This window comes from Pieris napi, chromosome 18 (genome assembly GCF_905475465.1).
Source record: "Pieris napi chromosome 18, ilPieNapi1.2, whole genome shotgun sequence".
NCBI classification, from domain to species: domain Eukaryota; kingdom Metazoa; phylum Arthropoda; class Insecta; order Lepidoptera; family Pieridae; genus Pieris; species Pieris napi.
Window position 1 is genome coordinate 2402893 of NC_062251.1, and position 51799 is coordinate 2454691.

The 51799-nt window shown below is 37.3% G+C and overlaps 1 protein-coding gene, 1 non-coding gene and 1 pseudogene across 3 annotated transcripts; 2 read left to right on the forward strand and 1 right to left on the reverse strand.

Moving 5' to 3' along the window:
- Nucleotides 1–4139: 4139 nt before the first annotated feature.
- On the reverse strand, nt 4140–6725 carry LOC125058919 (putative nuclease HARBI1). 2 transcript variants are annotated; one of them, XM_047663059.1, is made up of 3 exons: nt 5830–6725; nt 4857–5111; nt 4140–4826 (listed from the first exon to the last, which is right to left on the reverse strand). In XM_047663059.1, the coding sequence occupies exons 1-3, from the start codon at nt 6070–6072 to the stop codon at nt 4275–4277; spliced, it is 1050 nt and encodes a 349-aa protein (XP_047519015.1). In that variant the 5' UTR covers nt 6073–6725; the 3' UTR covers nt 4140–4274. The 2 variants fall into 2 exon arrangements, with proteins under 2 accessions (XP_047519015.1, XP_047519014.1); XM_047663058.1 differs by having other exon boundaries at nt 4140–5111.
- Nucleotides 6726–17993: 11268 nt separating this feature from the next.
- On the forward strand, nt 17994–18112 carry LOC125058983. The gene has a single exon (XR_007118590.1). It is a non-coding gene; the product is annotated as a 5S ribosomal RNA (ribosomal RNA).
- Nucleotides 18113–25668: 7556 nt separating this feature from the next.
- LOC125058849 lies at nt 25669–31863 on the forward strand (annotated as a pseudogene).
- The last annotated feature ends 19936 nt before the right edge of the window (nt 31864–51799 follow it).

Genomic DNA, 51799 nt, shown 5'->3' on the forward strand with positions numbered 1-51799 from the left:
TGGAATGTCGCTGGTGCGGTCTTTAACCCAAACGGCATTCGAAGGAACTCATAGTGTCCAAATTGAGTTGAAAAGGCAGTTTTAGGTTAGTCTTCTTTTTCTATTTCCAGTTGGTGATAACCACTAGCCAAATCAAGTACTGAGAAGTAACAGCTTTTACCTAGTTTGTCAAAGAGGTCAGTTATATTAGGTAATGGATATTTATCGTCTATTGTAATGTCATTCAGTCTTCTATAGTCAACAACCATCCTAAACTTCTTTTCACCACTAGCGTCGATTTTTTTTGGTACGAGGTGTACAGGTGCACACCATGGAGAATTAGATTCTTGTATTACATTATCTTTTAAAAGTTTATCTATTTGATTCCTAATTTCAACAGCTTCGGCTGGAGATTGACGATAAGGCTTTACGTAAATTGGGTCTTCATTAGTTGTACGAATTTTATGCTTAACTTGATTAGAAAAACTTAATGGTATATGCTCGCTGTAAAAAATATCTCTATATTCAAAACACAAATTAAAAATTTTAGTTCTTTCTTCCTCATTCATATGTTCAAAACGTAATTTAGACAAATTTTGTTTCAGAATTTTATCAATTTTATAATCATTAATTGTTTGAGTATTATTTATATTAATTATTTCTTCATTGTAACTTGTAACTATCAGAGGTTTAGTGATTTTAATTTCATAGTTTTTATCAGATGAATTTTGTATTATAGTGGTAGCATAACCGTTTTCGCATTTTACAAGAGCAGATGGTGTTCTTATACCTTTACCAAAATTAATTGAATTTAATATTGCTTGTCCATTGGGAAGATTAACAGGAACCTTAACACGAGTTTGAGATCGTGCATCAACATGAATGGCAAATGGTGGACTATAAATAATTGGTATTTCTGTGTCACGAGTTCTTAAAATTTGATTTTTCATGTCTATATTAGCGTCAAGTTGTTTTAATAAGTCTGATCCTATTAAACCGCCATAATCGCTATCCACATTATAGATATAAAATTTATGATAATCTGTACTACAAAAAGTTTTAAAGAGAGGTATATAAATTACTTCGTTATGGTGACTCTGTGCGTGTGTACTCACGACTTCGAATGGCTCATAATATTTAAATTCTGTCAAATACTTATTTACTATTTCAGGACTTATAAAGGATCTTGAACTACCTGTGTCTATCATAAACTTACTATTTATTTCGGGAATTTCAATATGTGGCAACTTTAAAGCACCGTGATGATTTAAATGTATTACTTCGGTTTGTCGGTTATTGAGGCTTGTGTATGAAAATTTTCAGGTTCTGAGGTGTCAACCGCTTCTTCTGAATTTTGTTCTAATTGACAATAATTATCTGGTGTAAAATCATTCGGATCTATATTATAATATTCATAGGGATAATTATCTTCGTGTGTATAAAATGTTTCATGATCGTAATCTGTGTAATTATTCATATCGTCGTTCATGTAATTTGTATAAAATAAATTATTTGATGTTCTTGGTGTCATAAAATTTGGCTTAGCTTGAGGCGCCGTTCGCATCGATACATCGTTATCATATCTATGTACCGGTTTTGGTTGATGATTTTGTGGGATACCAAATTTAAATTGTTGTTGATTCGTTGTTTGGGGGAATTGCCTGTATCCAAATTGAGGTGGTCCACCACCAAACTTAAATTGAGAATTATTAGTATTATTAGGATTATATATCCCTTGCTTTTGGTTGGTACCGAATTTAAAATTAGAGAAATTAGGTTTAAATCCTTGAGGTTGTTGTTGTGATTGTATTCCGAATTTGAAATTCATTGGAGGCTTATTTTGGTATTGGGGTAATTGATTAAACTTATTAAAATTATTTTGTGAAAAATTATTTCGTGATAAATTATTTTGTGGTAAATTATTTTGTGGAAAATTATTTTGTGTTAAATTATTTTTTTCATTAATATTTTGAGTATATTTTTGTCTATTAACACTCCGTGATTTATATTGGTTAAGGAAATTTACTTCTTCCATTACTACACTGAGCGCGTCTTCTAGAGTTGTACATCTATGTAATCGGACAACGCGTATCATATCTTCGGGCAAATTGAAAAGGAAAACATTTAAACATGTATGGTTATATATATTCATCTTCGCGTTCTTAATATTCTCGTCCTCTATTAAATTAATTTTTGAAAATAATGTGCTACGGACGCTTTGGATTCGATTACAAAAGCTTAAATATGACTCGCCTTGATTAATTTTAATATTTTCTAATTCAATCGAAATACATTCTTCAGTTCTAGGATCTCCGAAATGTTGGATAAGAGTTGTTCTTAGCTCCTCCCAATTATTGATGTCTTGTCTCTCGCTTATTAAGTGGCTCGCCTTACCTCTAAGGCGGCTTGTTATAACATGAAATATGTATATATCTTGTGCTATATTCGGATGTTCTGGCCTAAAGGCTCTAATGACATACTCACTTTTATTTAAAAATAAATTTAATAGTTTTTGTTCCCCATCGAACTTAGGTATGATATTTAGAATATCAGTTGGAATAGTGCGTATTTCTTGCATTTTTAAGAAAAAATATTTATTACAATAAAAATTAAAAATAATATAAATTTATTTTCTTTACTTACTTAATAATTCAATATAATTCTCTTTTTTTATTTCAATTAAAATCTTTATCAACTTAAAATATCTTAAATCTATTTTACACAATACACAGTCAAACGGAAATAAAATGGGACAGGTTGGAATGCGAAGAGGTTTACTCACATAAGTCTGCAACCCATTTCTTCTATTTATAACTGCTTCTGCTTCTTTCACTTTTTACCTTTTACCGTCGAATTACGCGATCAATAATGACTTATTTGTTTGGTCGTAAAATATCCGTTTAATGCGTAAAAACACACGCGCAACCCTACACTCAGACTGATTTTAAGTCTTCACAGGCACAGGATCACGACGGATATCCTACCGGCTGCGCCAGTCAAATCGCGACGGTTATCAAAGGTTTTTTTAAAAAGGAAAACTTTATTAAGTAAATTACACTTAATATTCTTAACTTATAGTCGATACGAGACTCTTATTCTAAGTTGGTCGATGTTAGACCCTATCACTATGGTGGTCGATATTAGACTACCTTTAATATAATTATAATCTTATAGCTAAAACCCCTTACATGATAACTTTGATTCGTGGAACACAATGGAATAATAAGACTAAGCATTGATTGCATTAACGCTTATAGTGCTATTTGGGTATCTGTGTGACATTGTAACTATCTTTACAGGCTAACCTAATACAATAGTGTGGTCCTTAAATATAACATATCATAATAGAAATAAATTAAATCACACCATTTACCATTTACAATTTATCATTATATACAAAATGTTACAGCATTTTGTATATAATGATAAAGAAATGCTTAAAATTGGTGAAATAATAATTACTTAGACGACTGGCGCTTCTAAACGGGCCATGTTTTGCTGCAATTGATGGCTGCAACACTGTGGCCGGCAACATTGCAAACAATAGCAGCCACACTTTGCAATATTGCAGTAATGTCCCGGCCATATAGCCAAACATGTTTTGTATAGCCACATATGGCCGATGTTGCCCCGATGGGTGGCCGGACGATCGCTAGGCTATCGAATTCAACTGCAATACTGCACAGCCAGTTCTCTTGTTGTTTCAGTCACTCTCTTTGCTATGGCATAGTGTATCCTTTTCTACGCGACATGACGTTTGCTTTGAGTGAAGTGTGCCTGTTGCTTTATTCTGTGTTTTGCGATCAGCTGTATTTGGCGTTAAATTAAATATTTATTAAAATTTAGGCTACTACGTAAAAATGACTGCTACGTGGTCTAACGAGAAAATTACTGATTTCATTAATGAAGTACATTTATACCCTGAGTTGTGGGATATAAAAACCGGCATATACAAAGATAGGAATGCTAAAAAAGATGCATGGAATGAAATCGCCTTACAAAAAATTCAGAAGCCTAAGAACTTACGCAAATAATGAGGAGAAAAAGAAGAAAAGTGGTAGTGCTGGCGGTAAAACAGTAAAGTGGTTTGCTTACGATGCGCTATCGTTTCTCTTAAAACAAAATTCCGCTAATATAGGATTAGTTAGTGAAAATGCAACTTCTAACGTAAGTATCTTTAATAAAGTATTTTAGAAATTAAAAATGTACATATCTGTGTATTAAGTATGCATCATATCGATTGATAACTTAAACTTCTTCCCTCTGAATGCTATGTTATGTTACTGAATGTTATGTTATCTTGAACTTGTTCCTTCTAAATATTTATCTTGCCATGCTACTCGCCCCTGCTCTGTCATAAAATAATGCATAAATTCGTCTCTTATTGCTTTTGCTCTTGTGGTTGCATTCCTTCCCAATATTCTTAAATCTGTTAAACTTTGTTCGTCATCTCTCCATGAGCCTGGCATTATTCTACCAACGTCAATATCTTCACTATCAAAGGTCCCAGGAGGTGAATACAGAGATCTTGCTCTTGTATTTCGTCGCAAAAAATTATGTAAATGTGCACAAGCCACAACTATATCTTGCACATGTTTTAACTCAACATCAATAGTTGTGTGTAATATACGGAAAACTGAACACAAGATACCAAAAGAGTTTTCTACAATACGGCGTGCTCGAGATATTCTATAGTTACATACACGTTTTGGAGATCCTATGTTCAAATCTAACGTATAGGGCTTGAAAATATTCTCTGTTAAGGGAAATGCATCGTCTGCCAGGAAAATATACGGTGTTAACATTTCTCGGCCGGGAAGGGTTTCAGGATGTGGTATGTTGAGAGTTTGACGCAGAAGTGCTTTCCCAAAAGCTGTATGTCTAAAAACTCCCCCATCAGATATACTTCCTTGAACTCCAGCATGTACATATAGAAAATTGTAACGTGCATCTGTTACAGCAAATAGCACTATGCTATAAAACTGCTTATAATTGTAATATTGACTGCCACTGTTCGGTGGACAGGTAATTGCGACGTGTTTGCCATCTAGTGCACCCAAACAGTGAGGGAAATTCCAACGATCCTTGAAATCTTTTGCAACTTGTTTCCACTCTGTGACTCCTGACGGCTTCTGAAAAAGTTTAAAGATATACTAACAATTTCATGTATTCACAGGCGACTGAAACTACACACACTGACATCAATGCTGACCCACGTGAATTCGTAGAATTAGAAACGACTGGCTCTTTGGAAGCCGTCGATACTACTCCAAAACCACGAACTAAAAGGTCCAAGACTACAGATCCACTATTAGAAAAGGCTCAAAATATTATACGCGATGCTGGCGAAAAAAAAACGAATATGCTGCTTTCGGAGAGCATGTTGCCAACAAAATGAGTAAATATGACGACTAACGCGTTCGCAGGCTGAATTAAAAATCATGAAAATACTATTTGAATGTGACATGACAATGTACAGAACTCGAGCTTCTAGTACTGTACTAGTAGTAGCTAGTACTTCAGAAAGTCTATATTCAGACTTATCCACACCACCTCCTCAAAATCCTCAATCTGAAGATAACGCCGTTTCAGATAAAACACAGTCAAAATTAAATTATGAAGGACTTGTTATGAAGGACTTGTGTCGTTTACTATCCAAAATGATGCATGAAACTGAAAATTAGAATTTTTAAGGACTACCAAATTTCTTACTACGATTAGCCACTAATTGTTATTACTAGAAACCTTTTATTATAAAATTTTAAAAGTACATAATAATTACTTTATTACTAATTACTCCTTATTAATAATATTTATAATAGCAAACTTAATAAACCTATGTCAACTTACCTTGATGTATTCTTTTAATCCTTCTATAATAGCTGCACACACCTCTGGAATAATAGTAGAAATCGAAGCATCTGACACTCGGAACAGGTACATCAAACTTTTAAATGAATCTCCAGTTGCCAAAAACCATAGAGTTATCGCCAATCTCGTGGTAACAGATATTGCTGTTCTCATGTTTGTATCATTTCTTTTTATTTTTGGTCCAATTTTGTTTAAAAGAAAGACAAAGTCGCCTTTTGACATTCTTGTAAATTTCTTGAATTATTTATTATCAAGGCTTATTTCAAGACTCAAATTGTCTAAGGTTTCACGCCTATTTAGGTAAGGTCGAATCCACAATCTCTTCTTTTTCTGTTTATTTTTTAAAACAATAAAAGCTGCTGCGATCAGTGTGATTTCGTCACCCATTGTTGCCGGTTTGTGTGGCCCGTTTAGGAGTCTGCATCATGGGCCATACTATTGCAGACATATTGCAACACATTGCCCAGCCATAGATTGTTCGGCCATCAGCTGCATTAAAATATTTTTCTAATGGCCGGACAATTAGTGGCCAACAGTGCAGCCATCAATTGCAGCAAAACATGGCCCGTTTAGACGCGCCATACAGGAATGAACGTAAATATTTTTTAAATATTGCATAAGTCTTGTATTTTATTATTACAATAAAATTGTATTTTGTTTTGAACAATGTAAATATTAATTATAACATATAACATAAAGTGCGATTTTTGTGAACTCACTCGGGGAACATGTAAAAAGATCTGTGCCGTCCGCTACTTCATTGAGTATATGAAAGGTGCGCGTTATCGCAGCTTTGCCTAGCAAATTTGTTCTAGCACTGGGCACTGCTAGTAGACGTGGAAGTAGAATAGATGCCTTACATTATGCCCTAAAACAGAAGTGGAAGTGGCATATAGCAAGATACCGATAATAGGTGGACCTTAAAGACAACTGTATGGAACCAAGGAAGAATAAGAAGAGGTCGCCCAAAAAAAAAGTGGATAGAAGAAATAGAAGCGATAGCAGGAAACGAATGGAGAAGGAGCCATAGACAGAGTCAGTTGGAAAAAGATGGAAGAGGCCTTTACCCGTGAAGGGGTTCCGATCGTCGGTACTGAAGGAAGCTAGAATATAGAATGACAAGCAAAAGAAAAAAAAATGTGTGCGGGTACTAGGTGTACACACGTAAGAAGTGAAACTTCTTTATGACCTTATTTTTCGAAAAATGATCTACTATATGCAACTTTACAGAAATTGGTTAAATAAAGTTAAATTAGATAAAGTTTAACAAAAGGCTTTTCTTATCATAGACATGAATACAAATACAATTATTTCATTTTAACTTATTACTGTACTACTATGTAGTACTAAGATTATTATAGAATTTCATTAATTGTAATAGAATTATTAGTATTACTATCATTGTTATCGTTATTATATATTTTTGTTACTATTGTTACTAATGGCTTCGAATCTTTTCGGATCAACCGTGGTAGGGACAAGAAAAAGATGGCGCGTAACCGAAAAATGTGACAAATGTGTGTAAATTGTTTTCCAACGCCGATAAAGAAGTTTGACTTCAAAAAGCAACATGGCGCGTAACCTACTACAAAATTTCTCCCATACGTCGGTAAAGAAGTTTCACTTCAAAAGATGGCGCGTAACGGAAAAAGATGGCGCGTAACGGAAAAATGTGACGCGTAACGAAAAAATGTTACACTAAATTTTTTTCCAACCCCGATAAAGAAGTTTCACTTCAAAAAAAAATGTATAAAAATGTAAAATAATCTAAGCTGTGTATTATAATTTGTTTTTGTCAGGATTGGAAATAAAACGGGCTTTATAATTTTACCAGGACGCAAATTCATTCCTAAACAGCTCTGCTTTACAATCAGTCGAGTATAAATTTTTTATCCCAACATTTACTGTTACCAGTCTGGGTGTTGTAAGAGGCATACCTGCTGAGTGGTCAGATGAAGAAGTTACGGAAAATATTAATGTACCAGACACCAGTTGGATTAGGAGTGAGACGTATTTACCATACCAGGTTTGTAAACCAGGGCTTTGCTTCGAAGGACGGCGCCCTGGTACGGGAAGGAAATACTTGCAAGTATGAAAGTATTTGCTGTGCTATCGGGCGAGAAAATACTTGCATAGGAAATCGATCCATCTTATTATACAAATAAGAAGCAGAATCGTATTTGCAACAAAAAATACGTGAAACTTGCAAGTATTTTTTTCACTGAGACCATTATGGTCTTTATTCTTAAAGTGACACGAGTCAATTTCCTATGCAAGTATTTTAGTATTTTGGCGGCGCCGATAAAGCCGCGAGAAATACTTGCAAAAACTAAAGTATTTGCTGTGCTATCGGGCACAGGGCTAAAAAATACTTGCATAGGAAATCGATCCATCTTATTATATAAATAAGAAGCAGAATCGTATTTGCAACAAAAAATACGTGAAACTTGCAAGTATTTTTTTCACTGAGACGATTATGGTCTTTATTCTTAAAGTAACACGAGTCAATTTCCTATGCAAGTATTTTAGTATTTTGCCGTGAGCCCTTCGTTTACAAATAACCGTCATATACTGATCAAAATAAGGAACATAATTGTATTAACATTCAATAATCGTAACTTTACTCTTTCTTTTGACTAGTTCACGCTATTCATTCTTATGTCTATACACAAAAGACACATAATTGCGTGTACAAAAGTATTGTTTTAAAAAATATACTTATGTGCCACTTAAAGTTTGTTTATTTCAAGTAATAGTTTAGTTTCCGTTTTTTTATTTTTTGTCAGTTGTGATTTGAGTGCGAGCTTGTTACGTCAACGACTAACCGTGACCTAAATTACAAGCAATTTTTCGGGAGTTTATTGATTTTAAAGTCAATTTTCGATTTATTATATAATATAAATTAGTGAGTGTATAAATGTATAAAACTGTTATTTTTTTAATACTGTGTTTAGTTTAATTTCGCGAGTTTAAAGGACCGACAATTTTTGAACTCGAAATAGGTAATAGAGTGTAAATAAAACTGTGATTTCGTCATTAGATAATAGTTAAGTTACAAATATTTTTTCCGAAGTTTATTGAATTTAAAGACAATTTTCGAACTATTAATAGTGAGTGTATAGATGTATAAAACTGTTATTTTTTTAATTCTGTGTTTAGTTTAGTTTCGCGAGTTTAATGGACAGACGATTTTTGAACTCTAAATAGGTAATAGAGTGTAAATAAAACTGTGTTTTCGTTATTAGATAATAGTTAAAATACATAGTTAGATAGGTAGAAACTTGTGCTAAATAATAATATAGTCACAAACCATGGCTCCAAAGAAAAGTTTGGCTTGGGATCATTTTGTGGACAAAGGTGAAAATAAAGCTGAATGCAAAATGTGCAAAGTCATTATCTCATACAAATCAGGAGTGTCAAACCTTACCAAGCATGTACAAAGAAAACATATTTCCGTTAACTTAGTGAGAAGGGAACAACAAGTGGATCGTCAAGAAGAACAAGAGGTACAGGCGCATACTTCACAAACTGCACAAATTACGGCAGTCAATACTGCTATACAAACTATCGCATCTAATACGATAAGGTCCAATCCGAACCCATCCAGTATTACAGCATTCCTTCGGCGCGATTGTCAAAAAATAAAAAAACAAATTGATGATCATTTAATGAATTTGTTCATATGGGACTTACAGCCTTTTTCAATAGTAGAAGACAAAGGATTTCGCGAATTAATAAATTTTGCTTTCCCAAATTATACAATACCATCACGAAAGTATTTCGCCAATAATTTATTGCCGGGGCTATATGAAGAAATAAAGATAAATACAAAAACAGCTTTAAATGAAGATGCAAAAAGTGTATGTTTAACGACCGATATGTGGACGTCACGAAATAATGATTCTTACCTAGCCGTTACGGGTCATTACGTAGATAAAAATTTTATCCTTCAGTCGGTTTTACTGGAATGTAAAGTATTTGAGAGCAGTCACACGGCACTTCATATAGCACAAGAATTAAGAAATGTGGCTCAAGATTGGAACATTTTAGATAAGGTCCTCCTTGTAGTGTCGGACAACGGGGCTAATATAAAAAATGCCATACTTCAATTAGAATGGAGACATTTTGGCTGTTATGCACACACACTTAACCTAGCAGTACAAAAAGTGTTATCCCACTCAAACGTAAATAGCATAATAGGCAAAGTAAAAGCCATAGTATCCTACTTCAAAAGAAGTAATTTAGCCTGGAATAAATAAAAAAAGTACCAGGAGCAGGCCAATAAAGTAGGGGGTTAAATATAATGATCACCATAAAATGCTTTGATACCCTTAGTTCTTTTACCAAAAATATATACTTAACACCAGATAAATAACGTCTAAAATTACAATAGTACTAGCTATTTTAGTCACGACTGCACTTCAAATTGTATTCGAACACCAAATGTAGTAAATGATCACCAAATCTTAGCGAGCAAATTAATGCGCTATTTCTGCCTAAATAAACCACTATGATTGACATAAAATGTAGGCTTATTACCAAATGAAGCATTATGATGCCATATTAAGTTATGTCTGCGGCTTACGATCCTCTCCCACCACACCGCAAGCGCCGCGCACGCCCGGACACGATCGCCAATTTAGTCGCGTGCGAGCACTTGCTTTTATTGGGTGTGTTTTGGTATCTATCTTCTTTGCAATGGCGAATGAAAACTTAGCGGGACCGAGTTCGTGTGCTCCGCTGTTGAGTACTTCATCGGAATCAGATGAAGACGAATATAAAATCACAGAGCATACGAAAAAACGTCGAAGGCAAAATAAAGTTTGGGTTTTTGAAAGAAAATTTATAACTGTGCGGAGCGCTGAGGAATTTATCAAAAATGAGAAGACCTGGTCAATACAAAAAATTCATACGACTGAAGAAGGAGTAAAACGTTACTATCGTTGTAACAAAGTGAAGCTTCGGGCTGAAATTCAGTGTTCTGCCGCGATTTATCTTTTATTTGACGCATCGTGTGATGATATATTATTATTTCGTACTGAAACATGTCACGACCATGAAAATTCTGACTGTCAGTCGACTAGGGGAATAAATGAGGCAACGAAAAAGGAAATAGAAAAACTATTCGAACTGCGTTTGAAACCTAAATCTATTATGAAGAACTTAAGTAAAATTAATGGACTAGTTCTGCCGACTAAGTTACAGTTAAACAATTATCTTAAAATCATACGTAAGAAAAAATACGGGCCATCGGTAATAAGCTTGGGACAGCTTGAATTATGGTTAAAAGAAAACTCTGAAATACCTGATGACGGTCACGAAGTTTTTGTTTTGGCGTATGAAATTTCTGAAGATGATTTAGATCAGAACTTCCGGTTCATGTTAACGACGAAATATTTAATTGGTCTATCACGCCAATGTTCTGTTCTTCACGCGGATGCCACATATAAGCTCATTTGGCAAGGGTTTCCAGTACTTGTGATTGGAACTACAGACAGAGATAAACATTTTCACCCATTTGGATTAGCTGTGACAACAGCTGAACGAACGGAAGACTTCATATTTTTATTTTCCGCATTAAAAAAAGCAGTTTTCTCAATATTTTCATACACTTTAAGTTGTAAAGTTTTGGTCTGTGATGCAGCGAAGGCTATACAAACTGCCTTTGCGTGCACATTTGGAACAGATACAGTCATAAGAATGTGCTGGGCGCATGCGAAAAAGAAGATGCAAACAAGAGTAGAGCAAAGTGTGCAAAAGAAATCCCAAAAAGAGATCTTACAAGATATTGATGCTTTACAGTGTGCCTCAACTCAGGAAATATTTGATCGAGCCAGCGAAAAATTTTTGGACAAGTGGAAAGCCGAAAAAGATTTTGTTACATACTTTGAAAATGAATGGCTAATACTAAATCGTTTCTGGTATTTGGGCGCATCTCTGGGGACTCCTGCTACAAACAATGCTCTGGAATCTTTCAATAAAACAATAAAAGATGGTGGCACGCTTCGTGAGCGTCATCCTTTGGCGCGGTTCTTAGTAATTGCTTCTGATATAGTCAAGGACTGGTCTAATGAATACGTGATTAATAATACTGAGAGACGGTTCGCTCAACTGCCGACAGTATCTTTAAAGATGTGGACAGAAAGTTACCAATGGGCAAAACTGTCGAAGCAGGTGCCATTAAAGAATAGTACTGAGCTAGTTTGCTCATACAGAATTCCAGCTGGGTCGGATTTAGATTGCAAAAATTATGAAAAGCCATGGGAGACCTTTGACGAATACAAAGAGCAACATTTTAGAGAGTGGGAAGTTATAATGCCCCGAGAAAAGGAAAATTGGTTACACGGCACATGCAATTGCCCAAAGTTTCTCAAAGATTACATTTGCAAGCATCTCGTTGGATTGGCGATTCGGCTTAAGCACGTCCAGCCACCTTCAGAGGCCAGAGCTATTCCGATTGGCATGAAGCGCAAAAGAGGACGACCAGCCAAAGCTAAGAAAGCATTAATTGTGCAGTGAATTAATACAGAAGACTGATTCTTCTTAAGATTTTTTAAATGCTTATTATTAGTTTAGTTTTAAGATCTTTGAACTGTTTATTATTAGTTTTAAGAGGACTATCTTTTTAATGATTGTTTCAATAATTAAAAAAGGGATTATTGAAATTGTAAGAGTTTTATTTTTTATTTTAGGTATAGCATTTGGTTGTAAACGAAACGCTCAAGATAATTTTTTTTTGTAGTGGTTAATCAATTTGGAGACAAAAAGGTTAGGAGTAAATTTACTTTACTGTGTTTGGCAAAATATTTTTTTTGCCGAGGGTAATTTACTTTAATCGGATAACGAGATTTTATTTTTTTGCATTTCATTTTAAATTAAAATATGGTTAATAATTTGGTTTTCATTAACTATTTTTGGGCTAACAATGAGTTTTTTGGAGCCAGTTTGCTTAAATAGGATAGCAAGATGTAAAAACTTTGGTTATAATTTTACATTAAAATGCTGTTTTAATTTTGGCGATCATTTACTACTTTTGGGTTAACAATGATTTATTTGGAGTCATTTTGCTTAAATAGGATAGCGAGATGTTAAAACTTAGGTTGTAATTTTACATTAAAATGCGGGTTTAATTTTGGTAATCATTTACTATTTTTGTCTGTTATATGTTACTATACCTGGTGGTAAGTTAAACATAAGCCATAAAGTAGTGAAGAGGCCAATTCAAGATGTCGCTACAAGGTGGAACTCCACATTTTACATGATAGAGAGGTTTGTCGAACTGAAAGACGAAATCAAATGTGCTTTGAGTAATTTAGACACTGGCAATTTGATTAATCTTACTACATATGAATGGGACATTTGCCAGTCTTTGGTAGTAGTGTTACAACCATGTGAAGAAGTGACAAGAGAGATGAGCGGACAGAAGTATGTTAGTGGAAGCTCGGTTATCCCCTTAACGATTGGTCTTACCAACGCTCTCAAAGAAATCGCAAGTCAGACATATCGGCAAGAAAATAATATTGACATTTTTCCTGATGAAGTGGAAATGTGTCGACAGGATCTGCTTTCAGAAATAGGCACGCGGTTTTCTAATTTGGAACAAAGCCGAACTTATACCGTCGCTATGTTTTTAGACCCGAGATACAAGTTATACTTTGAGAACGAAAATGTTGCAGACAGCACTAAAAAGTATATTGTGGGCTTAGTAACCGCGATGATAAATGAAAATGAAAAAAATCAGTCTTCAGCATCCACTTCTAATATATCAGATAGCCAGGGGAAAAAATCTAACAGCCTATTATGGAAACACTATAATAAACAAATGCACAATGTGCGGCCAGCTGGCACAGCCAATAGCAGAGCCATAATTGAGACGCAAAAATATTTAGATGACACAGTTTTGTCTCCAGACACAAATCCTTTGGAATGGTGGCGAATAAATCAGCAAATATATCCAAATTTAGCCAAACTAGCCAAAATTAAATTAAATGCAATGGCTTCTAGCGTGCCTTGCGAACGTCTATTTTCAGTAGCAGGGAACATATTGACGGAAAGGAGATCCCGACTCGGGAGTCGAAAATTAGAGCAATTGTTGTTTCTCCAACAAAATAAAAAATGATGATTGAGAATTCTATATATATATATATATATAATAAAAAAAAGTTGTACATATATAAAATGAAATGAAATCTTTTAACTACGCCTGCTAATACTATATTTCACAACTAGCTGATAAATGACCGTAACACTATTAGTAGCAGACAGTCCTAAGCCTGTGATTAACAAAACAAAGTAGGAAGGAAAGATTTCATTTATAAAAAGCCGTGCAAGATTGTGGTACACACACTGTACGATACGATTGCCACCAAATACTTGCAAGTATTTTTATACCTGGTTTTCGTACCTGGTATTTTTACATACTCGTACTTGGAAGCCCTGGTATTGAATTTTGCAAGTATGTCTCATCCCTAAGTTGGATGTGGTCCAATTTTAGTTAGAGGAATGAGACGGCGTATCATTACTACTAGTAATGGCAATGGCATTGGCAAATGGCATTTGATGGACAAATACAACTGAATAACAATCCACGATTTCAGGTCGAAGACAATTTATTCAAAAAACCTTGCTAAACCTTATATTACAAACCACATACAACGATAGCGCGATTCAGCACAATGCAGAAAACGCACAGCGCCATCTGTTGGTGAATTTCACAACTAAATACCATATTGTACATATTACGTTTGGACAACTACCTAAGCGAATTTTTATTTGCTACAATGTTGCAGTTGATCTTTACATTTTCCCCACAATACAGTGTTATAATTGTTGCAGATTTGGTCATGTAAAGCATATTGCATTGCATGCACTGTTTGGTCCCCAATCTACAAGAAATATAAAGAACATTCAAATAAAGTTTCTTAAGTTTTAAGGATTTCCGAAAGTATAGTAGCTGTATGGATTGCAAGTACTTTGGTATTCAATCATTAGAATGTAGACGTAAACAATACGACCTTATGTTTTTACACGCTATTTGCAACGGTTTAATTGACTGTCCGCAAGCCCGGACATTACAAAATAATAGGCGCAATGCCTTTGATGTCATGAGAGGCAGATCTAACTCCCTCTCCTCCTGTAACGTGGATAATAGACAATAACAATTAGATATCGGCAACTGGAAAACACAACAACAACATAAAAATATAAGAAACCAAATAACTAAAAACCAACAACCTCCCCCAAACCGACTGGTCCTCGTGGGGGAAAATGACCACGACCCTCTAAAGATAAGAAATAACAGGAAGAAAAGTCTGCCAAAACGCAATGGAAAGGAGTATTTTAGGTATAAAAAGAAGAGATTGAGTAAAATTACAAGAAATTAAAAAGAAAACAAAATTCAAAAATGTACACACAATCTACAGACAGCTTAAATGGCGTTGGACCGGACATATGTTGAGAGAAAGTACAGAAAAATGGACAAGGTTAGTAACTGAGTGGTATCCAAGAGATACCAGAAGAAAAAGAGGTAGGCAAACGAAAAGATGGGAAGACGACTTCAACAAAATAGCTGGTCTGGTATGGACTCGTTTAGCAAAAGACAGGAATACGTGGAAATCTTTAGAGGAGGCCTTTGTCGACAGACAAGCTGTTCCAGACAAACATCCAGTTGCCGAACATACAATGATTAAACCAATTTAATTTAGTAAGTACTTCGAAAGTAATTTAAATTTAATTTAGTAGAAAAGTATTTAGAAAGTAATTATGTTAGGCATGTATTAATTAATGAGTATTATTGTATGATAGAAACAGCAATAAAGGCTATTTTATTTATTTATATTTATTTATTAATTGACTGTCCTGACTTATTGTCGCTTTTACTATTTCACACCCCTTCTTTATACAATAAAAGGCAAACCCAAGTATTTAAAATTCCTCGGTCTAATACAAACTATTTACGTAACTCAGTCATGTATCGTATACCTTCAGATTATAACACAAATTACCAGCAAATAGACATTTAATGTTACTAAAAAATGCTAATTTAAAAAAAAATGTGTGCGTGTACTAGTGTACACACGTTAGAAGTGAAACTTCTTTATGACCTTATTTTTCGAAAAATTATCTATATGCAACTAACTTTACAGAAATTGGTTAAATAAAGTTAAATTAGATAAAGTTTAACAAAAGGCTTTTAATATCACAGACTTGAATACAAATAATACAATTATTTCATTTTACCTTATTACCACTAAGATTATTACAGAATTTCATAAATTGTAATATAATTTTTAGTATCATTGTTATAGTTATTATAAATTTTTGTTATTAATGGTTTAGAATCTCTTCGAATCAACCGTGGTAGGGACGAGAAAAAGACGCGCGTAACGGTCAAATGTGACGCGTAACTGAAACATGTGACGCGTAACCGAAAAATGTGACGCGTAACGAAAAAATGTTACACTAAATTTTTTTCCAACCCCGATAAAGAAGTTTCACTTCAAAAATTTGTGTAACATTTTTTCGTTACGCGTCACATTTTTTTTCCAACCCCGATAAAGAAGTTTCACTTCAGAAACTTAAATAATTTAAAAATTCTTCCTTTTGTATTAAATATATATTGTGATGAGCAATGAATCTTAGGTCTTAGAACTTAGAATTTATTATAAATAAATATATTCTTTGTATATTTTGTATTTGTATAGGTGAAATTGTGCTTTGTGTATGTTTAAATGTGTATTCCGTTTTGGCTATTGTGTACAGTGTAAATGTTTGAATATAGTTTAATAAGTAGCTGTAGGAATACCGTTGACCAAATAAATAAATTATGTAGATCAAAACCAAAGTGTTTCAAGTGTGGCCAAGACCATTCCGCTGATCAGTGCTCTATCCTGCAGGAAGATGCAGACTGTTGTTTATGCCAAGTTTCCCATTTTGCCATAAGTAAAAGATGTCTAGAATTTGATCGCCAAAAAGCCATCAAAGAAACTATGGCCAAGAGCTGTATTTCGCACGCTGAAGCGTCTAAAACTCATGCACCTATTTCAAAAATGTCTTATGCTGATGCTTTACTTTCTTCTTCCAATGTAGGGGCTTCTGCTATTTCTACTCCTCAAAATGAACAGCCGCGTAAACAGTCTTTGAGTAACTCTTATAAAAAGACTGTTTTGACGTGATATTTCTTAAAAATCTATTCCTAAACTATCCAAAGGTTATGACAGAAATACGCAACGAGAATTAATTAAATACTATGATATGCCCTCATACAGATTTTTTTTTTTTTTAATGACAATTCACACCAATTGACCGAGTCCCATGCTAAGCTGGTGAAGCTTGTGTTGTGGGTATTAGGCAACGGATATACATACATATTATAGATAGATAGACATATAAATACATATTTAAACACCCAAGACCTAAGCACAACACCAAATGCTCATCACATCGATATTAGTCTCAGCTGGGGATCGAACCCGGGACCCATGGATTCGCAGTCAGGGGTACTAACCACTAGACCAATGAGTCGTCAATAAAAGAAAATGATTGTGGATTAAACTCAAACAACAATAATGAATTGACATTGCAATCAATTGCAGACCCAGTTAAATTTCTCATTAACACTTTATCACAGTCTAATGTTCTTTCACCGTCCAACGCGGTTCCTTTAATTGACACTATCGTTAACTTACCAAATTATATTAATAATAGACAAGCAAGTCAAAGCTCTACAGTGGAACTGTAGAAGTGCTTTGTCTAAGAAAAGTGATATTATTGGAACGAAGTTCCTTATCGCGCGTTGTGAAAGGGGGCTAGACGGAAAAAATTCTTACGAAAAGTTGTCACGACACTTTTTTGCTATTTGCTATTGTAATACACCGGTTCTCGTACGATCACCTAAGTTAAGCAACGTCGGGCGAGGTCAGTACTTGGATGGGTGACCGCCTGAGAACACCTCGTGATGTTGGCTTTTTTTTGTAGGGATAAGAAATGAAAATTATTTTTGGATTCATTTAACTAAATTAGTCTTGTTGGAACGAAGTTATCGAGCGTTGCGAAAGGGGGCTAGACGGAATAAATTAAGACCAAATGTTGTAACGACACTTTTTGCTATAGTTGTTATATTTTACATTTTCGATTTAGCTATCGCCAACGTCCATACCACGTTGAATACACCGGTTCTCGTCCGATCATCGAAGTTAAGCAACGTCGGGTGAGGCCCGTACTTGGATGGGTGACCGCCTGGGAACACCTCCTGATGTTGGCTTTTTTTTTTCGTCGTAAGATTGGTGTCGAGAAAATCTATCATACTGTTATGATACCAATTAACATATAAATTAATCGAAAGGAATTTCGTTCCATCCGGGTGTCCCTTGACACCTCTAAAGATTTTATCTTATAAATAAATATATGTGCCTTTAAGATACTAAACAATCAGCTAGATAGCCCCAACTTGTTAACAAAATTTCAATTCCGTGTACCCAATAGATATCCCAGACATCACATCCTTCCATTTATCCCTCCTTTCCGGAGAACGCGTTTTGGCCGAAATTCACCGATGTCCAGATTGAGCATTCTATTAAACGAGCTGGATCTGGACATCCATAGTTGCTCACCTCAGACTTTGAGAGCGATTTTCGTTAAGTGTTTGTTTGAATTTTGTTGTTGTTTTGATTAATTAATTTTATTACTTCTTGTATGCTATGTTTGCCAGTAAGTGTTTGGCACATTGAAAACTGTATTTTATTTTTCTTTTGTCAATGTATTAATGTGCCAAGCGTTGGCAAGCTTTTATAAATAAAATAAAATGTTAAATATGTATCAAAATAATGATTCTGTTCTACTAGCGACATCTAGTTGCATGTAAAGAAAGGACTGCATTGTGGGTCTATGTATGATCGAATTAAACTAGTCTGCTAACGTCAACCATTGTTTCATTATAGGTTATGGGCCCAGACCCGTTTTTAAGTGCATTTTGGAAGTTTAAAGTATTCTCTATTACTGCTATAATAATGTCGGTGAATTATATAGCCAACGTCCCAAAGTTGAAGGGTCATGAAAACTATAACGACTGGTGCATGTAAAATGTTTTTGTGCTAGAAAGCATGGCGGATAAAATCAAGACACAGTAATCAGCATCGGCGTCTGCGAGTGATATTGAAAGTGATGCTAAAGCCAAGGAAAAATTGATATTAACAATCGATACATCTTTATATGTTCATATCCAGGGCCTGATTAACCCATAGGCTAATTAGGCTGCAGCCTAGGGCGCGCGCTGTAATCGTGTCTTCGCTACAATCATATCCTGCATATTTCAACTAGACAACTAAACTTTAGTACCCAAGTTCTGTTGAAATACCTGACGTTGTTACTCTTTATGAGACATAACATGCTTATCTTGATACGTTGCGTGACGAAACCAAGAGATGTAAGAAGAGAGCTTCTCAAATCAAGAGATGTAAGAAGAAGAAAGAAACCAAAACCAGCATTTTGTTGAAGTTAAAACGGGGCACATTGAGTTCGAAGGGAGGTGATCTTTCTTCGTTGTTAATTATTATGCAACTATTGATTATGTTAAAGTGCACTTAAAAAATCGGCAAATTATTTATAATACTGTAAACCCAACATTTGGTTTTTCACACTAGTAAATAAAGTCATAACTAATATACTACTTTTTACACTTTATACTAGTTAAGTACTACTTTTTCGACCGACCGTAACACATAGGTCATCTAGCGGGGGTGCATCCATGATAAATAGCCTAGAGCGGTCAGAACTCTTGATCAGTCTCTGTTCATATCAAGCAGCCAGCTACGACATATGATTTATGGTCTACGCTTAAACATATGTATGATGATTCCGGCTACATGAGGAAGATTAGTCTACTGAGAAATCTCATTAACATTCGGCTAGAAAACTGTGAGTCAATGGCACAGTATGTTACTCAAATTGTAGAAACGAGCCAGCAACTTCGAGGAACAGGATTCAGTATAACTGATGAGTGGATTGGAGCATTAATGTTAGCGGGATTGACCGAAAAATATGCGCCTATGACAATGGCCACTGAGCATTCTGGAATTGAGGTTAGTGCAGATAGTAAAAACAAAATTGGTAGACATGTGTGCTAATGATTATGTTGGTACTACATCCGGTTCAGAAAGTGCATTTATTGCGAAAGGAAGACATTGAAAAGTGGCAATACTAATAGACTATCAGATACGACGAAACCTATCAAAATTATAAAGTGCTACAAATGTAAACAAACCGGTCATAAAAATCAGTGTCCGCAATCGGATACTACTAAACGAAAACAGACGCTTCAGTGCTGTTTTTCTGAGTGGAAATTTTAATCAGAACAGCTGGTATATCGATAGTGGCGCACATGGCTGCAAACAAAGATAACCTCACGAATGTATCGCAGCAGCAGGAAACCAAAGAAATTATTATCACAAATCAGACTAGAGTTTCAGTGTTGTGTTCTGGCGACGTTAACATCGTTACAGTAGTCAATGGATAAGAATACGACGTTACAGTCGCAGATGTATTGTATGTAGGAAGAGGGTAGTTTGCGTCTCAAGTGTAAACGGCTGTTTTGATAGTTCTGTAGGAAAAAATAAGTTTTTTTATAGTTCTTTTGTTGTTTGACAGTGCTATTTCATACATCAATGCTATTTAACCATAATAGCATTGATACCGAGAGCAGGTTTGAATATAACTGTATAAATTAACTTTTCAAAATGAACTGTTCTGCGTGTAATAAGTCAGTGAAAAATGAAGACCTAATGGTCTGCACACCCTGCAGGGCCGCGTATCATTACAAGTGCATTAAATGTTTAAAGAACTTTATTTCTCATTACAAAAATTTTTTTTTTTATTTACATGAGAAATTTAATATTAAGTATATACGAACGAGATACACGTCGTCATCAGCTAACCCAATTTTATTCTAATGGACCCATTCTGATGTGTGTCTTTAATGCCCTTTTGAACTGATCAAACACGCCAATGTTACGAACCTTAGACGGCAACCGATTAAACAATTGCACACCCTCATACCTAATAGATCTCTTTAAATAATTTGTGCGCGGCTTTGGCAAGATAAGCAAACTCGCTCGACGAGTATTGCGTGTAGTGGTGTATTTGATTTTATTAAATGATAAGTTACTATGTAGAGAGTTATTTAAAATTTTTTTAATAAGGATACAGGTGCTATAAACATATAGTTGTTTAATCGTCATAATTTTAGTTTCTTGGTAGATTTTATTAGTAGGTGTTAAAAAATTGTATCTGAATAGTGCTTTTATTAATTTATTTTGTAGTGTTTGTATTGTAGAAATTTTGTTTTTGCATGCTGTACCCCATATTTCAATTAGGTATATGAAATGTGGCTTGACTAAACAATTATAGATCAAATGACGTACAGATTGCGAAATGCATTTAGATATTGACCAAAATCTGCCTATAAGTGATTTTAGTTTGGTAATTATGTGTGATATATGAAAGTTCCATTTTAAATTTGTATCCATTCTAAGACCCAGATATTTCTCCCACTTTTTGTTATTGATTTCAACATCTTGAACTTTAAGCGGTTGAAAGATAGGAATGAGTTTATTTGTTGCCTTGAATATTACATAAGATGTTTTTGAAATATTAATTGTTAGAAGATTTTGTTGAAACCAAGAAGATAGAACATTTAGGTCTGATTGAGCTTGAGCAACCAAAGTCTGGATATTTGAACCAAAGTAAAATAAGCAGGTGTCATCAGCGTAGAGAGTGATTCGGCCGTGTAAACCGAGTTCGTGAATGTTGTTAATATATATTAAAAATAACAATGGACCTAATATAGATCCTTGTGGGACGCCGCATGTTATTGGTATTTCTGAACTTTGAGCATTACCTATTTTTACTATCTGGGTTCTGTTTGATAGATAAGATTTGAATAATTTTAGTGCACAATCTTTTATTCCTATGCATTCTAATTTTTTAAGCAATAAGTTGTGGCTTACGGTGTCAAACGCTTTTTTCAGATCAATAAAGACACCCAGCGCCATTTTCTTAGAGTCAATATTTTGTTTTATGTCGCTAACGAGATCGGCTGTGGCTGATAAAGTGCTGCTTTTTGATCTAAAACCATATTGGCGTTTAAAAATGAAATTGTTAGTTTGCAAGTAAGTGTCAAGTCGTGAGTAAATAATCTTTTCTAATATTTTTGATATTGTAGGTAGAATAGATATTGGTCTGTAATTGCCGGGTTCGGTTTTGGGGCCAGATTTATGGATAGGAGCAACTCTGGCCTTTTTAAGAGAATCCGGAAATTCACCTTTATGCAGCAGCTTATTAAAGCAGATCGAGAGATATTCAGAAATATGATCAATTACACATTTTATTGTTTTAGTATTGATCCCATCTATTCCAGTACTACAATTCGTGTTTAGTGTTTTTATTATATTAGTGATTTCAAGTGTTGTGCATGGATTAAAGTTAGATAGTTCAGAGTTAAGACTTTGAGGAAGTGCTAGTGTAAAATTAATGTGAAATTGTGTTGGTATTTCATTGGCTAGTTTTAGCCCTATGGTAGAAAAGTATGTATTAAAAGCAGCACAAATATCGGTTGTTTGAGTTAACTCTTTAGTGTCTATAATAAGTTTGGAAGGTGTGCAATCTTTATCTAGCTTGTTACTAGCCAATTTATTTATTAGACTCCACATTTTTTTCGGGTTTTTAGCGTGTTTAATAAATTCATTGGAGAAGTAATTATCTTTAGTTTCCCTTATTTTTCTTTTGACCGTATCTCTTGTAGTAGTATATTGTGCTTGAACAACTATATTTGTAGGATCTTTTTTCAGTTCAGCCCATAATTGGTTTCTAAAGTGAATTGCACTAATGACTTCTCCACTTATCCAATCTTTCTGAGGTGGATTAAGTATCTTTTTCTTTACTTGTTTGCATTTCCTTACACAGTCCTTAATCGTATCTTCTAGTAAAGAATAATCAAGTGTTGCTACATCTAAATTGTAGGTCGTGAATAGTTTGTTAAATTTAGCATAGTCAATGGCTTCATATTCAGAGTATATTAACTGCGGGGCTTTGGATTTTTTTAACTCGATATAAAGTTGCCTATGGTCGGACATTCCTGTCTCAATAAATGCCATATGAAAACGGTCACTTCTTAAATTTGAGCACACGTGGTCGATTATTGATTTACGTGTTTTCGAGTCACGTGTACAATATTTTTTCCTAATTTTATTTATAATGTTATATCCAGCCTCGTCCATTACATCCATATACTGCTTAGTTTGTTTTTCATTCTTTTTCACTAAATCTATATTAAAATCCCCAAAGACTACAGCCCTCTTTCTTTCTCTTAGTTGCAAGCGAAGTTCTTCCAAAAACTTTGAGAAGTTTGTATCTCCAGGATTATACACAAGTCCAATTTCGGTGGCATAACTGTCTAATTTGACCCATAGGTAGTTGTTGCCATCTTTATATGTTGACTCCGACAAACTATGTCTAATACTGTTATGGACATAAGTTGAGACTCCACCACCTCTAAAATCCGATCTATAATTGAAATAATGAGTATAGTTTGGTAGACTCATCTCTTGGGCCTGAGTTTCATTAGTGATCCATGTTTCTGTAATGAGTACGATATGAACAGTTTTAGAAATTGTTTTTAAAATGCATTTGAGTTCATTAAATTTGCCTTTTGCTCGGATACTCCTAGCATTAAGGTATAAAAACGATAAGCGTGACTTGTGTGGTTGTAGCTGATTATGGTTTTGCAAAACTTCATAGGTATTTGTATCGGTGTTGAGGCGTTTGGTTGTATTTGTTACTTCGAGTTTTTTGGAGACATTTTGGTAATAGTGGGTATTCCAGATCTGTATTTAATAGTGATGTCAGTATCTCCCGCAGCCTGACGTCGCACTAGTTCATCTTTTAAATTTTGCAAATATTTTTGCTGAGCTGGAGTTAAGTCTGAATAAATTTTAATGGCTTCTGGAAATTTAGACTTGTTACGTAATAAGTATTTAGCCGTAGTATTTGTTTCGTAACAAACTTTGATTCTACGGTTTTTGCCTGGATTAAATTTTCCTATACGAAAGACCTTAAGGGGTTTTGGTAGACTGGGGTTTATGGTGGAAATCAGTTGTATTATCTTATCTTCATCCTTTAACGGTCCTTCCTCTGCGTTGATCGCTATTTGTTCAGGTATACCTGCAATAATGAGGTGTTTCTCCCTTTGATTACGATCTCGAACCTCATTGATTAGATTTTCATTAGAAAGATGCTTGTCGATAAAATTGTTTGGCAAAGATTCATTGTTAGCCGTTTGATCTTCCACTTGCGACAGTCTGCCCTCCCAGGTACTCATACGAGCTTCAAGAGAGATTATGTCATCCCTAAATTTCCGCGTCACTTCGAAAATTGCAGCGTTGAGGTCGTCCCGCCATTGCTGCCTCAGATCTGCGAGTTTAGTATCCATATATTTTGTCAGCATTTCAGTATCGACGTTTAATGATGATGCTAAACTTGTTTTCGGCGACACGGATGAAGTAGGAGCAGTCTTTTTGCTCTTGCACGCCGAGCACTTCCACTTTTTCCTATTCATCGGAAGAATTTTTTTAAAATCAGCTTCAGATAGATCAGCGCAGAAGAAATGCAACACCGTGAGACAAGATGTGCATTTAATCAATTCAGTATCAGAGGCATTTTTTAGGCATCTACCACAATCCATCTTGGAATATTATAAAATTAGCATAGCATGAGCATTAACATGACTCCAATACATTTAAAAAAATATATAACAAAACTTAAACAGTCTTCCCCCTTGGCCACAGTCACCTGCGGCGCGCAAAGCGGCGCGCAAAGCGGCGAGCGGCAAAAACAAATTGAGCAAATTGTATGAAGTATGCCACAGCTATCGGCGACGCGCATTGCGGTGCGACCTGCGGCGCGGTGGCTACCCGCGCGTCGGCGTCGGCGACGGTCTGCGCGGCGTGCGAGTGAAACAAATGCACTCGGGAGTATCGAGGCGGCCACAGCTCAGAGCGGCGCGCGCAGCGGCAGAGGTGGACATCATAGCATCGCGCGACCAAAACAAATAATTTTGTTTTTATCGCGCATTGAGCTCATATAAAATAATGGATACAGAACAATTTATTAGTGAAATACTGAGTAGACCAGCAATATGGATGTCAAACATCCACATCGTAAATATAGGCATGTTATAAAAAAATTGTGGGACGAAATAAAACTAACTAATATACTCTAAATACGTCCACCGCTGATGCCGCCACGGTCGCAGCTGGTCGAGCTGTGGCATATCACCGCAAACCGCGCCTCTCACAGACCCTCTCGCCGCACCGCGCTCCACACCGCCAGAAACTGTGGCCAAGCTCTTCTATTTGCCCCTCCTGCCAGAATGTCACGGCAAGGCGTAAAGGTGACGAGACACCCGTTAAGACTCAATTATTGGAGTCCTCTCCGGAAAGCAGTGCATCATCAAATAGCATTTCGCACACCGGAACTAGCCCAGTAACGTATGAACAGCTTAAAGTACTTCTGGAATCGAACATAAGTGTTGCTCTCACCGAGATTAAAAATGAGTTTTCGCAAACGGTTGATTTTTTGTCCGGTCAATTAGCTGAGTATAAAAATGAATTAAATACTCACATGGGGAGAATCCTGGCACTTGAAAGTGATAATATGGAATTGCGGGCTGAACTCAACACTGTACGCAAGCAACTCTCGTCACAGAATACCTCAGGTCTTAGTACCACCGTTACAGAATTTCGATATGAGTTAAACGAACGCTGCCAAATGGATTTACTCAACGACATTGAAATATCTGGTATCCCGGAATTTCCTAATGAGTCCCCGGTGCACCTCGTTCTTACTACCGCACAGAAGCTCGGAGTCATTATTGAGGAGCGCGATATAGTTAGTGTACTCCGCGTCGGTGCTAAACCTCCAACTAACAATGATTCGGACGGCTCGCAAATCATTACCCGTCCCTCCCGTCCCCGGCTGATTGCGGTGAGACTCGTGCGCCGTTCCATTAGAAATGATCTTTTAAAACAGGCTAGAGTAAAACGTAACTTATCAACAGCTGATTTTGGCTTTCCATCACACGCCCCGAAGCCGATTTATATCAATGAGAGGTTAACAATGGCCAATCGCTTGCTTTATGGTAAGCTACGAGAGAAATGTAAGGAACACCGTTGGAGATTTGTGTGGACGAAGGAGGGTCGTGTGTTTGCTAGGCACACAGAAACAACTAAGATAAATATTTTTCGTACTGAAGCCGACATTCTGCGTGTGTTTGGGAGTATCCCTAGTGTATCTGATACATGTGGCTAAGATTAATGGTAGTGTGTCTTTCTTTGATTTAATATTGTATACTGTCTATACTTTGCCATCGGTAATTGTTTCTGTTAATGATGTGTATGTTGTGGTAGTATTCAATTTGATTTATTGGTTCTTTGGTATGCATAAACTTATATACTTAAGTCACGGCCTAATTTACTTACATTTATGTATTTATTTATTCTGTACCCAGGGTAATATTTGTTTGACTTATGAAGACCATCAAATGATACCACAGGACTTAAATATAATTATTTTATTTAAAGTATTGTGTATGTATATGTATATTAACTATTCTTACTTTGCATGCATTAACTTCATATATATTATTCATTAATAACAAAAAATTATACTACTTTTTATATTACTTATTGTCAATCTACTCATCACCTATAAAACACACACACAAAACACAAAATGTACTGTTTGCATATATATACAGTTCAACACATTGTATATATATATATGCAATATATAATACACGGGTTTACAAAACAAACAAATTCACTTCCACTCTGCCGCTCAAAACAGTTCTAAACCTTTCTCTTTACCCTACCATGACTATGTCACATTTCACACTAAGGGCAATAGCGCACTAGCGGCCAGGTCGCGGCGGCCATCGAGATAGAAACCATAGTATGAAATCGCCATATAGCACGCGCACCTGGCCGCACGCGGCCAGCGGCCACACCGAGCCGCAGCGGCCAGCGAGATCAAAGCGACGCATTTGCGGCCCGTGTTCGGTCGCTGGTCGCTGCGGCCACTGGGATCAATTGCATTGTAGTTAAATAAGCAGTGTGCGCGCACTAGCCGCGGCGGCCGCACGTATTGTGGAACTACAGCGTGTTTTGTAATCATTGCGATGTCTTTCGACACGGAAAGATTTATAACCGAGATTGAGACAAGGAGGGCGTTGTGGGACATATGCCAACCGTGACTTAAAGAGGATGATGTGGGAAGAGATTATAGAAATATTTAGTAATGAAAAATTAACAATAACTGAAAAAAACGAACTCGGTAAGTAATGTTTATTTTTTTGTGTTCTCAGAGCTGAGCTGAGACAAGCGGCGAGGTGTGCGGGGGTGGGCCCCAGGCGCTTGTACCTTCCAGGTACCACGTTTTTTTCTAATCAATTGTTAACGTAACTCACGTGGGCCCTGCGTTGTCTCTGTCTCTCTATTAGAAGTTTGTATAAGTCTGTCTATACTAGTTTTAAAGACGCGAGGCTCTGTATGTTTATTTTATTGTGTTCTCAGCAGAGCTACTCGATTTTGCCACTTGAAAAACTTGAAAATGAAACACTTTGAAAAATATATTATTTGAATTAAAAAGAAAATATATAAAAATTATATGAATTATAAATTAAAATAAATAAATACAATATAAATAAAATTATATTGCATTCTAAAGTAAATAAAAAAAAATATATAAAAAAAAAATACCTAATAAAGTTATATTCTTTTTAATTCCTATCTTCTATTCTTTCTATATTCTATTTCTATTTTCTATATTCTTTCCATATATATATATTATATATATATATATATATATGCATAAACGTATTATATATAACTTAGTATATATATATATATATATACGAAGTAGTCAGCAAATAGATCTCTGTTTTGTGTAGATGTTCTATTTCCTCTTGAAGGCTGGCAGGAATAGAATAGAAGAATAGATTTAGATTTAAGTAATTTTTAGTTGAAAAATATATTATTTGAATTAAAAAGAAAATATATAAAAATTATATGAATTATATGAATTATAAATTAAAATAAATAAATACGATATAAATAAAATTATATTGAATTATAAAGTAAATTAAAATAAAAATATTAAAAAAAAGAATACCTAATAAAGTTATATTCTTTTTAATTCCTATCTTCTATTCTTTCTATATATATAAAGGGTTTTTCAACAAGAACTTTGTTTTCTAAAACAAAATAAAACAAAGAATTTAGAGGAAAATGAATAAAATTTTTATTGTATTACAAAGAGAAAAGTTTGGCAATTATGAATGAAAAATGATATCTGGCAAATGTCCACCACGACCACGCTGACAGATGTTGATCCTTTCATCAAAATTTTTAATCACTTTTTGGCAAAATGGAGGGTCTATTTCGTTAATGACATCACGGATTTTGAGTTTTAAGGCTGCAATCGATTCGATTGGCTCCGTATAGACTCTGTCTTTAACATAGCCCTACAAAAAATAATCCAGTGGTGTTAAATCACACGATCTGGCTGGCCACTTAACAGCTGAATTTCGCGAAATTATGCGCTCGGGAAATTTGGTTTGCAATAAATTGATCGTTTCATTGGCTGTGTGACATGTGGCACCGTCCTGTTGAAACCACATTTCAGTGATATCCATGTCATCAATAATAGGCCAAAATTTAGTGGTTAACATCTCGCGATACCGTGATCCATTGACTGTTACCGCATTTCCAGCCTCATCTTCGAAAAAAAACGGCCCAATCACGCCTCCAGACCACATAGTGCACCACACAGTAACACGTTGAGTATGCAAAGCCTTCTCAATATTTGCTTTAGGATTTTCAGAAGCCCAAATGCGACAATTTTGCTTGTTGACGTACCCTGACAAATGAAAATGGGCTTCGTCTGAAAAAATGATTTTTTCAGAAAAACCAGCAGGTTGTTCCTGAATGAACTGAGCGAATCTGCGGCGATTTGAATGGTCGATCAGCTTTAATTCCTGCACCAGTTGAATCTTGTAAGGCTTCAAAGCCAAATCCTTTCGCAAAATTCGCCATGTTGTGCTTTTGGATAACCCCAATTGTTGAGAACGTCGTGAAATTGACAAATTTTGATCTTCTTCAACACTGTGGCTCACGGCGGCGATGTTTTCTGTTGAACGACCCGGTCGAACACGTGTTGGTGTTGGCACATTTTGTACCGAGCCTGTCGACTCAAATTTCGCGACCAAATTCTTAACAGCGGTCTCAGAAGGACGATTATGCTGGCCGAAAATATCACGAATTTTACGAAATGTAACTTTAACAGAACCACCATTTTTATAGTGGATGTGAATTATTTTAATGCGATTTTCGAGCGAAATTGAATTCATTGTAATAATTGCCAAAGCACCTGCTACGAATACCGCCAAAAACAAAATGTCAAAACTATCACGTTCTCGGTGTTGCCACAATTGAAAAACAAACTTCTTGTTGAAATACCCTTTATATATATATATAAAAAAATTAAACCCGTTTTCCGTTGTCAACACATGAAAGCGGCTTGACCGATTTGTCTGATTTTTTTTGTAGTTTTCTTATACTCTGTACCAGGTTCTTACGAAAAAAAATATTAAGAAAATCTCTCAGAAAGATTGAAAAATATACATTTAATTTTGCATATTTGAAAAAAACGCGCTTAACGAATGTCAACGTTATTGAATTAAAAATAAAACTGTGATAATCTGTGACACCACATCCATAACCGCGCTAACAAATGTCAATGTCATTCAATTTAAAACAAAAAATTCGGTGGTAATCTGTGACAACAATAATTAATGTAATCATATTACAATAATTTTGGGGTATCTTTGGCAATACCAAGGCCGATAGCCTTGCCAAAGCTGCGGTCAATGACGGAGATCTGGTTCCGTACAAAAACTTTTGTTGTGATTTGGCTGTCCTTCCTAAATCCCAGTTATTGAATTCTTGGACAAACATTTGGCGCTCTTCAAGTCAGAATAAAGGTCCAATAGGACAATCCTATGATTGGCTCTATAGCCTGGACAAAATCAAATTGGTTGCTGATTTTTTGCTTTAACATATTTTTGTTATTATTATTATTATTTTTTTAATTTATATAATGCTACAAATGTAATTATTATTTTTTTTGTATCTCACACACTGTTTTGTTGTGTTTTTTTTAATATTTTTATTACTCTTTAATGTTAATATTCTACGGTTTCGATATTTGTAAATATGTGAGGAACATGTATACCTACTAACTTTTTTAGTATAGTAGTTTATTCTAAGAGTACATTGTCTTCACATATAATTATTTAACAAATGTAACAAAATATTGTAAACCTATTTTAAAAGAGTAAGTGTGGAGTTTCTTGCCCATTCTTCTCCACACGAAACTACCTTTTGGAAGGGGCAACTAGAATCATCTTTATATATTTTTTTTTGACGTTCAAAAGTGCCATTTTAGATGGTCTAATTGAAATAAACGATTTGACTTTGACTTTGGTCGATATTACAGCACGATTCAGGAGGATATACCTTTTAAACCATGTTTTTCAAATCTGACGCTTGGTAAAGCTATCACGTCGACCATTATACGTATGAGGGTGGGCCATGCATGCATTCCTTTGCATTTGGCAAGGCTTAACATTTTTCCTAATGATATTTGTGAGTGTGGCAATGACGTTGGGGATTTTAATCATATATTCTTCGCCTGTACTCGACATGACCGTTCCGCTTTTATTTCCTCACTTTTATCCATTAAAATTCCTTTTCCTACTTCAATTTCTGTCCTTTTATCTAATATAAATATTGATGTATATAGAATTATAGCCAGTTTTATTTTTCATAACAATATAAAATTATAACCATTTATGTACTTATGTAATAAATTTATCTGATCCTTTTCCAAATTCCGCTCCAATTTCTAATCCAATAAAATAAATCTAATAACGCACTTCCTAACTTTTTTGCATGGCTGACGCACAAACCGTGCAGGCCAAGAAAGGGATTTTTTTTAAATAATAATAATAATTTTGGGACTTCCTTTTTTGGCGGGAACTGGAAAGGCTTGTTTTTTAAACAATTTTTTCAATAAATACAAATAAGTTGGTAAACTAACGAAATACCTAGCTGGGACTAGTCGTAATAGAGCCGGAGAGCGGCGGAGATGACGATGGGTGTATGGCGACACCGCGGACAACAAAGAAGCGAAATATGAAGGAGCAGCTTCTAGCGGCGTCTTCATCACCGGACGATCAAACCCTACTATAAACCTTAATATAAGTGGTCATACCCGGACAACAGCTCTAAGGAGGAATACCCGATCTAAGTAGAAGGAATTAATGAGAAAATTGGGAACAAAGACCCCTTATATCTCTCGAAATTTTTCAAAAATGTAAAGGGCATAGTTGAAAAGCGTAGATTAAATGCGAACAAAATAATGGTAGTCTTCAAACAGGCGGTAGCAGCAAATGACTTCCTAAGCCATAGTTGTCTTAAGAAAAACAATTTGAAGGTGTAGCAGCAGCGTCGGTGGAGAGACCCGGCACTAGATTCGTCGACAAGGAGTCGAGCAATGCAGAACTGTATGAAAAACTGATGGCGGATGCCGAAATTATAGCTGTGAGACGGTTCACCAAGAAAGTAGGTCAGGAAATAGTCCCTCTCACTACGGTGAGTGTAACATTTGTAGGCACTTCCTTCGTATGTTTTTCTGGACAAGTGGAGGTACAGGGTATACACTTATGTGCCACCACTGATGCAATGCATCAAGTGCATGAAGTTTAGGCACAATGCCAAAATATGTCGAAATGATGAGGTATGTTCAAGATGTTCAGGTGCACATTCCTACAAGGAGTGCACATCAGACATCTTGAAGTGTTGCAACTGTGGTGGGGACCGGCACAACATACCCGGCACCGGGTAAACATAGGAAAGCTGATGTTATGTGCTTTTCCCTACTCTGATACTCTGTCAGAGGTTGAAAATAATCATATTTTTAAATTGAATAATACTATTCACATGTTGACATGTCGTCATAGTGAGAAATTATTATATTTTGACACTAATAAGTTTGTTAGTGGTTCTAAGTTAACTCAGAGAACTTTATCTCTGTCTTTTGAATGTAGACGGTTGATTGCTATGTTAATAGCACACAATATTAACAAGGTTATAGCTAATATAACAAGCGGAAAATAGGATTAGTGACGAGACTGTGTTGCCTAGTTACACTAACAACATAGTGATTGATAATATATTTTTATGTTGTACGAAGGAGGGTCCACCTATAATACCAACATACTTGGAGGCCAATACCAGTCAGATAAGAGTATACTCTTCCTGCTGGAACACATACCTTAGGTTATTCTACAACTGTAGAGGTCACTCCGGATAGTACTTTAAACTAGGCTGTAATACAACAGAAGTTAACCGTTTAAATAATAAATTATTATTCGTGGATAATATAAAGGGTTCTTCTGGCAATTTAACATGTTTTATTACACAAATTAAAGATATATTGATAGAAAATCTTACCAAATAATGGCTGTTTTAAAAATAATGCAACATAATATTCAGAGTGTCAATAATAAAAAGGCTTTACTTAAATCATCATTAATTCAAAATAACATAGATGTGTGTCTTCTCAATGAAACCTGGTTAAATATTCAAACCCCTATTTATCAATCTCTAGCTATAACTATATAGGAAAAAATGCTAAAAATGAACATGGCGGTTGAGGTATTTTAATCCGTAACTCCATTAAGTATAAACATCTGAAGACTAGTTTTTATCAAGATATTCAATCCATAGCAGTTTCTTTGTCCACAGCAAACGGTCCTCTTTCCATCATTTGTGTATACTGCCCGCCTAAAACAAAAGACACCAATAGTCTCTGTTACGGACAACGAACAATGAAGTTTAGAAAGCTGACGAACGAAGCTGCCAGACAGATGTTCTTCTAGGAAACGGTCGGCGGGGCGCAGGTGGCGGAAGGGTCGGTCGGTCCCTTTTACCAGCGTGGTAGTTTAGGATTAGTTTAAGTTAATATTTGTATAGCGTCATACTCCCTGCCTGCGGAGCAGGATCTCAAGGTGGCGATTCGGGGTATACCAGTCACCACCGACCCCGAGGAGCTGGCCCAGGCGCTTCGAGACCGCGGGTACGAGCCCGAGTATATCCGCCCAATTAGGGCTAGGAAGGGCCGACCCGGCTGTATTTTTCTAGCCGTCATGGGGCGCACCCCGGACATCACCCCTGCCATATACAGCATTACCGAGCTGTTTTATATGACAGGGGTCACCATTGAAGCCTGGCGCGGGAAACAGGGTCCCGCGCAATGTCACCGCTGCCAATCATTTAGGCACTCCTCGGTGAATTGCCATAGGCGTATGGCGTGCGTTCGCTGCGCGGGGGAGCATCGCGCGGCTGACTGCACCAGGCCGAGGGAAGTGCCGGCGACCTGCGCCAACTGCGGGGGGCCTCACCCCGCATGCCACTCGACTTGCCCGGTGCGCAAGGAGGAGGAGCAGAACCGGCGCGCGGGCACGTTTGCCCGAACGGCACCGTCTCGCCCCTTGCGCCAACGCCAAAGCCACACTCAACATCCGCCCATGGGCGCGCCGCCTGCGGTCGCCCCTCTGACGTCCGGCGCCGCTCCTGCGGTCGACGAAGAGGGCTTCATCACTGTACGTCACCGCACGAGACGCGGCGGCCGCAAGCGTGGTAACGCCGCACCCTCGCTTGCCGCGCAGGAGGCGAGCCACGCTGCCGCACTCCATGCGGTTTCCGCGGACGTCGCCAACCACGCCGCCGCCACAGTCACAGTCACAGCACCTACACCAGCTCCCAGAACGGCACCGCCTCCGCGCTCGCGCACCAGGTCCCGCGCGCGCCGACATCAAATGGAGGAGGCGCTGGCGGCGATAGCTAACATTCTCCAGGCCGTGCAGGCCGGGGACAATCCTGCCCCGCTCTTCAGGAGAGCGGCATCGGCCCTCAAGGGCCCTACCCGAGGCCGCAGTCGCAGATAATGGGGGGCCTTCGGTTCCTACACTGAAACACGCGCGGCCTCGCCAATAAGGCCACCTACCTAAAGCACTGACTCAATTCGCAGGATATTGACGTCGCCCTGATTAGCGAGACGCACCTCACCGAAACAGCCAGGCTGCGCATCCCGGGGTACGAAACCTATCGCCAACACCACGTCGACGCCATCGGTCGCGCCTACCGTGGCCTAGCAGTCATGGTCAGGCGCCGCATACCACACCGGTTGCTGCCCGACGTGGCTGTCACCGAGTGCTCGGCCCTGGGTGTGGAGCTGCAGCTCGCAGGTCGCCCCACAGGCTTCTTCGCGGTCTACGCTCCGCCAAACGATCGTTACGCTACCGCCGATGTCCGCGCTCTCCTCGCCGCCGCCCATCCGTGCGTCATCGCCGACGATTGGCATGCGAAGCACCCGGCGTGGAATTCGCGGACAGCGAACCCGCGGGGCAGACGGCTGCTGCACGACGCCGAGACGCTGGATTTTTCAGTGTCCGGCCCGGACGTGCCGACTCGCTATCCCGACCAAGCCAACCACCGAGCCGATACTTTAGACATCGTTGTCCATCAGGGGTTGACATGCCAGATGACCCAGGACGTCATCGTCGACGAGCTGCTGTCCGATCACCTCACCGTGGTTGTCACCCTGTTGGACACCGACCCGAGTCTAGCACCTCTGACGCCGCTTCGCCTTAGGTGCATTGATTGGAGGATCTTCGAGCGAGCCCTTGACGAAGCACCACAACCGCGTCCTCCTGAAACACCAACATCAATTGACAATTTTACTACCGTAGTCACCTCGATGTTTCAGAGTGCACTTCAAGCGGCCACCACCGAGCGCCCTCTGCCGGCGACATACCCGCAGCTGCCGCCTCGTTTGCTGGCGCTCAATTCTAATCACGATGACGATCATAGCGACATATGCAAGATTCCTTTTACTGACCTATACATGAGTTTAAAGAACAATAAAAGACAACTATGTAATGAATATTACAAGGATATTTCGAAAAGTAAAGGAAGATGGTATGCAGAGATCCAAAAAGAACTTCCAATCAAACCATGGTATCATAACCATAAGGAGGCTGAATTTGAGGCTGGTGATGAAAGAGAAAATATCAAACACATTTTGGCCACACCAACTATGCATGACACCGACAGTAGTCACAGAGGTATCAAAGGCAATGAAGTGGTTGACAAAACAGTCAATTCTAATCACGATGACGATCATAGCGACATAAGCAAGATTCCTTTTACTGACCTATACATGAATTTAAAGAACAATAAAAGACAACTTTGGAATGAATATTACAAGGATATTTCGAAAAGTAAAGGAAGATGGTATGCAGAGATCCAAAAAGAACTTCCAATCAAACCATGGTATCATAACCATAAGGAGGCTGAATTTGAGGTTGGTGATGAAAGAGAAAATATCAAACACATTTTAGCCACACCAACTATGCATGACACCGACAGTAGTCACAGAGGTATCAAGGGCAATGAAGTCGTTGACAAAGCAGTCAATTCTAATCACGATGACGATCATAGCGACATAAGCAAGATTCCTTTTACTGACCTATACATGAGTTTAAAGAACAATAAAAGACAACTATGGAATGAATATTACAAGGATATTTCGAAAAGTAAAGGAAGATGGTATGCAGAGATCCAAAAAGAACTTCCAATCAAACCATGGTATCATAACCATAAGGAGGCTGAATTTGAGGCTGGTGATGAAAAATATCAAACACATTTTAGCCACACCAACTATGCATGACACCGACAGTACTTTATAATTTATACCGGAAGCTAATAGTTAAATAAATAATTAATTAAACATAACCATAAGGATGCCAATGAGCGAAAATACATAACCATAATAAATCGCCTGAGATTTGGACACTGCCAAAAACCTGCCCAATTACATCGTATGAAGATAATTGACAATAACAAATGCACTTACTGTTAAGCTGATGGGGCAGACTTGACCCATATCGTAATGAGATGTCCCAAATTTAACATGCAGAGAATAGCTCTTGTGGCTGATATAGGAGAAGCTTTGGATACAGAGGAGCCGAGGAGGAGATCACGAACACTTCGGATTCAGATGCCTTGGAAGAAACGGTTGATTCAAACTTGACGTCAATGCCTGCACAGATAATGACAGCTGACACCTTGGAATGCTGTACCCCGCCGCGTTCAAGATATTTTAGCAAACCAAAAACTATATATGTGTTTATTTAATTTTATAACCACTACTGTGGTACAAATTTAGGCCTACAACGCACTAGCGGCTGGCCGCAATGCGGTGTGCCGCTGCGGCGGGCCGCGGTATATACGGTCCGCCGTAGCGGCCTGCCGTATTCCGGCTAACCGTCCCTATTGCGGTCCTATTGCGGTCTGCCGCAATCGTCACTCGTCAGTGCTTCTTGAAATATTACAAATTCAAATTTAATGACGTGGAATAAGTGATACATGTATCTTATGTTCCAAATAAACATATTTTATTTTTTTATTTTTTACTCTTTTAAAATAGGTTTACAATATTTTGTTTACATTTGTTAAATAATTATATGTGATGACGTAGGTAGGACGGCTAACCGCGCCGAGTGCGTGGAGGGGACGCGGCGCGCCGCATCATTCAACCGGTGCGGCTCGCCGGAGCTCCAGATCAACCGGAGCGGTTGACGGTTGACCGCAAGTCAGTGCGTTGTTATCGTGCGGTTTCATATAATAATCGATGTGCGGCCCGCCGCAGCGGCACACCGCATTGCGGCCAGCCGCTAGTGCGTTGTTGTGTTTTTATTTGTAATTATTTTAGTTTAGTTTATTTCTGTTTTTATTGTATGTTTGTATGCCTATGGACTTGTTTCCGGCGAATAAATGATAAAAAAAAAACAATAATTTTATTAAATTTTTGATAAATTTCGTTTTGTTTTAAAGACGAAGAAGTTTTTTGTTTGCTAATAAGTGTTTGTTAATCACGGTAAGATCAATTCACTTCATATCGATTTTTGGTAACTTTTGGTGACTACACAATTTTACAATTTGGTATAGATATATATGAGATACAGAAAATATATGAGATCTTTTTATTATCAGTCGGATTTTCGTTTTTAACAATGCCACCAACCAGACGTACAAACTTAGGCCGCAGAACTCGAAATACGGCAAGTCAAAGAAATATAAGAGCAAATCAAACTGATGAACAACGCGAAGCGCGAAATGAACTTCAACGAAATCGAAATCAACATAGAAATGTTGTGTTTAATCCCCACAGAGCTGCATTCAGTTATAATATGGCAATTGATTACATAGACCAGTGCAGATAGCCTTAAAAACTAATAAAAAGTGAAAAAAATTACAGTAGGATGAAACCCATTAGAAAAGCAGGGGAATATGATCAAAATGAAAGGAAAAATAAATTACGGTCGATCTGAGGTCGGGAAGGGGTAGGGGGGGGAGTTTTAAGTTTAAAAAACGGTTTATCTCGATTTCCGGCAAAACTAAAAGTCCTATCGAAGAAAGTTAAATGGCAAAGTTGTAGGTAATAAAAAGATCTAATAACTTTTGTATTCACACATTTTTCACATAACCTCAAAATGTATGTGAAAAATTCAAAAAACCAAGTTTTTGGTTTTTAATTTTTATCTTTAACAAAAATATTTTTTTTTTAACGAAATTTGGTGAAAACTTACCTTTCTATGTCCCAAATACGCTGTAATTTATTTGATTAAAAATATTTATTTGTTCACCTTATTTTGAATAAATATCGAAAAAACACCCTAATTTTCAATCGAAAATTCTGACGTCAAAATTTCAGCTTTTTTCAAAAAGTTGGTGTGCTTTCAGTTCGTTGAAATCTCTACTTTCCTATGGTAAAAATATATATATTACCATAGTAAATCTTCTCAGAAAATGCAAAAAATCGTATGCATTAACGCCCAGACCCGTCATCCCCTTCCCTACTTCTCTATGAATCTTCTTTAAATTATAATTAGATGCCTATTTATTACTATTTTAAGATAACTTATATATACCTGAGTGATCTTAAAAAAAAATTTTAGCCTTTAGATGGGCTAAAATTTTCGTATTTCATAGAGATGTAAGGAAGGGGATGACGGGTCTGGGCGTTACTGCATACGATTTTTTGCATTTTCTGAGAAGATTTACTATGGTAATATATATATATATATATTCCCCCGACCTCAGATCGACCGTAATTTATTTTTCCTTTCATTTTGATCATATTCCCCTGTTTTTCTAATGGGTTTCATCCTACTGTAATTTTTTTTGGTTTCAAAAATTATCGGCACTGGTCTAACAGTTCAGAGCGAATTGTTGCTATTGGACTAATGAATATTGTGTGTCCACATAGCAATGCATTGAAATTCAAAAATGAAGCCCATGGATTGTGTTGCGCCAGCCGTCAAGTCAAATTAACGCCATTGGTACCACCACCAGAGCCACTACATTCATTGGTTTCCGGAAATAGGCCAGATTCTAATCATTTCATCAGACTCATATCCAGCAATACAATAATTGCTTTCAAATGACATCATTTGGCGCAACAAAAGTTATTCAAGACAATTTTATGCCTACTTTCAAGGTAAGTATAATGGCAAACAATTTCATTTAGATTTACCATGTGCAAAATATGTGGAGCCAGTAGTGTAGATGTGTTTAATTTGTAAACAATAAGTCAAATACATAATAATAATAACCCAATGACTTACCCCTTGGCCACAGTCACCTGCGGCGCGTTTTGCGGCGCGCAAAGCGGCGAGCGGCAAAAACAAATTGAGCAAATTGTATGAAGTATGCCACAGCTATCGGCGACGCGCATTGCGGTGCGACCTGCGGCGCGGTGGCTACCCGCGCGTCGGCGTCGGCGACGGTCTGCGCGGCGTGCGAGTGAAACAAATGCACTCGGGAGTATCGAGGCGGCCACAGCTCAAAGCGGCGCGCATAGCGGCAGTGGTGGACGCATTTAGCATCGCGCGACCAAAACAAATAATTTTGTTTTTATCGCGCATTGAGCTCATATAAAGTAATGGATACAGAACAATTTATTAGTGAAATAGTGAGTAGACCAGCAATATGGATGTGAAAACATTCACATCATAAATATAGGCATGTTATAAAAAATTGTGGGACGAAATAAAACTAACTAATATACTCTAAATAAGTACGTCCACCGCTGATGCCGCCGCGGTCGCAGCTGGTCGAGCTGTGGCATACCGCCGCAAACCCCGCCTCTCGCAGACCCTCTCGCCGCGCCGCGCTCCACACCGCCAGAAACTGTGGCCAAGCTCTAAATCAGCAACATTTTATAACATGTTGTATTTCATAATTGTATGAGCAAGGTCTTCCAATAATTGGAAAAGCCTACTTAAAGCTTTCTTGCAGATTTAGGGTCAAATATATCATCGAACAGGTTCCTTATTGCCAAAGACTATAAATTTTTGCAAATATATTTTATTGGCAATTCAGCAAGAGAAGTCGATCAGTGTTGCGCACACAACAACTTAGTGAAAAGGTCCATTGTGGAACAACTTCAAACATTTTTCCATCAACACAATGAATTAGTTGCATTATTCAAAAAATATTTGTATAAAATAAATTATTTATTTTCGTTCGTTTTTAAAGACTTGTATTAGCAATACTTTTTGCAACACTATGTTCAAGAGGGACTGGTGACTTGTAATAACAGGTTTTCCCAACCTTTTTCAAGCACCAGTCTCTCAGTATAATACATAGCTTTGAGCTTATTGTCAAGTTTATTATAATTATTATTAATTTAATTAAAATTAAATTAAATTAAAATTCACAACTGCATTAGACCGCATGCCATCAGATAATCATAAAATTGTTATCAGAGCCGATAAGGCGCCTGCAGGACAACATGCTGGACGTTTTAATGCGCCAACAATTGATGAAGTGGCTATTGTCGTCGTGGGAGAAAATTTTGAAAACCGAGACATTGTTTTACATCGGCGGAACGATTCAGCGTGTGTCTGAAACACATCGATCATATGATGCCTTACAATATCCTATCCTATTTAAGCATTTAGGCCCCTCAGTGAAGCTAGAAAATACCACCCTTCCTCACCGGAATTGTGTCAGATACCTTGGTCTTCATCTTGATAGGCGTATGACATGGAATGATCACATAAAAAAGAAGCGAGATGAACTGAATATTAGATATAAAAGCTACCTGTGGTTGCTAGGCCGAAACAGCAAACTGTCTGTAGACAATAAACTACTAGTGTACAAGTCGATCCTGAAACCTGTATGGATGTACGGCCTTCAACTATGGGGTAGTGCTTGTAACTCCTCCATCATGCGCATACAAAGAATGCAGAACATTATTCTCCGGACTATCAGTAATGTCCCCTGGTATGTGACTAATGCTGAGATCCACGAACACCTGGGAATGCTCTCAGTGAGAGAAGAAATAACTAATATCAAGACCAGATACAGGGTACGGCTAGCAGCCCACCCCAATGCCCTTGCACGACAGCTCACGATGCAGAGCTATGTTAAACGCCTTAAGCGAAAAGACATTCTATAATGTGAAGAACTATGAGTAGATGTTCTCACTGGAGGACACACTCCGAACGAGATAAGCATCCAACATATTTGCTAAAAGTGAAAGCACTGATTGCAGATGGAGAATATAAAAAAAAAATAATAAACATTTAGGCAAGGTGAAGACGGCTATCATTTTTCAATTAAGATGATAAATCCAGTTACAGGTAAATTAATTAACAATATATGTTTACTAACTTAAAATTTATATTATTAACACAAAAAATTCTTTACAGGTGCTGAAATGAACAAAAAAGTTAGTTCAATGAATTATTATTCATACAGACTGATGGGAAAATGAGGACAATCACATCTTAAAGTGTCGGCGTCTTTTTCACCAATATGCTGTGGATATGTATGTGAAAGTTAAAACTGAACAATTGACATTTATGATTACATTACATTCATCTTCGGGATGCCATTAATGCTGACGGAAATGCACAGAATGTTGGCAGAAAAACTATTGTCAATCTCCAATGTCTTACTGATCGGCTTGATTCTCTCTCGCTACGCAGAGACATTGCGTCTCTTTGCGTTTTATACAAAGTTTACTACGGAGAGTGTTCGGAAGAATTGTTTGGGTTGATCCCTCCTGCCTCTTTTCAACACCGTACGAGCCGAACGACCTCTAAATTTCACCAGCATCATCTCGATGGTTGGAGGTCTTCCACAGTCCGTTTCACAAGGCATTTTCTTTTTGTGGAATCGGCTCCTGGGGGGGGGGGGGGGGGGTCTTCCCTCAGAGATACGAGACCTCCAAATGTTTAATGTGTTTTAGCAGTTGACTTTTTTAATTGTCATAATTTGACAGCTAGCCGCGCTACTTACAAATACTGACTTAGGCGGTAAAATTTTAATTTCGTTTTAGTGGATACCAAATAGTATTATTACGTGCTTAAAGTGATATACGAGAGAATAAAGGTAAGAAGGACAGATTACATTGTATTTTTTAAGAATTCAATAACAGTTGTTGTAAATATCAGCGTTATAATTGTGATGTAGAAATACATCAGTATGCACAATCGGCAAGAAATAGTTATACTCAGTCTAACTGTAGGTATAATATTTTATTTTTTATTTTTGACTTTAATTTATGAATTACTTTGACATATACCATATATTTCAAACAGATAAATAATTTAAAATTATTTATTATTACTATAATAATCATTTCAACACGGCAATACGGCTCACCACCTATTACCTATTACGTGGGACAAAGTCTATGAGGTGAAATGTGGGCATATAATATGCCTCTGCCTACCCCTTCGGGGAATTATCCCCGAAGGGGTAGGCATATTAATAAAATATTAATATGCTATCATTATATATATATGTAATATTAAATTTTTACATTCTAGGTATATAGGGTAGGCGGAGACTATCCTTCAAGTTATATATTCCTAACACATATCTATCTATCACGCTTTTACTTTCATGGCTAGTTATACATTCGTATGAATAATTACATTTCATAGATACGTAATTTATTCATATGAATTTTATAATTATTTTTCCAGAATGTCCCGCAAATTGGCAGATAGAGACATAGAACAAATTTTGGCGGCTTTAGAAAACGGAAATATTTCTGAGGATGGCTTGGAAGATGAAAGTGAAGATGAAGAAACCTTTTACACTAATGCAAGAGAAAAAATTCGAGAGTTGGAAGACGAGGATGCAGAGGACCATGAAGATCCTAACTATAGCGATCCACCACTAGTTCAAGATTTTCCTGGCCCATCAAGTCAAAGTATTGCTTCATTATCCACGCAAGAAGGTCATGAACACTTTGTAGAGTTTGATAAAAAGAAACTCATTTGGAAAAAAGACAGTTTGTTGTATGACGAATCGAAAATAATTCACCGATCAAGCACAACAGACCCTGCTATAACTGAACTCGACACACCATATAAATGTTTCTTGCACTACTTCACACCCCAGTTTCTTCAAAAAATTGTTGATGAAACCAACCTATATGCAGTACAAAAAAACCCTACAATATCTTTTACTATTACTGTTGGGGAGTTAAAAAAATTCATAGGAATTCTTTTATTTATGTCAGTGGAGAATTTTCCAAGTGTACGATCATACTGGCATTCCAAGTTTGGGTACGAACCTGTAAAGAGCGTAATGCCGGTAAATCGGTTTGAGATGATTAGGAGCTACTTACATTTCAACGATAATAATAAACATCTTCCGCAAGACCAATCTGGTCACGATCGCCTTCATAAGATTCGGCCTGTAATAGAACAGCTAAATACGACATTTTCATCAGTTGCCATTGACCAACGACTTTCGATAGATGAGCAGATGTGTTCAACTAAAATTGCACATTTCCTAAAGCAATATTTACCTAAGAAGCCTCACAAGTGGGGTTATAAGCTATACGTTCTCTGTAGTCTTATGGGATATGCTTACAGATTTGAGGTCTATTCTGGACAAGAAGAAAAAAAAGACAAACCAGCCGATGAGCCTGATCTTGGAATAACAAATAACGTCGTTATACGTTTGGCGAGAGTTATACCAAGGAATAACAATCATATTGTGTTCTTCGATAATTTTTATACGTCCCTGCCCTTAGTAAATTATTTAAACAAACAGGGTATACAATGTGTCGGAACTATTCAGCAAAACAGGCTGCCGAACTGTCGGCTCCCTGACAAAAAGGAACTAATGAAAACTTCTATTCCGAGAGGTACATATGAAGAACGCGTTTCCCATTCAGAAGGAGTAGACTTTTCGGCCACTGCATGGAAAGATAATACAGTCGTCACTCTTTTATCGACTTACGTTGGTGCCGAGCCTGTTGGAAAAGTATCAAGATACGATAAGAAGGCAAACAAAAAATTTACATCCCTTGTCCCAAAATTGTACAAGAGTACAATATGCATATGGGCGGGGTCGATCTAATGGATAGCTTTTTAGGACGCTATCGAATTCGAGTAAAGAGCCGGAAATGGTATTTACGCTTGTTTTATCACCTTCTGGACCTCACAGTAATCAACTCATGGGTGCTTATGAAACAAAATCTAATTGCTAAAGGTGTCTCAAAAAAGCAACTGCCTAATCTTGGGGAGTTTCGTAATTGTTTGGCTGACACACTGTGTAATATAGGTAAATCTAGTGGTAGTAAAAGAGGACGTCCTAGTACTTCCTCTCTAGAACGCGAGCTTCATATAAAAAAACAGAAAGGTCCGCAACATCCACTCCCGTCAAAAGATGTGCGCGTAGATGGATTCGAACATTTGCCTGTATTTGCCAACCGATTACGGTGCAAGATGCCCAATTGTAAGGGCACCACACAATGGTCGTGTACCAAATGTAATGTACCGTTGTGTCTAAATCAGAGAAACAACTGTTTCAAAGATTTTCATACACTGTAATAAGACTAATTCGTAAATAATCGTATCATATAATAATACTTAGTTAACATTATTAAAAGTAACTGTAATGCATACTGATGCAGATCTACATCAGTAAGTTTTTTGTATAAAAATATACTTTTTATAAAAAAAAAAATTTTTTCTTTATTTTTCCCATAATCTATGTTTAATTTTCTACCTGTTTCAATTTATGGTAATTAAAAAGGAAAAAAAATGCATTTAAGGGTTAAAAAGCGAGTCTACTCCTCCCTCAAAGGCCGGCAACGCACCCAATAACAATGGATGTCTATGGGCTGCGTAGACTGCCCTTTTTCATCGTCCCGCAAGCTCGTTTGCCCCCCTATTATATTAAAAAAAAAAATCTCCCAGCAACAAACGTCGGAAGTCCGCGACATATGTATGAATATGCTCAAGATGCTATGTCCTATGTACGACATTATGGCACACCAGATTTGTTTATCACGTTTACATGCAATCCAAAGTGGACAGAAATTCAAAAAGAATTATTTAATAGCCAATCACCTTTGATCGCCACGATATCACTGCAAGGGTGTTCAAAATGAAATTAAAATCACTAATGGATTTTATTGTTAAGCACCGCGTGTTCGGCGAGACGCGCTGTTGGATGTATTCAGTTGAGTGGCAAAAACGCGGATTGCCACATGCACATATCCTCATTTGGTTGGTTGAGAGGATAAGACCGAATGAAATTGATAGTGTGATTGTGAAATTTTAGAACGTTTATCCATACAAGTTCCTCGGGTCGGGAGTCGTTTGTATAATCGAAGATGTTTTCACATCCCACATTGTTGACAAACGTTAATAGGTTATGTCGCTACCATAATGATATTGCACAGAGTTTTGACATTTTTCACGGTTCTCTGGCCTCAGCTAAGAGTAGAATTAGGACACAGTACCGATAATTTATTTTCTTGGTTCAAATAGTTTAATTCTTTTATTAACACTGTTTTTTGTATCTACTTGATTTCGCTGGTCGTGTCCACATGTCATAGGAACGGCACCGCTTTTGATATTTTTGTATGTATGTCAATGTATATCATGTGTTTGTTTTAATTTTGTGGTCCAAAATAAAAAATAAAAATCAGCAGAAATTCCCGATAATAATGAAGACCCACTATTACATGAGGTTATAACAAAAAATATGATACATGGTCCATGTGGAATATTAAATCCCATTTCTCCGTGTATGGTTGAAGGAAAATGTTCAAAATGCTACCCAAGACAATTAGCAGAAACTATTACTAGAAATGATGGATATCCTCTTTATCGCCGCCGATCCATTGATGACAATGGATAGTCAACAATAGTCCAAGTAAATCGACAGGACATTGAAGTTGATAATCGTTGGGTTGTTCCGTTTTCGCCATTACTCAAGGCATATAAAGCACACATAACGTAGAATTTTGCCATTCCGTAAAATCTATCAAATACATTTGCAAGTATGTAAACAAAGGTAGTGACATGACTATCTTCGGAGTTGCTGCTGAAAATTCAAATGATGAAGTCACTCAATATCAAATGGGCCGCTATGTTAGTAGTAACGAAGGCAGGTGGCGTATATTTTCGTTTCCTATACATGAACGACAGAGGAGAGGAGATGGGCAGGTCATGTAGCAAGACTCTCTGACGACCGATGGACCATAAGGGTGACCAGGTGGGGTGGCCCTAATGGGAAACGAAACAGAGGAAGACCGCTCACGAGATGGGCGGACGACATTGCTCAAACGGCTAGCTCGAGCTGCATGCAGCTCACCCAGAATCGAGATACATGGAGATCCCTGGAGGAGGCCTACACCTGCGGAAGGTTTCTTGCAAAATAATAATTTGGAAATAGATACAAAAATTAGGAAAAAAAAAAAAATAATTGTTTAATTTACGTTCTTAAAAAATATATTTGTAAAAATAGTATTAAGTTTACTCTGTTCTTTTGCAAGAAATAAAAAGGCTTTTTATTTATATACATGAACGACACCCTACTGTCATTCACTTGGCCGTACATTTGGAAAATTGTCAACGGGTGTATTTTACAGATGCAAACGTATAACGAGTTGACAGGCCACCATCGACAACATTAACCAGCTTCTTTGAAATTTGCCAGAATGATGATTTTGCCAGAACGCTACTTTTCTCCGAAATGCCAAGATATACCTGGAATCAATCATCAAAACAATTTCTACGACGAAAACGAGGACAGCCAGTTATAAAGCGCAAATTCGGCCCCACATGGAGTACTGCTCTCACCTCTGGGCGGGGGCTCCCCAGTACCAGCTCCTTCCACTTCACCGTATTCAATGAAGAGCGGTTCGAATCGTCGACGACCAATCCCTCTCCGAGCGGCTTGATCCTTTGGAGTTGCGTAGAGATGTGGGGTCACTCTGCATCTTCTACCGCATTTACCATGGAGAGTGTTCAGAGGAGTTGTTCGGATTAATACCTGCAGCTGAGTTTCATCATCGGACGTCGAGACAGAATACGAAATTCCACCCGTATCACCTCGACGTCCGCCGTTCCACAACTGAGCGTTTTTCAAGGCAGTTTTTGCCGCGCACCACCACTATGTAGAACCAGCTGCCCACTGAAGTATTTCCGAACCAATTCGACTTAGAGTCCTTCAAGAAAAGAGCGTACCAATTTTTAAAAGGCCGGCAACGCACTCGCGAGCCCTCTGGCATTGAGAGTGTCCATGGGCGGCGGTATCACTTAACATCAGGTGAGCCTCCTGCCCGTTTGCTCCCCGTTCTATAAAAAAAAGAGTATTTTCCACCGATGCACTAGGCCGTCTTTATGCAGTCCATCCCAGTCAAGATGAGTGTTTTTATTTGCGTTTACTGTTAGTCAATGTTCGTGGTCCAACATCATTCAAACATCTGCGAACTGTTAATGGTGTATTGTGTGTCACATACAGAGAAGCCAATTACATACGGTACCCTAAAGAACATCGCTGACATCGCGGCACGTGTATGGTCAACGTGCCGGCTTCGAGGAATTGCTCTGCTGATACAGCATTTACCGCGATTTAACATTTTAATTAAATAAAATATGTTTGTTCATTCATACAGCATTTACCGCGATTTAACATTTTAATTCAATAAAATATGTTTGTTCATTCCGATTTTATCTAGCATCGATAACGGATGTAGTTTTGTAATTTAATTATAAGTTTATTAATAAATACTTAGCTAATTATTGGGTTTTTTTGGGAGTCCGGGCTGTCGAATTCGTAATTGGCGCAGTCGGTAGGATACTTTCGGGGCTACTACGATCGCTATAAAGAAGATTTCCGGGGTCTAGACATTCATTCATTCGACACCGCGCGCGGTCGTTCTAGCTGTCGCTCTCAAGCGTTCACCGATATATGAAAGAGCATTTCGAAGCAGCCGGGGCGTACTCAAACTTCAGTGCAACTCAAAGAAAACCAGGGAAGTCGACGAGTTATGTGAGTACATTGAATTATTTTTCCATCAGTGTTGCTTTCTCCTCGTCACAATTTTCCGTCCTATGAAAACTAGTCCTGTGTCCTCCAGGCATAAAATTCGTAGGGATAGCTTAGTAGACTTGAATCGTCAATTAGGTGTAGACTCGAATCGTCAATTAAGTGAAGGCTCGAATTGCCCTCCAGTAAATTTAAATAATTTTCCTGAGAGCTCGAATTGCCCTCAAAGTTTAGACAGTAGGTTGAATTTAAGTTTTAGTAATTTAAAATATAAAATGGATCCTGATACAGTATATAAAGCTCTCCGCCCAGTTCCTGAATTTGACGGTAACCCACATATTCTGCCTAGATTTATTAGAATTTGTGATCAGATTGTAATTCAATGCGTGAAGGACGAGCTAGGATATGAGTTATCGAATTTATGTGTTATAAATGGAATTTTAAATAAAATTACTGGTTCCGCAGCTCGTATAATAAATTCAAATGGTATTCCTGAAAATTGGATAGGAATTAGAAATACTTTCATTAATAATTTTTCTGGCCAAAGGGATGAGACCGCTCTTTACAATGACTTAGCATTAGCGACACAGTGTAATGAGACTCCACAAGAATTTTATGACAAATGCCAAAAAGTTTTTAGCACTATAATGTCTTATGTATCGTTGCACGAGACATTAGAGACAACTATAGAAGCTAAGAGTATTTTATATCGAAAATTAACTTTACCAGCGTTTGTAATTTTGAAAGGTTGAAAAGATCCTCTCGGGTCCCGAATAAGGTGTATGAGACCTGAAACTATTGAGAAGGCTTTGGAATTGGTCCAGGATGAACTTAATGTTATGTACTTGCAGCAGTGAAATAATTTAGCAACAGATCTGAGGAAACCATTATCATCATCAACACCACATAACTCACACCAACAATTTACACAGCCTAAATTTCCTTCTATGAATAATAATTTTAATCCTCCTAAATTTTTACCCGGACCTAGCTGGCATAAACCTAATTTTAATCCCCAATTTAATAGTCATCAGCGCATGCCCAAGCAACCAACGCGTACTCAGCAAATTTTCCGAGCACCGTTGCCTAATTATAACAGTGGTTTTAGAATACCTTCTCTGTGAGAAAAGCACAAATTATTACCAGCCACAAGAACACGCAGACTGTATCCAGAGTATTATCATTCATCAATCTTTAGATAAATCATGTAGCCCCACTGAAGTCTCCATCACAAGACAAGCTATGGAATAACTGGATGATAGACACTATACCGTAATCTGGTCCTACTTTGCTCCTGTCTAGGTAATTATGCTCCAATTGCGGAAAAAGATTTTTTCTTATCTGTGCCAAACTTATTCTATGTAACTGTCCATTTCTGAACGAAATCGGTAAAAATAAATTTATAGTGGCAACACTGAATAGGAACTTTTTTAATCCGCCATTTTTTTCGACTGTCAGGTGTAATTGATTCATCACGTAGCCTACAGCAAAAAAAAATACTTCGAAAAAGCCGTCTGCATCTTAAAATTTAACGAGGGAATCGAGGTAAGAACGGTTTAATGTAGTCGTACATCTAATCCTTTAACCATAATCAATAATATTTCACTGTTTTGATTATTAATGTCAAAACCTAACCTCTTCTTGATGCTCGGTCCTACTATGCTCCACATGGCGGGGTGACTTTGCTCCTGGAGCAAAGTCACTCCGCCAAATAATCGCGACTATCTTATTAATTTTCTTCACATATTTTCCTAATTTAAATTGCTAATTTGATTTTTTGCATCATGCCAAGAAATTATCAAAGGAAAGCAGGCAGACGAAACTATAAAAATTACACAGAGGAGACTTTAAGGCAATGTTTAGCGTCAATAGAAAACCGTGATTTGACCCAAAGGAAGGCTAGTAAAAAATATGGGATTCCACGCAGAACAATCATTAATCAATTAAAACTTTTAAGATCTCGAACACCATCGAGGCCACCCGGCGCTCCTATCACATTTACTGTAGAAGAAGAAAGAACATTCGTATCTTGTATCGAAAATCTAAGTGAATATGGTTTTCCTTTGACTACAATGGACCTTAGAATAGTAATAAAATCATATTTGGATAAAATTGGCCGTAAAGTGAACAAGTTCAAAGATAATTATCCAGGAATAGAATGGGTGTCCAGTTTTTTGAAAAGAAATCAGTCCTTATCACAAAGATTTGCTGCAAATATTAAACGGATAGAGCTGCGGTTGATCAGGATACCCTCAAAGAATACATTCAGAATTTGAAAGAGGTGGTCAACGATAGATATAAAAAAATTTTTTTTTTCAAAAACTCAATTGAGACGCGAAGCCCAAGACGATTCCGAAACATTACGAGAAATGGTTGGTAGAAAGGTTCCCCTTTTAAATCAACAACAAAAATATGCCTACGATACGCTCATGAAAGTAGTGAACGATGGAACTGGCGGATTTTATTTTTAGATGTTCCCGGTAGAACTGGGAAAACTTTTTTGTTATCATTGATTTTGGCAACGATTCGATCGCAAAATGGAATTGCACTAGCCCTAGCTTCATCAGGTATTGCTACGTTGTTGGAAGGCGGTCGAACAGCTCATTCAGCTCTCAAGCTGCCGTTGAATCTTCAAATTAATGAAACTCCAACTTGCAACCTTTCGAGGAATTCTGCGATGGCCAAAGTGCTGCAGCAAACCAGATTGATCATTTGGGATGAATGTACGATGGCACACAAAAATCTTTGGAGGCATTAGATCGCTCGATGCAAGATTTACGAAATAACAAAAACCGGTTTGGTGGTGCAATGATACTATTGGCAGGTGATTTCATATTGCGAATAGCTTGTGGCTTCACGAATATCAGTGCGATTAAAATTTTATACAATGCGTTAGTCAGAAGTCACTTGGAGTGCAATGCTTGATATATATAAACGCTTTGATTGAGACGCTTAGCAGCGAGCGTGTCGGCTGTCACGTGGACGGTGTGTGCGTTAACAATATCAGCTACGCAGACGACATGGTGCTGCTGAGTGCATCGGTCTGTGGGGTTAGACGTCTCCTTAAGCTCTGTGAGGTATATGCGGCTAGTCATGGTTTGAAATATAATATAAATAAAAGTGAAGTCATGGTCTTTGGGGCCGGTTGGAAGGGTGTATCCAGTATACCCCCCATGTCGCTATATGGGGTCCCTTTAAAAATAGTAAAAACATTTAAATATCTTGGACACATTTTGACACCCGACCTCAGGGACGATGCTGATATAGATAGGGAACGGAGAGCGTTGTGTGTCAGGGCGAACATGATCGCCCGCAGGTTTGCACGATGCTCAATTGATGTGAAAGTAACCTTGTTTAGAGCATTCTGCACATCATTCTATACGAGCGCCTTATGGTCGAAATATACTCGATTGTCATACAACGCTTTCCGTATCCAATATAATAATGCGTTCAGGGTGCTGTTGCGGCTGCCTCGATTCTGCAGCGCATCGGGGATGTTTGCTGAGGCGCGGGTGGATTGTTTTTACGCCACCATACGCAAGAGATGTGCATTCTTGGTACGCAGGGTGAGAGCTAGCGGTAGCGGTATCCTCCGCATTATCGCGGACCGAGTCGATTGCCCATACATGAATCACTGTTCCTCTATTTCATGCGGAATGATTCCGGATGAATTAATGTAAACATACTAACACTTAGATTTAAGGTATTAAGCTGTAATTTACTAACATTGTTATGGAACCTTGTTTTCTGAATTAAACAATTAAATTAAAAAAAAAAAATGCAAGGTGTGGGCCCCATATGAGGCTAAATACAGTCTCATGTTAGAGCGAGTACAAAATAAATTCACCCGGTACCTCTACAAGAGACTGTATGGAGTGTATCCTTTGTATCCACTTATGTACCCGACCCTGTTTGTTCTGGGTATGGTGGGATATGACCAGCTACGCCTCAGAAGAGAGCTAGCTTTGTCGGTGTATATATTTAAGATACTTACGGGTCGGATTCATAATCTGGATATAATTGAGAGACTGAGTCTACGGGTACCAAGTAGAAACCTGAGGCGGAAGTCTCAACTTTTGGATGTACCGCGCGCACATTCCAACTTGGTTAGCGAAGCACCACTCACTCGAGCAATACACATAATAAATAAGACTTCATTTTATGGAAATACATTAAAACACTTAAATTGAGTATAAATATGAGAGTCGAATTGCAGGAAGACCAGTCTGGACAAGTCTTTTCCAAACAACTGCTCGATATTGGTAATAGTATTATTGCTGTTGATACATCATCTGGATACATTACATTCCCTACCAATTTTTGTAACTTTTGTGAATCGTGTGAATGTGTTTTGTGAATTACATAATGACAACCAGAGTGCACAATTGTTAACTAAA

Bases quoted from the DNA above. Each gene is read 5' to 3' on its own strand.
- LOC125058919 (XM_047663058.1), bottom strand. From the start codon at position 6,072: ATGTCAAAAGGCGACTTTGTCTTTCTTTTAAACAAAATTGGACCAAAA. The intron at 5,112-5,829 runs GTAAGTTGACAT...AAACTTTTTCAG, and splicing joins GATTAAAAGAATACATCAAG to AAGCCGTCAGGAGTCACAGA.